This window comes from Ovis canadensis, chromosome 7, assembly GCF_042477335.2.
Source record: "Ovis canadensis isolate MfBH-ARS-UI-01 breed Bighorn chromosome 7, ARS-UI_OviCan_v2, whole genome shotgun sequence".
In the NCBI taxonomy this organism is placed as follows: Eukaryota; Metazoa; Chordata; class Mammalia; order Artiodactyla; family Bovidae; genus Ovis; species Ovis canadensis.
The window spans coordinates 80,143,866-80,215,954 of NC_091251.1; the positions used below are offsets into that span (position 1 = coordinate 80,143,866).

At 41.5% G+C, this 72,089-nt stretch overlaps 1 protein-coding gene across 3 annotated transcripts; it reads right to left on the minus strand.

Moving 5' to 3' along the window:
• Nucleotides 1-11,020: 11,020 nt before the first annotated feature.
• CCDC198 (coiled-coil domain containing 198) lies at nt 11,021-42,609 on the minus strand. Of its 3 annotated transcripts, none has more exons than XM_069597955.1 (6): nt 41,991-42,609; nt 39,177-39,259; nt 23,111-23,197; nt 21,908-22,009; nt 20,797-20,956; nt 11,021-13,630 (listed from the first exon to the last, which is right to left on the minus strand). In XM_069597955.1, exons 1-6 carry the CDS (start codon nt 42,211-42,213, stop codon nt 13,401-13,403), a joined length of 885 nt encoding a protein of 294 aa, XP_069454056.1. In that variant the 5' UTR covers nt 42,214-42,609; the 3' UTR covers nt 11,021-13,400. The 3 variants fall into 3 exon arrangements, with proteins under 3 accessions (XP_069454056.1, XP_069454057.1, XP_069454058.1); XM_069597956.1 differs by having other exon boundaries at nt 21,908-22,006; nt 41,991-42,445; XM_069597957.1 differs by having other exon boundaries at nt 21,908-22,006; nt 39,130-39,259; nt 41,991-42,434.
• Nucleotides 42,610-72,089: the final 29,480 nt, after the last annotated feature.

Genomic DNA, 72,089 nt, shown 5'->3' on the forward strand with positions numbered 1-72,089 from the left:
CTTTGCAAAGAATAATAGAAAATCTGAAGCCAGCTCAGAACAAGATTAAAGGTCAGGGCCTGATCTTTTGATCTGTTTTCCAGAGATGGGGAATAAGGAATTTCTGGCAGCTGACTCAAACCCCAGTGAGGAACGTGAGCAGTAAAAAGAAATGCTGGAGTCGGGTGAGAGGACTGGAAGCAGAAATGCTAGAAAAATATCTTCACTGTCTCCCAACTTTTGTGATTAATTTCACTTAAAACCAAAAAAATGTTAAGGGAGTTTTGGGAACTCATATAATGAGAATGGCCAGCAGAGGGCCTTTAGATGAACATGAACACTTTACTATTCAAGTGGAATCTTTGAGCTTGGATTCTCCTCACTGCTGGATTATTTTTTTCTTAAGAAAGTGAAAAAAAGAACCTCACATTTTATTGGGAAATAGTTGCAAAGTTTTACAACCTCAGTGTTTGTCAGTGGCATCGCTGTTAGCAATCTCCATTTCCTGGAGGACAAGGTGCTTCAGCAGAAGGTCAGTAGGTGGCAAGCTTCTACAACCCTTAGACAGAAGGCCTGCAGTGGGTAGCTCCTGTTCTAGAGAAATATTTGGGGTTTGTGCTTCTTTTGGAGGGATGGGTGGTGTCAGTGGTGTGTGTATGTGTTACATTGTAAAATGCACTGAATGAAAAATAAGTTTCTTTTCAAATAATTGTGAAGGCATTTGCCAATTAAGCTAAATCAGTTTGTATCAAAATCAGTTGGTCAACCCATCAGTCCTGAAGGTCATCTGTGAGTGCTGTGGTTATCTCTGTCCCTGTGGGAGAGAGGGTGGAATAGAAGATTCCTAAATTCCCCTTCAGTTCTGGTAGTCCGTGGTTGGAGATGCTCCACCTTGACCTAAGTCTTACCTACTCTTAATGTCTTATGATCTGGAAGCAGATGTATAGAGTTCCTAATTCTACATGATGTGATAAGATTTCAATTAGATTTTTGGAAGAAAATTCTGAGAGCAAATGTTGAAGAATAACAACATTTGAGTAAGTCCATTGGAGTACAAAACATAGAAGGTTGTAAAATCACCTTTTGTTTCTTTACTGAAAACTTGGATTCAATGTTAACTTTTTTTCATTCCTCAGATTCTCAAGATTTTAAGTTTATGCTGATAAATTCTGGGGGAAAATTATTTTTTCATTTATTCTCTTGAAGAGTCATTTTCTACTTAAAAGGCAATACAGTAGTCCCTTCTTATCCAAGGCTTTTGCTTTGCATGGTTTCACCTGTGGTGGTGGTGGTTTAGTTGCTAAGTCATGTCCAGCTCTTGTGATCCCATGGACTGTAGCCGCCCAGGCTCCTCTGTCCATGGAATTTTCCAGGCAAGAATGCTGGTATGGGTTTCCATTTCCTTCTCCAGGGGATCTTCCAGGGATTGAACTTGGTTGTCTGCATTGCAGGCAGATTCTTTACCGATTGAGCCACCGGAGAAGCCCATGGTTTCACTTACCTGTAATCAACAGTGGTTTGAAAATTTTAAGTGGAAAATTCCAGAAATAAACAATTTATAAGTTTTAAATTGTGTGCCATTATTAGTAGTGTGGTAAAATCTCATACCAGTCCAGCTCAGGATGTGAATCATGCCTTTGTCCAGTATGCTCCACCTGTTAGTCATTTATAGCTGTCTTGATTGACTGTTAAGGTATCACAGTGCTTGTCTTCAAGGAAACCTTATTTTACTTTATAATAGCTCCAAAGCAGGATGGTAGTGATGCTGGCAGTTCGGTTACACTGAAGTGAAGCTGTAAAGTGCTTCCTTTATGCAAAAAAGTAAAAGTTTTCAACTTAATAAGAAAAAATCATATACTGAGATTGCTGAGATCATTTCAGTTCAGTTCAGTTGCTCAGTCGTGTCCGACTCTTTGCAACCCCATGAGTTGCAGCACACCAGGCCTCCCTCTCCATCACCAACTCCCGGAGTTCACTCAGATTCATGTCCATCGAGTCAGTGATGCCATCCAGCCATCTCATCCTCTGTCGTCCCCTTCTCCTCCTGCCCCAAACCACCCCCAGCATCAGAGTCTTTTCCGATGAGTCAACTCTTCTCATGAGGTGGCCAAAGTACTGGAGTTTCAGCTTTAGCATCATTCCTTCCAAAGAAATCCCAGGGCTGATCTCCTTCAGGATGGACTGGTTGGATCTCCTTGTAGTCCAAGGGACTCTCAAGAGTCTTCTCCAACACCACAGTTCAAAAGGATCAATTCTTCGGCGCTCAGCCTTCTTCACAGTCCAACTCTCACATCCATACATGACCACAGGAAAAACCGTAGCCTTGACTAGACGGACCTTAGTCGGCAAAGTAATGTCTCTGCTTTTGAATATACTCTCTAGGTTGGTCATAACTTTTCTTCCAAGGAGTAAGCGTCTTTTAATTTCATGGCTGAGATCAGTAGTAAAAGCAAATTTTCTGTCCATGAAATTGCAAAGATGAAAAAAGAAATTTGTGCTAGTTTTGCTGTCATACTTCAAACAAGTGTGTACACTTCAAACAAGTGTATATATATATATTATATATATATCTCCCTATACATTATATATGTATATATAATGATTTGGCATTATTCACAATTTCAGGCATCCAGAAACTGGGCGTCTTGGGACGATCTCCCATGGATAAGGAGAGATTACTGTGAATTGTTTTCAGAACTAATAAGCACCTAAACACTCCTCTCATTCTCTTCTACCACTATTAAGTTGTTCTTGGATAGGATCATAGCATTGCTATGCTTTTCACCTGTGTGATGTATTGGGAAAGTAGCCAGTCCCTAAGCATTTATCTGTAGTACATATCTGCTGCTTTTATTCAGCATCTTTGAATCTGTCCTTTGGTAAGCTACTCATCTCAATTTCATGTGACTCTGTGAGGCTCTCAATCATCTGGATCTGCTTTTCCGAAGATTGGCAGTGTGATTCAGTGTGGCTACCATTTGAGGATTTGAGTTTAATATAGGTGGGAAGGGTAGAGGGGGTTCAGTATGATCTTTCATTTCTGCCCTTGTTAAACTGGGTAGATATATAACTTTGGCTGCTAATGCTGATGATGCTTATTCTATACTCTGAAATTTACTTTGTGGTAACTCCATATTGGTTCATGTTAGCACAGTATACCTTGTTTCATCCTTTTACTTTTCACTTATCTGTGACTTTAAAGTTTGTTTCTTGAAGATAGCATAGAATTGGTTCTTGCTCTTTTATTAAATCTGACCATCTTTGCATTTAAATAGTGCTTTTGATCATTTACATTTGATTATTGAAATAGTTGGGTTTATATAGGGCACCTTGGCTTTTGGGTCTACTTTATGTATCTTCTCTTTTGTCCATCTTTTCTGTCTTTTGGTCTTTTTTGGATTATTTTTAGTGATTTGATTCTATCTGCTCTTATTGGTGTATTAACCATCCCTCTTTTTGAAATAGTTGTCATAGTATGCTTATAAGATACTTATTTGTATATCACAGTCTACCTTTTAGTACTATTAAGTCACTCACGTACAGTGGAAAAGTTGTTACAGTTGCAGTATGCTTCCATATCCTCTTTCCTGGCCTTTATTTTGTTGTCAATACATGTCAAGACACATATTTTATGTATATATGTAAAAATATATGTAAGTAAAATGTAACATATAAAATGTATATGAAATAAACTTCATAACACATTGTTGTTTTCTTTAGTCAATTAACTTTTACAGAAGTTCTAAATTTTTTTTTAAGTATTTTCTATTTACCCACATTATTTACCATTTCTAGTGCTCGTCATCCATTTGGGTAGATGCATAATTCCTTCTGATAGCATTTTCCTTCTGCCTAAAAATTTTGACATTTTTCTCAGTGCTGGTCAGCTGATGATGAATTCTTTGAGCTTTGAATGTCTAAAATAGTCTTCACTTTGCCTTCATTTATGAAATATATTTTCTCTGGGTATAAAATTCTAGGTCAATAGGTTTTTTTTTTTTTTCCTGTTAATACTTTAAAGATGTTATTGTTTTCTGGCTTGTATTGTAGACAAAAAGTCTACAGCTGTCTTTGTTCCTCTGTATGTCCTGTCTTTTTTCTAAGGAAGGGAAATTATTAGGTCCATCTTTCATGTTTTTCTCCTTTATTCAACACTCTTGGAGATTTCCTTGGACAAATTTTTTAGCTCAATTAGTCTTTGATGTCAGTTATGCAAGGCAATGGCACCCCACTCCAGTACTCTTGCCTGGAAAATCCAATGGATGGAGGAGCCTGGTGGGCTGGAGTCCATGGGGTCGCTAGGACACAACTGAGTGACTTCACTTTCACTTTTCACTTTCATGCATTGGAGAAGGAAATGGCAACCAACTCCAGTGTTCTTGCCTGGAGAATCCCAGGGACGGGGGGAGCCTGGTGGGTTGCTGTCTATGGGGTCACACAGAGTCAGACACGACTGAAGTGATTTAGCAGCAGCAGCATGCAGCTCATTTATTAAGCAACTATTTTTTAAAATTGTATTTTACATTTTCAGGATTTTGTATTGTCTTTTTCACCTGTTTGTATTTGTAAACACTTGCTTTTGTCGGCCTGTTTTATCTCTGTAAAATTAATAAGTATTTTTAAAGTTCTTTGTGTTTGTAATGCTGCATTGAATGTCTTTGTATTCAAATGTTTACATGTTCATATCCTTAAGAATTTATCCTATAAATAGAACACTGGGTCAGGGAGAATAAATAACTTTAAATACTTTCTTGGAAGCTTCTATTATTAGTTTGCTTCCTGGAAAAGTAAAATCATTGCCATGATCAGCCATCTATCCATTCCTCCAAAATAACAGTAACTGAGTGTGTATAATATATATGGCATATGACAGGAATGTCTGTTTTGCTACGCCTTGCAATGATTCAAATTGTACCGATCATCTCCCCCTTCTACTCCACGGTATATTCTGTTGCTCTTCCAGATCTCCTTGAATACATTTTGCCATTTGGTGTGCCCTTTCTTTGGGGCAAATTGCTTTCACTTTCAATGACCCTCACCTGAGACTTATCTTCAGTCTGCTTTGGGCTAGTGGAGCTCATTGCCCCCATGGGCAGAGGGCCAGGGGTGCCAGGCAATTGCTCTGCACCAGGGCATCCCTAGCCAATGACTGGAGGTTACAGGATTATGAAGAGCTTCCTGGTATCAGTCTCAACAATTCAGATCTCAATCATACTTCAGGGTCTCCTGTGAGATAAGTTACCTTCGTCAGAACTTTGCCTGAAATTGCACCTTTACTTGGGTTCTCCCCATTCCATGTCCTGATTCCCCACTCCCTTATTAACTTTTTTCTGGGATCTCTTCTTAAAAAATAACTTGCACTCAAATCACCTCAGGATTTGTTTCTGGGAACCCGACCTAAGATATGCTCCAATCTCACTCTACTATAAATACTGTTAATTTGGAATCTCTTGTCATATATTTTTTTCTCTTGCTTCTACCACACATATAAACATGAAAATAAAGTTATAAATTATACATATAATTCTGTAATTCACCTTAGTTTTTCATTTAGTAATATATCGTGGATATCTTAAGACAATCCATTACTTCTCTATATTAAATGTTAAATTGATTTTATTGAGGTTTCATACTATAAGTTTTCAACCCATGTCTCCTGCATTGGCAGATGGATTCATTAGCACTGAGCCACCTGGGAAGTCCTACTTCTTGGCTTAGAAGCAAGTGTTTTAGAAGAAACTGAGAGAAGGAAGCTTAGCTGAGAAACTGGTATAGGGCCTTCTTCCTGGCCTCTCCTTTGGTGTGAAAATGGGAGATGGATTAATGTAGAGACTCCAGGCAGATTTTCATTCAGAGGACCTTACTGGGGTCATTCTAACTGCTGTCCATGCTCTGTTCAGAGGTAAATATTTTGACTACCATTGCTGCCTTCAGGAAGATTTGTTGATTTACAAGTGGAAAGCTACATCTCTGTGGAGTGGAGAGAAACACATATTTGGGGGGCATACTTTTTATGAAAAAGAATAAAAATTATGAACCTGACTTGAAGCAACATCTGGGGGCTGCAGCAGAGTAATAATGGCAACAAGATATGTTTCAGTAGAAAGGGCTTGTACCCCTAAGCCTTGACTCCCATAGGAACTGCAAGGAATAGGTAAAAAAATTTCCAAGGCCTCCAAGGAAGCCTGGGAGGGAGCTGAGAACTGAAAGCCTTGGGGACTCCTTTGCACGGTAAGTGGAATGGACAGCCCACCCCAGGGACTGTGGAGAAAATGTAGTTGATTCTTGGTGGATGAGTAGCACCCTTCAAACTGAGGTGGGGCCCAACAGCAGGAGATCACCACAGGGCTTCCTCATAAGCAGTCAGGGTACAAGGCCAGTGCCAAAGAGTATGGCAGGACGTAACACAGATGGAGGTTTGGGATTGGGGTGCGCACTAAGGAGAAGGAGGTCGATGCTCAAGATCATCAAGATGCATGTCTTTCAGTCGAGGCTGGAGAGGACGGAGGACAGTACTGATGAGATATTCCTCATACCCCTCAAGTGAAGTCGCTCAGTCGTGTCCAACTCTGCGACCCCGTGGACTGCAGCCTGCCAGGCTCCTCTGTCCATGGGATTTTCCAGGCAAGAATACTGGAGTGGGCTGCCATTTCCTTCTCCAGAGGATCTTCCAAACCCAGGGATGGAACCCGGGTCTCCCGCGTTGTAGGCAGATGCTTTTACCATCTGAGCCACCAGGGAAGTCCTCACCCCTCAAGGGTGAGGCCATAAGCAGTCCTGTGCTGCTTCCCCCAAACATGGAGCCTGGCTGGGGAGAGAGAAAGGGGAGTGGAGGGAAACCTTAAGTGAATGCAGAATTTTAAGACACAAGTGGTTGAAGTCCTTTGAACTGCTGAGAGGACAGTGATGGGAATGGGAGCTTGAGAGCTAGAGTTACAGAGAAAGAAATCATTCTGAAACAGTATATCCTGAGACATTCCCTTACGATTAGTGAACACACAATTCATCCTTGAACTTTTGACTTTGCATACTGATATTTTTATTTCTGTTGGCTAACTTCTGAGAAATGGTTTGCAGAAACTGCTGATTTTTAAATATATCTTTTATCTAGATACCTATTTTTAATTCCATTATTCACTCTATAAAAGTTTTTCAGCTGATTCCTTTGGGTAGTCTAGGCATATCATCACATCGTTTGTGAATCATGGTAAATCTTTTCATAATTCCATAGTTATGTACTTCTGGCTTTTGTTTCATGTCTTGTACAGACCAGACTTCCAGAATCACAGATTTTTTCTTATTTTATTCCTAATTTCAATAGGAATAAAACTGCTATTATATAACATATACAGAGAAGTTATTAGGTAGTAGGTGTTGTTTCAAGCACTTTACAAGTTATGATCTTATTTCTGTCACAGCAACACTGTGAGGCAGGCACTATCATAATCTTCATTTTACCATGAGAAGGCTATACCCAGAGAGCTTAAATAACTTACCTAAGGCAGGAAGTGGCAGTGCTGGCCTGTGAATTCAGCCTCTAGAGCCTATTGGTCTTTACCTCTAGAAAGGTGTGCTGGGAAATGTTTAGCAAGTAGCTCTCTGGAAAGAAAAGTCCTGTTGCATAACATTTGCCAGTTTTTGTGGTGTAACTACCCCCATCAAGGTTGATGTGGTATCACTGAATATGGATTTGAGAAGAGATCCTCATAATACCTGCTGGGAACCAGAACTGGCCACACTCAGCAACTCCAGCCCTCCACAGCCTCCTGTAATGCATCATAAGGCAAGGAGGAGACTGCTGTCTAAGCTTTCTTTTGGCTAAGATTCTTTGGCCTTAAGGAACAGAAATCAGGTGGCACTGGCCCAAGCTGAAGGTGAATTTACAGTCCTAGAAGGAAGGACAAGAGGCAGCAGGGCCTTAGGAGGGCTGGGAATGAGGGACGGTTGTGCTGGTGGGTCTCAGTGGATCCCTTGTCTCTGATTCTGTCTGCTGCAGCACCTGTGTTATTGAATCTCTGGCACACAGAGCAGAACACTACTATCCATCACTCCTGAGTGTACTCAGGTTTTTGGCATCAGCAGAAACTAAGACCCTCTCTGACTGGCTCAGCTGGGCCGAGAGTGAGCCCCAGAAAGTCAGCTCTGGCCACATGGCATCTGTGTTGGCCATAGTCTGTTTGCCTCTGTGCATGATCACATGAGAGATGTCAGTCTAGGCTGGGACCAGCCCCTGCTGTCTCTAAATTCTGTTACACTTAACACTCATCATCACACCATGATCTTCTGGGCTCCTCATCAACTGTGTTTTGACAAGCTTTCTGAGATTTTTCCCTGTCAGGCAACTTTGCAGACTCAGCCATTCCAGCCTTCTTGTTCGTCCTTGAAAATAACAAGCTTATCTCACCTCAGAGCTTTTTTACTTGCTCTCATAGGTTTTCTCATGGCATCTACCCTTACTTCATTCAAGTCTCTTCCTCAGAGATTCTAAAACCGTGGGTCAAATCCATTTCACCTATCTTTACTAATCAAGGTCATCCTCACTTCTGCTACAAAAGACTTGCCTATTTTCCTCATAGCCTGAGTCGTTTTCCAAGAACTTACATTCAGCTGTGCCTAGTTCAAGCAGAGTCAGTTAAAACTAAATGGGACCGGTGATCCTCCAAATGGGTATGTGCCAGTGTCCTTTAGCCATTAGAGGGCTGAAAACTCCATTCTCAGATCCTGCCAAGTGCTTACGTACTTGAATGTACCAAGGCCTGTGGCTTAGTTACACCTGTGCAGAACAACAATTATAGCAACTTTTTCTAGTCACCTTCCCCATGCTCCCCATTCCTCAGACCACCCCACTACTTTAATCTTTATCTCATAAATACCAGTGCCCCTTGCCTTCGGGAAGGCAGATTTAAACTTGTTCACCTATCTCGGCTGCCTTAAGAATAAGCCCTCTCTTTGCTGGAAACCTTGTTGTCTCAGTGTCTTGGCTTGAACAAACCTGGTTCCCTAACAAGTCCCTCCCTGAGCATCCTACCTGAAATAGTCCATTCCATTGCCTATCCTCAGATCTGCTTTACTTTCTTCATAATGCTTGATGTCACCTTAAATTGTTTTGTGTTATTTGACTCTCTGCTCAAGGTCTCCCCATTGGAATGTAACCCATGGGTCCAGGGATTTTTGTCTTGTTTATGGCTGTATTTTCAGCCTCTGGAACCGTGCTTGGCATCTGGTAGACACTTAAAACCTACTAGCTGAATGCTTGATTAAGTAAATGGACAATTTGCAGGCTTATTATGAAGTACACATTTAAAAATAAACCTTAACTCTTGACTTTGTTTTCAAACATATTTTCATTTTGTACATATTGAGTATTCCTTTAAAAATGAGATGTAATTCACATTTTTAATGGCCTCACCTTCCCTAATCTACCCCTTAGCCTATTTTCTCCCAAGCCCTCCCTAAAGTATTCTAAATTAGTGAGATTCTGTAGTAATATGTGGAAATACGCTCTTGTTCGTTTGAGGGAAAAAACAGTTGATTTTAATTATGATTTGATGATCAGCAGGCTTTCCTGGTAAGGGAATAAAGAGCTGGTATCTTTATGAAGGCATGAAGAACTGGTGTTTTTCTGTCTCTAAAGGCTCTGTGTGAACAGAAAAGATTATCTTTTTTGTTTACAAAACTTTCATAGGTGACTCTATGAAGAGTCGTCTTCAATTAACTCCCTGTACAGTAACTCAGAATTATTATCAAAATAGATAGATGAACAAGAATGACCCTCTGCACAAAAAAATAATAATAATTGAGTAAAAACACATTTTCAAAAGCATCCCCAAGACTTCTCTTTCTCATGAAAAATTCAGAGCAAGAATGTTATTTTCCTAAGAGAAAGCACGTATTTGGCCATAGACAAGCCTTCCCCAGCTCCCCTCAAAGCTGAGATTTTCTGTTGGAGAAAATTGACAACTTTGCCTTGAGGCTTAATTTTATAGCTTTTACCAGCAGTGGCAGCTGTGTTTACTGATGGCCCTGCACTGCCCCTGAACAAATTCAAGATTAAGTAAAGGATTGCTGTTTTCAGACAATTACCAACAAAACGAACAACCTCTTACTGTGCGTGAAGCTCCAGGCCTCATGTCCTTACCTTTAAAAATTACCTCAGAAGCTGCTGCTTTTAAAGATAGAAGTTGGTGTATCTGCTGCAGTAGCATGTTGATACGAGTGAAGCTGTGGTTTTCAGCCTTAGCTGCATGTTAGATTCACGAGGAGGGGCTTAAAAAGGGAAACACCAGCCTAGTGCCAGAACTCTGGTGGGCCCATGAGCCCTTACTTGTTGCTGCGTGTTTGGTCACTTGCCAGGTGATTCCAGCACTGGCTCTGAGAACCACCAATCTCTGGCCCAGGCCACAGTGAGCTCCATCCTGGATGGGACATCCACTGGGGTTGCTCACTGATTCTGCTCCCAGGCCAAGTTGTAAAGACAGTTAAGTTTGCCTTTACTCTCTCATCTGCCTCTTTGTGCCCCTCACGCCTGGAAACTTCCCCTCTTGACTTATTTCTCAGTGCTCTTATCCTGCCCTATGCCCACAGTTAAGCACTTGGGCTCCGAAGCATTTCTTTTTAAAAGAAAGCTCATAGCCTTTCTAGTGCAGTAGTAGTCTGCTCCAACACCAAAAAATATGTAACTGAAGAGAAATGTGGACTGCTACAGAAAGTCACTGGTGAGCTGAGGTAAAATTAGGGAGAGGAGGGAAGTGCTCCTGACTTGCATCAGGTCCCTTCTGGTAAGCAATAGTCTGCTCAAAACACGCTGTTCTGCTGGGTGACTCTGGCAGGTTAGTTAACCTCTCAGTGCCTCAGTTTTGTCATCTATAAAACAGGGGTAACCCAAAATTGTCATGAGGATTATATGTGAAAAGCATCTGGAGAGTTCTTGACCCACTGTAAACAGTCAGGGCACATTAGCAATGATTAATATCACTGTTATTATAATTTAAAATTATTGAATTTAAGATTGGGTGAGAATTCCACACAAAGCAGGCAAATAAACAGAGAAAGCATCATGATTTATTTCTTTTACTGCCAACATTCTCTGAAGTTCAAGAAATACTTTGAGCCATGGCATCCTCACCAGTACACATATATGTCTAGTTCCTATATCTCAAGACAATGCCTAATTTATGCTATCCATTTAGTTGTATACATTCCAAGATCTAGGAAAAAACTCTGCACTTGAAACTAAACTGTACTTCAATTAACAACAACAACAAAAAAAGGGTCTTACTTTTCCGAAAAGGCTGAATGGTCAAACAGTCTATCCATTCCTTTGTAGGAAATATGCTTTCTACCTAGCAAAGGAAAAGCATACTACTTGGAAAGAACTGGGAGTAAAAATGCCCAGAGACGACCTAATTAATTGACTTCTGTCCTTAGAAGAAACATGAGTGTTTGTCCCCTGACACAGAAGTTTTCATCTTCTTAGTGACTGATCTGAATGTACTGAATGTCAAAGTTAGGGGGTGTTTCTACTATTTTTGTTTTGGAAGTTTCCTAAAGAAAGCTTAAAACAGAATTTTTCTTTTAAAGTTCACTGAATTCTTAGAGACTTCTGGATGCTTAAAATATTTTTAGGTGTTGCTAAAAGTGGAGTCTAGTTTTATACAAAAGAAGTTCTTGAAATTGCCTGAAAATTTACTTTGGGGAGGGGCTTTAGAGAGCACAAGGGATTCTAGTGATGGAACTGCTCTGTGTCTGATCATGCTGTTGCTCTCATGAATCCGTACATGTGATAAAACTGCACAGAAATAAACACACACACACACACACACACACACACACACGAGTGCATTAACTGGTAAAATCTGAATAGAGCAGATTGTTTAAAAGGTTGAAAAATCTTAATTTTTGAGACTATAACTTTTGGATTGAACACTTCTAAGTGTCCTTTTGTAAAATTCTAAGGTCTGTATCATAATCTAAGAGATCTCCATTTAATTTTGAGCTTTAATTCACAATGACCTTCCGCACATTTTTTTTATTGTTGTTCAGTTGCTAAGTTGTGTCCAATTCTTTGCTACCCCATGGACTGCAGCATGCCAAGCTCCTCTGTCCTCCACTACCTCCGGAGTTTGCTCAGATCCATGTCCATTGAGTCCATGATGCTATCTAACCATCTCATCCTCTGCCACCCCCTTCTCCTTTTGCCTTCAATCTTTCCCAGCATCAGGGCCTTTTCCAATGAGTCAACTCTTCGCATCAGGTGGCCAAAGTATTGGAGTTTCAGTATCAGTCCTTCCAATGAATATTCAGGGTTGACTTCCTTTAGGATTGAGTGGTTTGATCTCCTTGCTGTCCAAGGGACTCTCAAGAGTCTTCTCCAGCACCACCGTTTGAAAGCATCAGTTCTTTGGCACACAGCCTTTTTTATGGTACTGCTCTCACATCCATACATGACTACTGGAAAAAACCATAGCTTTGACTATATGGACCTTTGTCAGTAAACTGATGTCTCTGCTTTTTTAATATGCTGTCTCAGTTTGTCATAGCTTTTCTTTCCAAGGAGCAAGCATCTAATTTCATAACTTTACATTTTTCCTATAGCCTCTTTGTTCTGAGATAAAAAGTTTATAACTCAAAAGAAAGTGACTTAAATGAGCTGGTGTCTAATGCAGCATCCTGTGGTTTTCTTTAGAAAGTCATTTTTATTTCTATTAAATCTACTCTGTCATCTGTTTGTTTTAGAAGATATGATTTGCTTTTAAAGATATGGTGGAGTGCCATGTCTAAAAGGTGTAGGTAGACCCCAATAGACTTTGAAATTGCTGCTCTGCATAGCCCCTTTTTCATTGCCTGTGACCTGGTCTATGACTTGTAGTAGTCAACAGAGTGTGGGGTTCATGATTGGATTAGAGTTAAGAGAGGTAGCTTTCTCTCCCTCCTCTGGGAACATCTGCTTTTGGGAGCCCTGGGCTGACATAAGAGCAAATTCACTACCCTTTTAAGGGCACTCGGGAAATCCATGTAAAGAGGCTCTGGGATGATACAGAGTGGGGGCGAACTCCAGCTGTGTCAGTGTCCTTCTTGAGTTTCCAGATGACTCCAGTCCTACCTGCCATCCAGCTTCCATGGCGTAAAAGGCTTCAAAGGAGACCAACAGTAGAACCACCCAACCGAGCCCAGCAACCCACAGAAAAGTGGGACAGTAAGTGGCTGTTAGTTAAGTCCTTAAGTTTTGAGGCAGTGGATTATATGGTACTAATACACTAACAATATATCTCACACCTTTAATCTTAGGATTTCAAATGAAAAGAAAGTGAATTGGTGTTCTCAGAATAATTCATATACTACCTTGAGGAATTTTTAAAGGAAAGAAAGCTCCCAATACATTCAGTAACTAGATTAGTGAATAGTATTAACTATTATTATTCTTAATCAAAAAACTCATCAAAATGTTGGATTCTTTCTGTCCTGGTCCTCACCAGGGCTCTTTTTTTTCCCTCTACTTTCGCCGACTCATCTGAGTCAGAGCTGGAGCTGTCCCAGAGAAGCTCTCCACGGGCCTCCTGTTCACGGAGCCATATTTCCATTTTGCCAATTTTCCTGGGACAGTGGTCATTCCTTGCTTGATGTTCCAGAAATTCCGCATTCTGTGTATTTCCTACAAAGAATTGAAAGTCCATTTAATTTATTTTTACCCCAGACAATGATGTATTTGTTTAAGCTTAGGTTTTTATGAATACAAAATAATCTACACACCCCCCTATACATATATACATAAAGGATTTCACCTGGTGTTTCTGTAAGCATTTAAAATGTTTTTCTTGCTATTTATAAAAATTTTTAATCTTCTGAAAATCACAAGATGGTACAATATATTTTTGTATACTCCAGCTCATCAACATTGTATCAGAATATGTATATGTGTATACACACACAAACGTGTCTTGAGCTGAGCCACTTGAGAATTAGTTGCAGAGTCACTTCCTTCCAAGATAGAGCACCACAAATCCCCTAAGAAGATGGGCCATTTTCCTGTATAATCACAATACAGTTATTACACTTAGAATATATGACATTGATAAAATGCTCTTTTCTAATATCCGGTCTGTATTCAAATATCCATGCTTACCCCAGTAATGCTCTTTGTAACTATTTTTTGTTTGCCTGTTTGCATTTTATTTTTTAAGTACAAGATCTAATCTAGGAATATGTGTTGCATTTTCTTATCGCTGTGTCTCCTTTAATTCAAGAACATCCTCCCATCCTTTTCTTTCTTCTCTTCTCCTTCCTTCCTTTCCTCACTCCTTTCTTCTCTGCCCATCTCTTCCCCTCCTCCTTTTTCTCTTCCTTGTCTCTTGCTCCGCCCTCCCCTGTCTCTTACTATTTTCCCCCTCCTCTTCCTGGATGTTTTCTTCCTCCTCTTCATTACCTTCCTTTTTCCTAACACTGACATTTGAGAGAACACAGCATCAATTATTTGGTAGAATGACCCTAAATTTAGGCTTTCTCTGATTGTTCCCTTGTGATTAACTTAAGGTTAAATTGTTTTGGCAAGAGTATTGCACAGATGATGTTGCCTGGAGCTATTTATTGAACATCTACTATGTCCTAGGCACACACTATTCCATTTTCCTAACCCTCAATCAGCTCTGCCTTCACATCAGATTTAACTATGGAGACTTTTAGAAACACAGTAGCCTGCATTGCATCCTAGACCTACAGAACTAGAGAGCTCAAAGGGTCAGGCATTTATTTTACCATCTATTCTTTGGGGAATAGATTTATTTTTTTGGTGTTGGATTTTACACATATGTCTTTACTTCTGTTTTTTTTTTTAAAGTAGTCCCCAATACCCTTTTAGAATGCACTTCAGAACAGCACACACAGCTTTATTCAAAGAAGGTGGATTTTAAGAAAAAAAAAATCTTAGTGACCATTTTCAAGTTTGGAAAATCATCCTAGGTCAAAGTCCAGATTTCCCCCTATGGCAGAATCAGGCACAACTTTCTGGATATTTTCTGAATGATCATTGTTTATCAAATCTTATGGCATATTTTATTTAAGCCCTTGATGTCTGAAATTGCATATTTTTACAAAGGATAATCAAACATTTCAATGTGAGGATTCATGCCTTGTGATTCATGAGTTTCCTTTCAGCCTCACTGAGGGGCTACCCTGTTCTCCCCTTGAATGTTGTACTTACGAGCTTTGTTTATATACATAGCAGTGACAGAAACTATAGTTAGTTTATGCCTGCAGTCCTGATCTGCCTCCTGAAATATACTTTTTTTTTTGTACAACTGGACTCCTCCTGTCTCCTGGCGATATGTCGGCTTCACCTTCTTTTTCTGTCTTAAACCTACTTCTTCTCCTTGTTACCCTAGCCTAGCACATGGTCCTACCTTTGCCCCAGCACCTCCTGGCCACATCACTGTCTCCATGCCCTACGTATAATTCACCACCAGGTGTTCACCACGCCTCCAGAGCCTCTCCAGTCACTCTCTATCTGAATCTCTCTTCTCTAACTTGTGGCTACATATCTTGTATCTTGCTCTTTCTCTCCCTCCTCATTGTCACCCTTCTATCCTGGTCTAGACACCACCTCTCTTGCACTACTGCTGTGTACTTCTAACCTGTCTCCCCACATCCTTTTGCATTCCTCTCCCATCCATTCACCACAGTTCAAGCAGAGTAATATTGAAATATAAACCTGTTAGTTCACTAACCTGCCCTTTCAGTGGCTTCCCATTGAACCTTAAGTTAGAGTTCAAAGTCTTTCTTTGACATGATTTATAAGACCCTGCATGCACTGGTCTCTCTCTGTGCCTCCAGAGCCATCTCCAGTCACTCTCCATCTGAATCTGTCTTCTCTAACTGGTGTCTAGAATCTGGCAGGCTCCTTCCCACTCAAGGGCGTTTGTACATGCTGTTACTGACCACAGTTTTGGATGTCCCAGCACTTGGATACCACACTCATGTGCTCACCTGCTCCCATCGTTCAGCTACTTCCATCTCAGCTTAAATGCCACTTTCTCAGAGAAACTGTCCAGCTCCTCAGATTATTAGGTCTCTAGTTATATTCTCATCGGACTTTCTTTTGTTCATTGTCTGTGCTACTGTAAGTACCACACCTACGCAGGTCAGTAAATATTTGTTGAATAAGTAAAGGAATGAACAAGTGAGCCATCAGAGAATCTTGGAAGGCAGGAAATACTGATAACTAGGACCTGGGAAAGGCTTCATTCATTGGGGCCTGGAGCTGTCAATCATCTCTGCTCTACAGATGAGCCCAGAATATTAGAAACATCACTCAGACTGAGAATAAGGATTTTCTGTGGACTAGAAGGCACTGGCGACCTACTCCAGTACTCTTGCCTGGAAAATCCCATGGATGGAGGAGCCTGGTAGGCTGCAGTCCATGGGGTCACTAAGAGTGGGACATGACTGAGCGACTTCACTTTCACTTTTCACTTTCCTGCATTGGAGAAGGAAATGGCAACACACTCCAGTATTCTTGCCTGGAGAATCCCAAGGATGGTGGAGCCTGGTGGGCTGCCGTCTATGGGGTCGCACAGAGTTGGACACGACTGAAGCAACTTAGCAGCAGCAGCAGAGGCAGGGAATTAGAAACAAGAAGAGACTGGTAATGGTGGAATCTGATGTAATATTAACGATAGCTTGAGTCTCCCCACACTCTTGGTGTGATGATGTTTCAGTTAGCATGTGAGGCAAAAGTCACATGTTCAGTATTATCCTTGAAAATCCCTTAAGTCACTAGCAAAGCACTGTATACAAAGTTTTGTATAGAAAGCATTAAAGTTTGAGGACTTCTTAGCTAGATGTCTTATACTTGTTACACTTTGATAAATCCCTGTTGGATTCTTTATGGTTGCTAGACTTAAAAGAGAGAAATACAGTGTTTAAAACCTAAATAGATTTTGGGTGAGCAAAGTAGAGGAAAGTGTATCCTATTGATACTTCAAAATAAATTTGGAGAGAGACAGGACTTCCCTGGTGGTCCAGTTGCTAAAAGTGCGCTTCCAGTGCAGGGGGCCTGGGTTTGATTCCTGGTCAGGAAACTAGATACCATATGCAACTAAAGATCCCCATGTGCCACAACTAAGACCCAGTGAAGCCAAATAAATAATTATTTTAAAAAGTTAATCTTGAGAGAGGAAAGAAACAGAGGCCAGTGGGGAAAAATAGGGAATGATTTAGGTAGTACAAAGATTGGACAAAATATTAAAAATTTTTTATGGTTATGTATTTTATAATATGTATTTTAGAAAAATGTTATTGCCCCTATCAAACCCATAACCCATTTTTTTCTCCTAAAAATGGAACATATCCAGAACATAGACTTCCGTGGGCATTCTACTAGTCAGGTTCTGGCACCTCTGCACCCAGCTCCTCTTATTTAAGGCTCTATTTGTTCATTTTTTTCCCCTCTTTTTGAAAGGAGGATGAGAATTTCAGGTCACAGCTGATACAAGCAAAGAGAAATTTTAAAAATAACACTAAGCAAGATACTAAGTAAATAATAGTACAAGTGACCAGGTAAGACCAGAATTGTGAAGGTGACATTCACATGATGTATGTAGAGTGACACTTCCCCTGAAGCATATCTTATTTTTGCTGTAAGACATCAGTTTCATATTTCTTCAGTTTTGTCCATATTCATATGATACTTTACATTTTATATGCGTTTTTACACATAATATTTGAAATTTACATAAACTCTGCATGGTAGACACAATGTTTTATTCCCATTTTACAAATGTGGAAACAGGTTCACAGAGGTTAGACAACTGGAAGTTAGCTACCATCTTTCTGTAGAATAAAGCTATATGAACAAATATATAGCTAATATTTATCAAGAGGCTACTATGTACCTGGTACTGTCCTAGTAATAAGAAAAGCTCCTGGCTCCCACAGAGCTTACATTGAGTAATGTACTGTCAGGATTCAAATAAAGGATTTTGATTACAAGCCCAGTGCTTTTTCTCCTCACTAGATTCATATCATGGCTTCTGGAAAGGGTAGCAGCCACATTAATATGTTAAAACTCGCAGAATTGCCTGCCTAAAAGGGTGATGTTCACTTTGTGTAAGTCATGTGTCATTACATATTACACAGAGCATGGCCACACACTCCAGTAGTCTTGCCTGGAGAATCCCAGGGACAGGGGGAGCCTGGTGGGCTGCTGTCTGTGGGGTCGCACAGAGTTGGACACGACTGATGTGATTTAGCAGCAGCAGCAGCACATGTAACTTACTATGTAAGTATATGTAAAATATAAGCAAAGCATGCATGATTTCATTTTAAAGAAGCAGCAGGAAAAATAAAAACTCATTTTTAACCTCACAAGGGACCTGAAACTCTCATCCTCCTTTCCAAAAGAGGGAACAAAAATGAACAAATAGAGCCTTAAATAAGAGGAGCTAGGTGAAGAGGTACCAGACCCTGACTAGTAGAATGCCCATGGAAATCTATGATCTGGCTACATTCCATTTTTAGGAGAAAGCAAAGTAAACTGCTTTCAGAAGCAAAGAAAGAAATCAAAGATGCTACTTGAGGATAAGTAAAAAGGGATCACTGCTTGAACATGTGCCTGCAGAGTGGTGAGTTTGTCGGCTTTGCAGAGGGAAGTCTGCTTTTGAGAGAGAGGGTGGAGGGAATCACAAACTACATTTGCAGACTTTCCCAAGGTTGTCCTGGGCAGAGCTCTGGGCCTCCAGAGTCCTGATGAGGCTAAACGAGGGGGTGGGTGGGAGTGCACCCTCTGGAGTCAGAAAGACCTGGCCTTGAATCCTGATTTGTCACGTGGGAGCTAATAGTAACTCCTGCCTTAGAGGTTGTGTGAAGCTTAAATGCGATAATTCATGTTAAACATGGACCATTTTGCCTGGCTTAGAGTAAGCACTTCACAAACTTTAGCTGGAACAAAATGAAGCAGTTTAAAAAATATATATATCAAGAGGGTAGAGGAGAACCCCTCCTTCTCCATGTGACACAGTCTTCCAGCATTGTTGTTTGGCTGTTTTTTTTTTCCCCCTAGCCTGATCTCAAGCAATGACTCAAAGTGTTCAACTTTAGCTGAGGTATGTTTCTTGGTGGTTTTGCCAATATTTTTAAATGGTAAAAGTTGTTAATCTATGTGACTACACACCAGATTTCATCCTGCACCTTGGGAGTATAGGTTAGATAGATGCTCCAAGTAGATTTTCAGTTATTCAGCTTTTTCTTATTTAATTAACTTGTTGATTAGGTATTTTGTTTTCCCGAGCAGTGGCAGTATCTCTTTCAGCTGGACTGCATCGTAGACACTCGGGACCTCCAGAGAAACAGCCAGCATTTCTGTTGCTCTCTCAGTGCTCAGTATTGCTGACAGAGGATTGGCCCAGAGCACAGCAAGCTCCGTGTGTGTGAACAATACCTGTATTTGCAGTGATGGGCTTGCTCCTGGAGAGTACATACAGTGAAAACTTAACGAGACTCTAATTGATGGGGTGATACAGCACAGAGTTTGTGAATACACAAACATAGGGTGGCCCCAGACACAGAGCCATCTGGGGCCACTGGGCAACCTGGCCTGGCTGGAGTATGGGAACTGGGCATGATAATAGTAGGTGATAAAGCCAGAAAGGTAGGCAGTGTACAGACTCTGAAGGCTTAGGGTATCAGGGTAAGGGGTTCAGGCTTTGTCCTCAGGCTGATGGAGACTCACTGAAAGATTCTTTTTTAAGCAGAAGAGTGATATGGTCAGATTGGCATTTCATAAGATTATCCTGGTAATAGTGCAGTGCTTCTAGAACTTTATTGTGCTTGAGAATCATTTTGATAAAATGCAGGTCCTGATTGTGTAGGTCTGGGATGGGGCCTGAAATTCTATCCTTCTAATCAACTCCTAGGTGATTAGATGCTGCTGGTGTGTGGACAACACTTTGATCACCAAGTGGAGCAGTAGTTCTTCAACTGTAGGGGTGTTGGAATCATGGGGGGAGATGAGGAGTTGTTAGACTGCTGGGCCCCCTCCCTACAGTTTCTGGTTCTGTCGCTCTGCCTGGAGCCCTGACTGGTTCCCAGGTAATGCTGGTGCTGGTGGTCTGGGGACCACTGAGGTGAAGGGTTGATGGCAGGAAAGTAGGACCTGAGGTAGGAGTGCAGTCAGGGGGCTATGGCAATAGCCCTGGTGTGACAGGCTGACCTAAGGGTGGCATGGGGAACGGGTTGGGGGCATAATCAGTGTTAGGTGACTGACCATCTTTTGGGAGAGGGGGCAGCAGGGCTGGAAAGGGGCCAGATCTCTGGCCTGAGTGACGGAGAACACAGAGGCCACACCCACTGAGACAGCTGAGGCAGCATGAGCAAGTTTGAAGAGGACGGTGATGCTGGATGGAGTGTTAGACCTTGAGTGTGGGAAGAGGGCTGCAGGGGAGAGAGTGGTTGAGGAGAGAGTCTTTGCATGTGGTGCCAAACTAGCTGATACCAATGTACTGTTTAATGTATTGATAACTCCACGTGCTTCTCTGTTTGTAAGCACAAAATGAGGCCCTTTTTCTCCTCCTGGGGATGGTGCAAGGATTGCAATCATGCATGTAAAGTACAGTATATTTCTAAAAAGAGATCTCACCGCAGCGCTGAAGTCTTATTCTTCTGGCCATCCCAAACTACATGACAACGGGCCCATTATATTCCAGGAGATAAAATAGTAACAGGAACCCAAGGGCAGCTCTGTGCTTCCCCAGTCCATATCAGAAATTTATTTGGTGAAGTTTTAAAAACACTTGATAAATTATTTACTAAAAAAATTATGTGACTCACCTAGACTTCTGTTCAAGGTTTCGTCAGGCAACAAGGTTAGAAAGTCACCACCATCATTTCTTGGGATGCTTTGAAGGATTTTCTTGGTTTTATGGTCCCTCTGTTTCTGCTTATTAGTTCTTGCCTCCTTGTGAAGACTTTCCTTCAGTTCAACTTGGGCCTGAAATTGACCAGCTAGTGTTAGTGTCCTCCCCTCACACTACCTTCACCAGAATAGGTCAACTAATCAGGCGCTTTACAAATTGTACATCTATCTGTAGACAGATACATAGAACATGGTTCTCTTTTTCCTCTTAAAAGATATGGAAACTTTCTTCATGTGCAAGTTTGTTAGGAGAAACAGGAGCATGCTGGTAGTCTCAAAATGATGAGGACCTTTGTAATACCATTTCTCCAGGCCATCTGATACATTTGGAACTGAAGAAAACAGGAACTTCAGGCTTATTCACTAGAGTGAGGAATTTGGAATATGACATTTATAGGAAACATGATTGGAAAGGGGTTTATTACAAGACATCTTCCTTATCAAATGATTCTATGATTTAAATTATACAGGGATGCCTAGGTTTCAATCCCTGGGTCGGGAAGATGCCCTGGAGGAGGAAATGGCAACCCACTTCAGTATTCTTGTCTGAAAAATTCCACGGACAGAATTGCCTGGCCGACTACAGTTCACAGGATCGCCAAGAGTCAGACACAGCTGAATGATTAAATATGCAGGCATGTTTGCTCATTAGGTACAAGCACCAAAATAAAGACAAATTCACCCTCTGTCCTTTTAACTGAACCAGGAAAAATGATCTAACCTCATTTTCCTGCTGGAGCCAAAATGTGGTAGAACAAACAGTTAAAAAAAAGGGAAACTTGAGACACAGATGCATCCTTGCATCTGGAACACAGATGGAACACAGAGAAAAGACTCCACAGATTTGGTAGTGGAAGGGATCCTGATGTTTTCCTCTCAATCCCAGTAGAGGGAACACTGGCTGCAGTAACTAAATTTAAAATGCTAGGTAAGGTCTGGAGATGAATACTTAACATATTCATGTGCCAGGACAGCGATTATGTAGCATACATTTGGTAAATATGACTCTCTTCTTCTCATATTTACCTCTTGTCTTTTCCGGTTCATTTCCAGCATTTGCATCTTATGTAAATATTGTCTTTTCCCAGAAGGATACATTAGAGTCTGCATCTTCTTTTCCAGTTCCTGCTATGAAAGATGACACACTTGTTAGGATGGGGGTAATTGGTTACTCTGCAATCCAAAACTTGAAATCCATTTTGGAACAGTGAGATCTTGTTTATCAGTTATAATCCATAGAGATCTCTTGAGACATCAAAGGTAGGCCATTGCAGCTTCCAGACCAGTCCTTAGTGAAGCTATCAGTGAATGAAGGGGCATCATCACACACATTGCTGTGTGTATCATCTTGTTCTTAAGGTTCCTGTAGAGTTTTGCAAACGTTGAATGGAAATATCTTTCTATATCTCATTTTGACAAGATGTTACTTTCTGTGTCAACAGGTGCTTTAACTATCTTTCCAGAAATGTGTTCTGGTTTGGTGAGACCGGGTTCTCTCTCTCTGCTGCTTCTGCCATTGAATAACTGTCTGACTATGACATTAAAGAGATGCTAACCTATTTATGTAGGGTGTACCCCCATAGTCCAATACTGTCTGCTGTAGTTTAGGAAGGATTGAAAATTGATTATTTAGGACTTGAGTGATCTTCCCTGGTGTATCGACTCCAGGAGGACGATGTGGACAGTTATTAAGGGCAGTCAGGGGGTGGCCAGGAAGGGGAAGAGACGTGGCAGCCAAATGTGTTGAGTGACCCCTGCTGTGTTGCCCTGTGGACAGTCTCTGTGTCGGCAGCTGTGAGCCTTGGGGAGGGGCCCATCTCTGCAGCTGTTTTGTCATCAGCATCACAACCATGGCCTTGAGGATCTAAGAGTAGCTGGACATCTTTTATCCAATAGTCAGCCACACAGCAGCATCTAGGTGACTGAAATAATTCAGGAGAGGAAAGTGTTCACAAATTTTAATGCTTTAAGAATCACCAATTTCCCAATAAAATTCCCCTCTCTCATCAACATCTTCCTGTTTTTCCCAGGTAGCAGAGAAGGGCTCAGAGTTCATCTGAGAGGCAAGAATAATCTCCAGTTGGAGGCAGGCCCAGGAGAGAATGGATAGCTTTACAAAGTTCTAAGTCTGCATTACTTAATAGTGTGCTCTGCCTTTGAAGTCTTCTGTGCAGGGAGGACAGGAAAAGGATGGCCCCTCAGCTTCCTCCCTCTCCAGGGTTTGCTCACCTTTGCTTTGTGAGTCCTCCTGGCTTCTTGCTGGTTCAGGAGCCTTTCAGAAGTAATTACTTGTGGCAGGTCAATGGGTTCAAGTTTCTAAAAGTCCAACATTTAGAGCAATCAGCATTCCTCATGCCATGAGATGATGAAACATAAAAGCCAGAACTTAAGCTATCTTAACACTCTGCACATACTCCTGAGAGCGCACAGGGAAGGTGAGTTCAACAGAATTACAGTCCCACCTCTGTGAAAGGCTTTTTGACCTACCTGGATTCATCAGCGTTCTCTTGCACTGTTGGCAGTGAGAACCCTTTTCTGTCTGCATTGAGGGACCATGTCCACAGTTATCAAACAACAAGGGTCTTGAACTATTAGAGATGAAGGAGGCCCCAGAAGTTCCTTTACTTGATTCATTCCTTAACCACCCAGCTAAACCATTCCAGTCCTAGGGAAGTGGCCTACTTTTAAGATCCCCAGAGAAGCTCAGCCTTCTCAGTAATAGTCCCGGGTGCTTATGAGGCACATGAAAAGTGAAAGTGCAATATGCTAACAAATCTTAGACATGGATTTTTCCAACAGGGGCTTGGCTTTACAGGGAGACGATGCTGGAGTCTCAAGAGGTCACTAAACATGAGAATAGACAGCAACTGATGATCTGTGATCTGCCTCCAGCTGTACTTGTCTCAGATAACTTAATGCCCCAGGAGCACTAGGAAGTAGCTAAGTGGGCTTGGAAAACAAAGGCTGATCTCCTCACGTTCAGATGCAGTCAGCAATCTGGATGATTACAGAATATATTGGTTCACTCTGGGAGTATTTATTGAATCACTGCTACATGCCAGACAGAGGCTGCTGTGGTCAACAAAAATGGACATGATCCCTCATGGTGCTTGCAATCTATGGGAAAATAAATACACTATTGCTTGTGTGATCAGTGTTTTGCAGATAAATGCAGGATAGGTCTATGACAATATATAACTGGAGGACTCCACCTTGGAAATGAGGGGTGTTATGAGTTAAATTATGTTCCCTCCCCCAAATTCATATGTCCTAACTGCGCCCCCCCCCCCCCCAGTAACTCAGAGTGTGGTCTTATTGGGAAATAGGATCCTTATAGATTTAGGGAAGATGAGGTCATCCCAGAATACGAACCCTCAATCCAGTATGTCTGGTGTTTCCATAAAATGGGCAAATTTGGACCACATGCACACAGGGAGACCACCATGTGAAGATAAAGCAGCAATTGGGGTGCTGCTGTAACACCCCCCAGGAATGCCAAAGATTGTCAGAAAACCACCAGAAGCTGAGAGAGAGGCACAGACTCTTCCACATAACCCTCAGAAGGAACCAACCCTGACAACACCTTGATTTTGAACTTGTAGCTTCTAGAGCTGTGAGACAGTGCATCTCTATTATTTTAAGCCACACAGTTGTTATACTCTGTTATTACAGCACTAGAAAACTAACTCAAGGGAGAGAAGGGTCAGGATGCAGTCCAAGCAAGTTTCCCAAGGAAGTAAGTTTAAAGCAGACATTGCGAGGTTGGGAGTTTTCACGGGACGGATTTCCCAGGTAGTGAAGTGAAGTTGCTCAGTCGTGTCTGACTCTTTGCGACCCCATGGACTGTAGCCTACCAGGCTCCTCTGTCCATGGGATTTTCCAGGCAATAGTACTGGAGTGGATTGCCATTTCCTTCTCCATGGGATCTTCCCAAACCAGGGATTGAACCTGGGTCTCCCGCATTGTAGACAGATGCTTTACTGTCTGAGCCACCAGGGAGGTCCTAGTGGTAAAGAACCCACCTGCCACTGCAGGAAACATAAGAGAATGGGGTTTGATCCCTGGGTTGGGAAGATCCCCTGGAGGAGGGGACAACAACCCACTCCATTATTCTTGTCTGGGAGAATCCCATGGACAGAGGAGCCTGGCAGGCTACACAAAGTAGATCACAAAGTAGATCCCTGGCAGGGATCACAAAGTCAGACACGACTGAAGTGACTTAGCATGCATGAGGTGTCCCAAGCAGAGGGAACCACGTGAGCAATAGCCCAGAGGCAGGAGAGAGTGTGATCTCCTGAAGGAACCACAAGAAGTCAGTCGGCTGCTGTTAGGAGTGAGAGCAAGAGTGGCTCAAATGGGGCTGGAGAGGTCACAGGGACCAGGTCACGCAGGGCCTGATGGGGCATCACAAGCACACTGTCTTCTTAAGAGCGGCAGGCAGCTATTGACACATGGTAAGCCAAGTAGGGACATGGCAACACTAGTTTTTAAGAAACGATCACTCTAGTGCAGTGTGGGACTAGACTGAAGGAGAGCATTTACAGATGTGGCTGAGCACTTAGGAGGACAAAGATGATGGGCTGGGGGCTCATGTGGGGAGATTGATGGGCTCTACAAATATTTAAAATGGACCAAGCAAGACTCGTGATGGTTACTGAAGGAGAGTGACGTGTCCACAGAAATCAATACAAGGGATGGGTAGTGCAGTCATTCTCTGAGATGGGGAATCCTGGAAGAGGGCCAAGTTTGGGTGGCATACAGAGGGGTAGGTTTGTGGTGGAGATGCATGTGTAGGAACCATCCCTGGGTAGAGAAGCATCCCTGAGTAGCCAGCCCTTGGTTCTGCTCTTCTCACTCTGTTCATTTGAAACTGTAAGATGAGTGAGGTCCAGAGTGAGAAGAGCAGAATCAAGGATTGCAGACTTCAAGTGCTCCAGCACTGAGAGGCTGATGAATGGGGATGAACTGGCCAAGGAGACTGAGAAGTGACAGCTGAGAAGTAGGAGGAAAGCCAGGACACCACGCCATGGAAAACAGTGTGAGCAGGACACTGGCTAAGACACCATGCTTCTAACGCAGGGGGCCGGGGTTCAATCCCTCGTCAGGGAACTAGATCTAAAAGCTCTCAGGCTGCAACTAAGACCCGGTGTAGCCAGATAAATAAACAGAACAAAACAGTGTGAGCACCACTGCCACCTTCATCCAGCTCTATAGGCGAATCCTCATATATTTGCAAGGGATTTTCCATTGTAATCTAATTGGTTCTGTTATCAAGGGGTAGGCCTGAAAGATAGTTTGGTTTTCAAGGTGACCAGGGTGAAAAGAGAGGGACAGACCATGGAAAATGGCTGTTGCACTCCCATAATGGAGAGCACGACTCTGGCCTGCACCACGGTCTACCACAGACCTTTCTGGTAGAGCAGCCCAAACCTGACCTGACCAGGAAGGGAAAGGGAGCAAAGGGTGTGGAACAGGGGAGGAGAGACAAAGAGGGAAGAACTCAAGATCTCACATGCCAAAAAAAAAAAAAAGTTCCAGGCCATTTACATTTGTGGAAGGAAGTAGTTCTCTGTCTCATTCTCACTACAGTGAAGAAGTGGATTTTTTTTTTTTTAAATATTAGCTTAGCAAGGAGATAATGAGAGGTAATCAGTATTAATTAGAAAGAGGTTTGTTTATTGTCTTGGCTCTCAACTCTGCAGAACATGAAGATGCAGGGTAAATGAGACCTGCTGTCAATCAAGTCAGAGCCCTGAAGGACTGAGGATGGAGAAGGAAAGGAAGGGGGAGGGACCTCAAGGGAGGGGATACTGAAGCACCTAGGGGAGGAAGACTCAGCAATGACTGAGGGGGGATTCTGGTGTTGGGATGGGCACAAAGAAAGTGTGCCATCCCTGGACTTGGTTCAAGATTGGATTCTTTCTGGTGATTAGGCCCCTATGTCTGCAGCCACAGCTGTCCATCATGCCACGCTCACAGTGTCATTCAATCCTCATGGGAACCCTGTGGAAAATTACAGTTACTCCCTATTTCACAGAGGTCAATGACTTGTGCAGTTTTGCAGAGTTAGAAAGTGGTGATTCTGGGATTCACACTCAGGTCTGTTCACTGCTAAATCCTATGTTACTTTCTTCAGACTTGCTTCCAAACCTAGTTTATCAGAATCTCCTGGAATCAAAGTAAAATTCCTAGGCTATTCACTGGGGACTGAGATTCAGTCAGTCTGGGATGTGTCCTGGCAGGAAGGGACATACATACAAATATATATATACACACACACACATATATATAAGGTCCAAATTGTGCTCTGAAAGAAACAGTTTATTATCTTGAGGGTGCTCACAGACACTCAGATGCCTAGAAATAGAATCTTCCTTGTCCTAGGTCATTGATGCCATAGTAGAGAACTGACAGGTCTCCCTGAGGATGTAAAGTATTTGTAACTCTTTATATACGTATGTTGGCACCCCACTCCAGTACTCTTGCCTGGAAAATCCCATGGACGCAGGAGCCTGGTGGGCTGCGAGGACATGACTGAGCGACTTCACTTTCACTTTTCACTTTCATGCGCTGGAGAAGGAAATGGCGACCCACTCCAGTGTTCTTGCCTGGAGAATCCCAGGGACGGGGGAGCCTGGTGGGCTGCCGTCTATGGGGTCGCACAGAGTCGAACACGACTGAGGCAACTTAGCTGCAGCAGCAGCATATACGTATGTATACATATGCATATACATATGTGTGTGTGTTTTCTCTGGGCATATAGCCAGAGCATGGTTTTCTCTGATACCCAGAGAAAACAATAATTCAAAAAGATACATGCAACTGAGTATTAATTGCAGCACTATTTACAAGAACTAGGACAGAGAAGCAACCTAAATGTCCATCAACAGAGGAATGGATAAAGAAGATATGATACATATATACAACATATGATACATATATACAATGAAATATACAATTATATACATATATAAAACACACATATATATATAGATACAGATGTGTATATATGTATTTTATATATTTGCATATATAATATTTTTATATATGATACAAATATGTATGTATTTTACATATTTGTATATATTTTATATATTATTTACATATATATATTTAATTAATAGAATTTATATTTTAGAGAGAGAGAGGTTCATAGCAAAATCGAGCAACAAGTACAGAGTTCCCGTACTCTTGTCTCCAAACACATACAACCTTAGTACTGCCAACATGTCTCACCAGCGTGCTACATCAGTGAGCCTATATGGGCACATCATCATCACTCAGAGTCCGTGATTTACTTTAGGGCTTGCTCTTGATGTACATCCTCTGGGTTTGGATAAATGTATCATGACGTGTATCCATTATAGCATCATATAGAGAGTAATTTCACTATCCCCCAAACCCTCTGTGCTCTGTCCACTCATTCTCTTCTCCCTGCAACCCCCTGGCAACCACAAATATTTTTATTGTCTGCACAGTTTTACATTTAGTTGGAATCGTATACTCTGTAGACGTTTTCTGATTTCAGCCTCATTTTCTTTGGATCCACAGTTGTGATAATGGTTAAGTAGTAGTTATATATATATTTTTAGTTTCCAATTTTTAAAAATTGTTTTTTATTGAAGAATAATTGCTTTACAGAATTTTGTTTTCTGTCAAACCTAAACATGAATCAGCCATGGGGATATATGTATACACACACACACACATATATATATACACACACACACACACATATATATATCCTCTCCCTTTTGAACCTCCCTCCCGTCTCCCTCCCCATCCCAATCAAAAATTCTACAAACAATAAATGCTAGAGAGAGTGTGGAGAAAAGGGAACGCTCTTGCATTGGTGGAAGTGTAAATTGATAGAGCTGCTGTGGAAGATGACATGGAGATTCCTTAAAGAACTAGGAATAAAACCACCTAGGAATATGAAAAGAACTAGGAATATGACCCAGCAATCCCACTCCTAGGCATATACCCTGAGGAAACCAAAATTGAAAGACACGTGTATCCCATTGTTCACTGCGGCACTGTTTACAATAGCTAGAACATGGAAGCAACCTAGATGTCCATCAACAGATGAATGGAAAAGAAGTTGCAGTACACATACACAATGGAATATTACTCAGCTATAAAAAGGAATGTATTCAAGTCAGTTCTAATGAGGTGGATGAACCTAGAACCTATCAGAGTGAAGTGAGTCAGAATGCTAGACACCATATTCTAATGCCCTATATATGGAATCTAGAAAAATGGTACTGAAGAATTTATTTTCAGGGCAGCAGTGGAAAAACAGACATAGAGAATAGACTTATGGACATGGGGAGAGGGGAGGAGAGGGTGAGATGTATGGAGAGAGTAACATGGAAACTTACGTTACCATATGTAAAATAGATAGTCAATGGGAATTTGCTGTATGGTTCAGGAAACTCAAACCGGGGCTCTGTAGTAGTAGTAATCTTTAAGTACTCCTCCTAGGCAATTACTTTGTGGCCTTGAAAAGAACCTAAAGAATGCCATTTCTCCACAAAGGGCACTAGATGGCAGCAGCTAACATTGCAAATAGGATCCCTCAGTTAAATCATTTGCTCTTAGCCTGAGAAGCACTGCAGAAAAAAAAAAAGTGTTGGAAAGCTAGCTTCTCCCAACAAGCTGGTCAAATGAAATTGCCTAAGAATTCTGGGTTCATATCAATGTTCTTTTTCCCTGCCTGGGAAGCAAGATGCCTCACTTTATCATCTTCAGAGAAAATACAATGGAAGGAATTACTGATGAATTGGTAGAATGATGCCTTTTTAAAATTCATGATATAAAAAATGATATGTCTAAAGATTGCTGGATTATTCAGCTTCTCAAATAAAACAAATGGTCAGGATAATAAGTGGTGGAGTGTCAGCTAGGAGATTCAGGAAAGGAGATTACATCAAGCATAAGTCACAGAGCTTGCTGACAAGTTCCAACCTGAGATGGTTGCTTCTGTTCACTAGCAGGAAGATAAAGGTGGCAGGATCAACTGGAAGAAACTATAAAGTGTGTTTGGTATCATGACTTAAGAATGTGTTCTTTAAGTTTCTAGGAGGAAGGTAAAGTTGTCCAAAGGAGCAAGAAATCGTCAGGGCAAGGCGGAATTTCTGGTCAAATCTTTGCAATGAGTTCACATTTCAGTAACATTCTTTGATTCAAATATCTGGCAATGAAAAATAAAACATAAACCAAAAAGATGTGGTCAGGCTTTAATACAAGATAAAATACCTCTCTAGATCAGAAAGCAGAACGGAAGACTTGGGGGAAGCTGATTCATAAGCCATTTAGGGCTCCTGTTGGCTGTAAGTTATTTCCATAGGCTAAAGAGACCTAAAAAATGCTTCATATAAGAAGGAAACATAAAGCCAGGTTCATGGTTTAAACTCCGGGACTGAGCTGAACTCACCTCTTTACCCAGTCAAAGGGCTGTATCAAAGTGTAAGCCAGATTTGTTTTATAGGTGTTATCAAAAAGTTGAATATAAAGAAGCTAAGACTTTTTTATAACGATAAATTCAAAAGCTTAGAAAAATGGATAGTTTTCTGGGAAATATAAATTTTAAAAGTTAAATCAGGAAGAAATAAGATAAAAAATCAACTCAGAACCATTCTTTTACTAGTTAAGTTACTAGGAAAGCTGCTCACTTTCCACCGAAGTCCAGGTGACCAAAGACGGTTTCACAGGCCTGTTTTCTGTTTTTATTGGAGTATAGCTGCTGTGCGATGTTGTGTTAGTTTCTGCTGTACAACAGTGAATCAGTTTTGCCTGCGTATGTGCTTAGTCGCTCAGTCGTGTCTGACTCTTTGCCATCCCATGGACTGTAGCCCACCAGGCTCCTCTGTCCGTGAGATTTCCCAGGCAAGAATACTGGAGTGGGTTGCCATTTCCTCTGCCAGGGGATCTTCTCATCCCAGGGATTGAACCCATGTCACCTGCATTGGCAGGCAAATTCTTCACCACTAAGCTACCAGGGAAGCCTGAATCAGCTATATGTATACATATATCCCCATACTCTTAGCCTTCCACACCCACCTCCCACTCTACCTCCAAGGCTTCACAGAGCATCAAGCTGAGCTCCATGCGCTATATACAACATTAGCTATCTATTTTACACCAGGCCCATTTTATTAAATTTATAAGGAATAGATAAGAACTATGTTAAATGTTTTAGAGAACAGAAAAGAGGGAAAGATAATCAATTCATTTTATAAAACTAGTATCAGTTCAGTTCAGTGGCTCAGTCATGTCCGAGTCTTTGCAACCCCATGAATCGCAGCATGCCAGGCCTCCCTGTCCATCACCAACTCCCAGAGTTCACTCAGATTCACGTCCATCGAGTCAGTGATGCCATCCAGCCATCTCATCCTCTGTATAAAACTAGTATAACCTTGAGGGAAAAAAGATGGAAAAATATATAAAGAAATTAAAGAACAACTCCACTTATGAAAATATATATAAAAACCCTGTGAGTGAGTGAGTGAAGCAGTCGTCTCCGACTCTTTGCGGCCCCATGGACTGTAGCAGTCTACCATGCTCCTCTGTCCATGGGATTTTCCAGGCAAGAGTACTGGAGTGGGTTGCCATTTCCTTCTCCAGAGGGTCTTCCCGACCCAGGGACTGAACCCAGGTCTTCCACATTGTAGGCAGACGTTTTACCGTCTGAGCCACCAGGGAAGTCCTAAGCATATAAAATTCAGTAGTGTATTTCTGTGTGTATATATATATCTCATGACCAAGTAGGGTTTATATCTGGAATACAAACATGGTTCACATCATAAAATCTATTAGTGTAATATATTAGATCAACTGGTTAAAAAGAAAATCCATAGGATCATTTTAATAGGTTATTTAATAATTATTTAATAAAAACATCAGTAAAATTTAACACTCAGCCCTGGGAAAAACTCGTAGCATACTAGGAATAAGATAAATGAGAAAACTGTTGGTAATTGAGTGAAAAGCATTGTGCCAGATAGCTTCTATTTATTTCTCCAGATCCTCTTATCACATTACTCTGTTCTCTGCCTGTAAGAGAGTAAGCAGTTTCTCCTGCCTTCTGGCTTCCAATTGGGTCAACTACTAAAGAACCCTGGTAGGAGATCTGAGAGAAGAAGGAGAATGGAGTCAGGATATTTCTTCCTCTGTCTCCCTCCCTGCAAAGTCATATTGGGTTGGCCGTATCCCACCCTCCTCTCAAAGCAGCTTCCTCTACCTCACTCTCCCTTTCTAGGTTCTAGAAGTCCTTTGTGCTAAATATAGCCACTTCTCAGCTGCCACTAGTGGCTATTGCAATACCCTCTCTGGTTCCCCTTCAGTTCAGTTCAGTCGCTCAGTCGTGTCCAACTCTTTGAGACCCCATGGACCTCCCTGTCCATCACCAACTCCCGGAGTTTACCCAAAGTCATGTCCATTGAGTCAGTGATGCCATCCAACCATCTCATCCTCTGTCGTCCCCTTCTCCTCCTGCCTTCAATCTTTCCCAGCAACAGGGTCTTTTCTAATGAGTCAGCTCTTTGTATCAGGTGGCCAAAGTATTGGAGTTTCAGCTTCAACATCAGTCCTTCCAATGAACACTCAGGACCGATCTCCTTTAGGATGGACTGGTTGAATCTCCTTGCAGTCCAAGGGACTCTCAGGAGTCTTCTCCAACACCCCTTATCCATGCTATTTTTTTGAGTGCTCAGTCATGTCCAGCTATTTGCAACCCCATGGACTGTGGCCTGACAGGCTCCTCTGTCAACGGGACTTTTCAGGCAAGAATACTAGAGTGGGTTGCCATTTCTTCCTCCAGGAGATCTTCTTGACCCCGGAATCAAACCCACTTATGAATCTTCCACATTGCAAGTGGATTCTTTACTGCTGAGCCACTGGGGAAGCCCTATTACTTGTAAAGAAAACTTCCCTGACTTATCCTAATTTGAACGTAGTATCTTTACACTTTGGGGACTCTGACAAGCACCTACCAAAATTCTACTGCAAATGTATTTAGTTTTAGAACCAGTCTCGTTAATGACATGGATAAGGCAAGGTATGTCCATTATTACTGCTTGTGTTCAGCATTGCAGGGGAAGTTTTATTCATTGCAAAAGTCAAGAAAATCTGTATGAGGCACAATTGGGGAGAAATAGAAAAAATTATTCTTGTTTATAAAAAATATTGTCTATGTAGAAAGTCAGGAAGAATCTATAGACAATTAGAATAACCAAGGTATTTCCATCAAGTTGTGGAACTCAAAATGTGATATATAAAAATCATTAGCTTTCTTATTCACCAATAATAATCTTTTAGAAAATTAAATGGGAAAAATACCTCATTCATAGTAGGATAGAAAAATCAAATGGGATGTTTTGATGGCCAGTTGTAGTTGTATGTGTCAGCTTGGTTAGGTTACAGTGTACAGTTATTCAAACACTAATCTAGGAGCTCCTGTGAAATTCTTTTGCAGATTCAATTAAAGTCAATAATCAGTTGACTTTAAGTAAAAAAGATTAAGGGGCTTCCCTGGTAGCTCAGTTAAAAAACTGCCTGCAGTACAGGAGACCAGTGTTCAATCCCTGGGTGAGGAAGATCCCCTGGAGAAGGAAATGGCAACCCACTCCAGTATTCTAGCCTGGAGAACCCCGTGGACAGAGGAGACTGGTGGGTTACAGTCCATGGGGTCACAAGAGTTGGACATGACTTAGTGACTGAACTAACACACAACCATGGAAGATTCTTTTAGATAATCCGGGTGGGCCTGATTCAGTCAATTGGAAGGCCTTAAGAGCAAAGCTGAGGTCTTCCTGAAGAAGAGGAAATTCTACTTGTGGATAGCAGCTTCAGCTGATGCCCTACAGTTTCAGTCTACCCTTTCTGATAGCCTGTCCTGTGATTTAACCTTGCCTTGTCAATCATCCTCCAAATCATGTAACCGTCATGTAACTTGTAATAAGTCTTTTGATACATATCTCCTTTTATAGGTTCTGTTTCTCTGGTTGAACCCTGATACAGACATAGAGAAACAAACCTAAAAATACATCACACAAGGCCCCTGTAGAGAAATGAGACATTATTGAAAGACCTAAAAGAAAATTTGAGTGAATTATTTATACCAAGTTCATGGTTTAAAAAACTCAATATTGTAAATGTGGTTAATTTCCCCCAGATTAATCCATGAATACATTCCAATCAAAATGCTGAAAAGGTTTTTTGTGGAACTTGACATGAAGAACCAAACTTTACATGGAAGCGCAAAGGACTGTAAATAGCAAAGACAATTCTGAAGAAGAAAAAGGCAAATGAACTTGCCATACTAGATATTAAGACTTAGCTTAAAGGTATCTAGACAGAGAGGAATTCCTGTGGATACATAAATAGGCCAGTTCAACAGAAGAGAGAACTCAGAAACAGACTCACTGAGCTGTGGATGTCAGATACAGGAGAGAAGTAAAGTTTCAAATCAGTGGTCACAAAGGATGATTCCATAAACAGTTCTGGGACAAGAGGCTAATCAAATGGAAAAATAATCCATTTGATACAGCATGCTTGGGGCTGGTGCATGGGGATGACCCACAGAGATGTTATGGGGAGGGAGGTGGGAGGGGGGTTCATGTTTGGGAACACATGTAAGAATTAAAGATTTTAAAATAAAAAAAAATAAAAAACTAAAAAAAAAAGTAAGATCCGATTCCAGCTTCACACCTGAATTTAATGGCTTAATTAATTTAATCCATCTTAAATAGATGGATTAGGACCCACATATGAAAAGTTAAAGATTCTAAATTTTAGAAATAAAAATATCTTTATGAACTTGGGGAATTTAAAAATTTCTTTGACAAAATATGAGAGAGAAAACAGAGATAAAGATTGAGAAGTTTGACAACATCAAACTCTTTGTGTACACACAAACACACACACGCACACAAAATGAAAAGACAAACCATAGAAGATACTTGCAACACATATAAGTAACAAAGGACCAGATCTAAAGCATACAAAGAACTCTCACCTGTCAAAGAGATTATAGAAAATGGCCAAAGGATTAGAAACGTTGAGAGAGAATAAGTTTGTGACAAATTGTCTAAGACCTCAAACAGTGTAATGAATTACCCAGGTTTATGCTCATCTTTCTTTCCTCTCCATTCATTCTTTGATCATTGATTAATGCATACTTATAAATCACCATTTATATGCTAGCTACTTCTCCAGGCACTTAGATATGTAGTGAAGACAACAGACAAAAACCCCTGCCTCTGTGAAGATTATACTCTAGCACTGGGGTGAAATATGAGGGATTGCGAGGTGGTGGAAAAAACACACAATGAACCTAATATGTAAGCAAATTGCTTAGTGTGTTAGATGGAAATAAGTGCTCCAGAGAAAAAACAGTGAAGAGTCAAGGGAATCAGGAGTGTCAAGAGTAAGCGCTGCAGCTGTCAATAGGTTGTCATGTAAGCCTTAAAGGAAAAGTGAGATTTAAGCAAATCTTTGAGAAGCTGCCTGCAATGCAGGAGACCTAGGTTCGATCCCTGAGTCGGGAAGATCTCCTGGAGAAGGGAATGGCAACCACTCCAGTATTCTTGCCTGGAGAATTCTATGGACAGAGGAGCCTGGCTGGCCACAGTCCATGAGTTAAAAAGAGTTGGCCATGACTGAGCGACTAAACTTTATTGGACATGACAGAATCATCCAAGGAGATCATTTGAGGAAACTCTATATGGGATAGGGGTGGAGGACCATCTCCACCTTAGGCTGGACCTGAGATGGTTGAATGAGAAAGTGAATCTCTCAGAAAGGTTATTGATGATCACCTCTTCAATATGGGGCAGATACATTTGAGTCAGGGCTCCCTGGCAGAGCTTCTCAGATCTCAGCATCTCCGAGCTGGAGAACCTTAGTTCAAGACCTGCTCTTAACTTGAGGAGTTATTAGATGTTTAGGAAGTGGAGTGTGCCAAATATGAAACTCAAATTATTTAGGTTGCAATTATATTTGGTTTAATAATTAAAAATACTTGTATAACTTTCTTTGGCAGGGATTAGGCTATTAATTAGCATGTCATGGGAACCTAGCATTTATTATTCTCTCAAAAACCCATTTGTGGTGGAAAATGTGCTGAGCCTCATTTGTGAAGATAATTATAGTTGATATCTTTGGGAGTGTCTGCCAAGTTCCCAGTGATTTCCCTCTTCTCTGGGAGCTGCCTCTATAATCTACATGGAGTGGTAATTGGTGGGGGGAGGGGAGGCTCCCCTGCTCACACTTCTACTGTATGAGCATATTCTCTGGTCATAGCCCATTGGAACAGAGCTAGAATCACGAGCAAAGCTGAGCCAATAATATTTTTAAAATCTCCCAGGAATTTGGACTTAGAGCCAAAAGGGCTAGACTAGTTTGTCTGACTAGAATTATGAGATGCAAATTCAGTGTGGCCAAATTTCACCAAATAGTCTCGAGGACTAGAGAAAGTCGATCTGCAAGGAGAGAGAAAGCAGATGCAGAGAGAGTGAGTTCTTCTGCCTTTCAGGTTCTAAGACATAGCTCTTCCCTGAAGTCTAGGTGCCTGCCAACTTTTGAGTTCATTAAAAAACTCCTATGTCATTATAAATTATCACATTGGTTGCTTTGGCTAGTCCATTTGACTTCCGATACAGTGATGCTGCTGCTGCTACTGCTGCTAAGTTGCTTCAGTCGTGTCTGACTCTCTGTGACTCCATAGATGGCAGCCCACCAGGCTCCCCTGTCCCTGGGATTCTCCAGGCAGGAACACTGGAGTGGGTTGCCATTTCCTTCTCCAATGCAGGAAAGTGAAAAGTGAAAGTGAAGTCACTCAGTTGTGTCCGACTCTTAGCGACCCCATGGACTGTAGCCTACCAGGCTCCTCCATCCATGGGATTTTCCAGGCAAGAGTACTGGAGTGGGTTGCCATTGCCTTCTCCACAGTGATGCTACAGATATGAAATAGTAGGGAGATCACTTTGATTTTTTTTCCCCAGTAGGGATGTGCTGTGTGTGCTAATTCTAGTTGTATCTGACTCTTTGCAACCCCATGAACTATAGACTGTCCCTGGGGCTCTCCAGAGAAGAATACTGGAGTGGGTTGCATTTCCATCTCCAGGGCATCTTCCCAGCCTAGGGGCTGAACACTCATCTCAACATCTCCTGCATTCATAGGCAGGTTCTTCACCACTAATGCCACCTGGGAAGTCTCATCAGGATAATGGGTTTCATTCATTCATCTGTCCATTAATTCATTTATTCATAAACTTTCAAGGGATACATACTGTGTTAGTGACTTAAGATATAAGACTGAATGTAGTTTGTATGGTCAAATAATTTGTTTTGATTCTTCATTGTTAAGGTGGTTGGTTGGGATATGGGGATGCAGTCTTTGACTCTGAAATACCAAATTTCTCTTTTTGAGTTTGACTGACTTGAGAAAGTCAAAGCCTGACTTTCGCTTATTTACGGTTGATAGATATAAAAAAGGACTCTGTGAACTATAAACTCCTACACAAATATTTTTCACTGTTTATAGTAATAATCTTCTTTTTGAGTTATTCAGCTTAGAGGCTTCACAGGAACATATAAAATGAGCTGCTTTGAAAGGAGGCCTTTGATTTATAGTGATTTAGAAACAAAATATAAGTTTTAAAATTGCCACTTTAGGTAGAGATATGTCCAAAATGTTAAAAATTATATATTAACTTGATAGAATTGCACTTTATTTTACATTGACTAAACAATATTTTTAGGTTTCTAATATTTTGGGAAAAGATCCTCCTTTTTTGGTAACCAAAAGATATAATCACTCAAATAATGATTGTGAGCTTCTGGAGAAGACAGGTAAATAAAAACCAACTTAAATAGAAATATCCCCCCAAAATGAGCTCAGATACCCCTAGGATTAGTCCAGAGACCTGACTGAGTTGTGTAGCAGGTGGGGTTTGATTCCAATTCCATTTTTCAAATATCAGTGATAGATCCTGCTCACAAGAGAGCTCCAAACCCTCCTTTTAGCTGATGCTCACTTCAGAGGACCCATTCAGACGGATCTCTTTCCCCTTCTAGGATGAGGGTTCTTAAAATTTATAGGTCTCTACAGGGAATTCATTAAATATTTATTAAGGTGAATGCATTTAAAACTCCTGCTTTGCTGCCTTGAAATCAGTGTGTTAAAGTCACTTCAGTCTTGTCTGACTCTTTGTGACCCTATGGACTATAGCCTGCCAGCTTCCTCTGTCCATGGGATTCTCCAGGCAAGAATACTGGGGTGGGTTGCCATGCCCTCCTCCAGAGGATCTTTTGGACCCAGGGATCTAACCTATGTCTCTTACATCTCCTGCATTGGCAGGCAGGTTCTTTACCACTAGTGCCACCTGCTGCTGCTGCTAAGTTACTTCAGTCATGTCCGACTCTGGGTGACCCCATAGACGGCAGCCCACCAGGCTCCGCCATCCCTGGGATTCTCCAGGCAAGAACACTGGAGTGCGTTGCCATTTCCTTCTCCAATGCACGAGAAAGTGAAAAGTGAAAGTGAAGTCGCTCAGTCGTGTCCAACTCTTCGAGACCCCATGGACTGCAGCCTACCAGGCTCCTCCGTCCATGGGATTCTCCAGGCAAGAGTACTGGAGTGGGTTGCCATTGTCTTCTCCAGCTAGTGCCACGTAGGAAGCCTTAAATTCAGTGTTCTCAATTCCATTAACTAAATATTTTGAATGATGAAAGGTTAAGGATAGAAGGACTGTAGAGATCATCTATGCCAGTGTTTAAGAGCACAGGCTTTGGAGGCCTGGTTGATATGTGGCCCCTTCTGTCCTTGGGCAAGTTACTTAACTCCCTGAAGCACATGTATAAAACAAGGATAATCCTTCCTTTCTCATTGAGGGGTATGAAAATTAAATGAATGACAAAGATCATTGTTGCTTAGAGTGTAACAGACTTGTATAGGTGGTAATTAGTTATAGTAGTTGTTACTGTTATATGTTACCATGATTGCCCTACAGTCATTCAATTAATCAGTGCAAGATTCAGATCCTTTGTGTCCCTTCATTCCTATATCTTTGGTACTATACCTGCTTCCTTTGGTGGTGGTCTTAAAAGTGAAATCATTACAAAAGGAAATCCTAAAGAAATGTGGTTTGCATCGACAGCATTCTCTTTAATAACACCGTCATTCTCATTAGCATAGTCATTGTCAATATCCCTCTTATATGATTATAGTTAAAAAGGGATATTACCATTAAATCCAAGAAATTCCTTATGAAGCCTTTTAAATGCATCTTACTTGAAGTCTTCGGGGTGGATGCCTTTTAATAATACTTGTTTCTTGCTGTTCCAGTGGGAAGTCAAAATACATGGCCCTTGGCCCTTGAAGGGTTGGAGAGAAATAAAAACAAACCATTAAAAGCAATTTCCTATGACATTAAATTGATTATTAGTTGTTAGACTTTGTTAACACCATTTTGTATCTTCAGTTCTGTATATCTAACCAATAGGTTGAATGTGAAGAGGAAAGACGTAAAGCAGGGGCCCCACATAATGGCAAATGATAAAATATTAGCCTAGACTCAGGATTTAATTTCTGCTTTCCTCATTTCCTCCCTGATTAATATTTAGAGGAATAATTGCACAATTAACAATGTATTGACTAGAAATGTTATTCAGACATAGAATTTGGCTTGGAAAATAGAAACTTATTGATTTGTTTTAATTTTATGAAATCCTTCCCAAGTAAATAGAAATCAGAAAAAAACATAACTTTAAGAAGTGAAAATAAGTTCTCTTTTCAGGTATAATAGATTAATAGATGGATAGGTATTAGAGAGGTGATAAAGAAATGGAACTTGAGTGTGTAATAGGAATATGCAGTGCTTATCATTGAATGTTTCCAATTAAATAATCCATTCCCCCACTGCAAGTAGGGAAATGAATTCCCACAAGTTGCCACTCTAACACAACATATCAATATTCTTCTTGATGAAATAACCCAGGGCTACAGTGTTAAAGAACCAGAGAAGCTCATTAGGAAACAGAGAAGCTCAAGAGATCCATGTGGATTTCATTTTTCAGTTTGATTAGCCTGGGCCCTTGGGACCGCTACCATAACCAATGCTACGTGAATGACCTCCTTGTCCTTTCCTCATAACAATCTGGATGCATTCTGACTTTGAGATTGTTGTGCAGACTATCCCGTAGTCCCACTTTGCATTTTAAATGGAAAAATTCCTGGGTAATTGTGTGTTTCTATCCTTAAAACCTTTGAATGATCACCTGAAGAATATCTCTATGACCTTCCTTTCTTTCAAGAATTTCAGGATATCAAGCAAGACCCAAAACATGTTGGATTTAAAAATGTAAATATTTTCAGCAAAATATATTTCAGCAATGTGACTACACCTTATTTTTATGCCATGATTTGGGTAATATCACCCTATGATTTAATTTGCTTCTGCTGAAGTGGTATAGGCATGTGTTGCTTTTACCTTTGATAAACAGGTGAAGAAAATTGATGAAACAGCTTGCCTAAAGTCATTCTATTTGGTATTTGGTGAAGCTGGGGTTAGAATGTGGGTCTCTTGAAGAAGGTGTTCAGAATGCTTACCATCCCATTGTTATTTATTTTTAATGTGATTTTGCAATTTCAAAAATAAGAACATTTCCCAGTTAGACTCTAGCACATTAGAATCAGCTTTTACCCTTTGGTTATCAAAATCTTAAAACTCTAGATGGAAGGTTTAGATAAAAAATGAATTATTCAGTGAGACTAAGAGGAATAGTCCTACTAACATGCTTAGAAAGTTGAACAACAACAAGAAAAGGCTATATGGAACCAGTCAAAGGTTATCAGTTCTACAGAAAGTAGCCATGAAGATCATTCTAGATCTAGGTACCAGGTCTAGATCTAAGACTTACTAGGCACTAAAAAGGAATGCATGTATATATATACACACACACATACACACAAAATATATATATTCTGGCCAATAATGGGAACTTACTTGTGATAATAATACAGAATGTGAAGAAAAAAAATAATGTACATATGTGTGTATATATATCACGTATGTATATATGCATGTATCTCTTCCCTGATTAGAATGTCTAAGTATCATCTGTTTATGTATCATCATGATTGTCATAAAATATTTTATATCTTGTAAAATGCCACAGGAAAATTTATAGCCCCTTCTGGCTTGGATCTTCCAATCATAATGGGAAAAATTCTCTTAGTTCTGCAAATGATCATGAAGAATCAGGGGCTGGGGAGAGGGTGCCCCATCCACTCATCTGTACTGCAATAAATGAGTTCACTTTGGAGTGGTTTCCAAATGCGCATCAGAATGGATTCATTTCTTTAGTACTGCTTTCAAAACAACAAAGCCTGATGCATGAAATGATACTGGAGAGATTGATTTACATTTAAAATCCAACTGAAATGCATGAGTATCATAATCATCACATTTTTATCTATGGAATTTGTTTTATTTATTGTGGTAAAAGTCACATAATATAAAACATTCTCTTTTAATCATATTTAACTGTATTTATACAAACCATATTTATGCAGCTCAGTACATTCACATTATTGTGCAACTCTCACCATCATCCATCTCCCAAATTTTTCACTTTCCTAAACTGAAAGTCTGTCCCCATTAAACACTAATTCCCCATTCCCACCTCTCCCCCTGGCCCCTAGCATCTACCAATGTACTTTCTGACTATAAATTTGACTATTCTCATAGTCATCTCATTTAAGTGGAATGAAACAGTATTTGTCACATCTAAGGTCTATTGGAAAAGAATTTTAATTGCCTGGCAAAGCTAGGTATAAATATCAAAAGGACTATAAACCAAGCTGACCCAAAATGATTATTTCCTTCTCATGTGGAATGATGAAAAGCCCTTAGTTCCCAGTTCGCACACCTATTCTAACGTGCCCAGAATACTTAAAATAGACAAACATTATCTCCTGTTGACAAATGTCCCTTTATATTTCAACAATTAAGAAACTTCATGGATTATAGAGGTAGACAGATTAATCTATCAGTAGCTCTCCTTTGCCCACACCCACAAATTTCTTGCTGGGTTTTACATTTACCTTCAGAATATCTTCCATACCAGGTCTCTCGTAGAGGTGGCAACTGCCCTTCTAAAGCTTTATTCCGGTCCTGCAGTCTTGCAAATGAGTATAAACTGTTTTCTTCCAGATTCTGAGTGAATGCAAAATCCACAGGGCCACCCAAGGGAGTCTCTTCCTCTTTGTTTTGCAAAGGTACTACCTTGGTCACCCTTGGGTGAGACTTAGAGTGACTCAGGCCCATTTCACATTAAAGACACTCTGTAAAACCATGAGGTTAGTGGTTTGGGGCCTTTAAAGTGGCTTATTTTAATCAAGGAACTTCTGAAGTTAGCCCAGCTCCAAAGTATTTCTTCCCTTCATGACATCTGGGTAGCTTTATTTCACTTCACACTAACCCTTTGGCCACTTCCTGGGAGGTTGGTTTCTATGGAGACTTCCCTTCAACTCCTACTTGGCCATTTCAGACCCAAAGAATCCAGTTAAACATTGACTTGGTTATGCTACTTTCTGAAACACTCAGTGGTAGGAAGAGAAACAACTATTGATCATTAAACAGATCTCTAACACCAGGAAGGCCGTTAACAGAAATGGAGAGCAGAGGTTCAGAGAACTTCAATTTGACCCTTTCATTGTGCATACCTTTAGCCATCATCTGTAAGAATTACCAACTGAGAAGAGCTAAGTCACCTTTGGAAATGTTGGGAGCTAATCACCTAGGGGCTTTGTTAATCTTTAACTTTAATTGAAGAATTTATCTTCCAAATAGGAAACAGCAGAATAGCTAAAATGATTTTTCTGTCAATAATTTGAATTGCCCTTGAAGAAGATGAATACAGAAGGGTAGGGAGACAATAGCATTTTAATCCTGGGAATGAGGGGACAAACTTCTTGAATAAATAGTTCAAGCAAAAGACAAAGATATACTATAAACAACAACAGTGATGACAAAAAAGCAAACTCAGCTATAGCCTATGTGTTTTATTTTTAAAAAATTGAAAAAAAAAAAAGACTGAAGATAGATGTGCTGAAATGTTGAATAGTGATTTTTGAATAATGGGATTATGGGTGATTTTTATTTTATTCTTTCTTTATATGTAGAAGCAGAACTCACTTTCAGTTTCTAATTGTCCATGACCACAGATTATTTATGTTTTCATCACATCCCTACAGGGATACAGAGAAGTTCAAAGGTATGTATTTTTTTTACTTTTGCGAAATTCATTTGCTAAGGGGCTAACATAGGTTTGGAAATTCTCATAAGCCAATAGAGTTCATCGAAAAAGAAATCTGAGTTTAATTTTCTCCGTTTGTGTTTTATACACAATCTTTTCTGTGGCAGAAAGACTTGTACATGAGCATCATATATTAATAGTATCTGCAAACAATACTTTTGGTAATAAGCTAATTATAAAGGTTAAAATAGTTGAACAGTATCTAGTCAGGTTTATTTTTGGACACAATTAGTTTAAGTATTTCTAAAAGCAAGGAAAAGTATTGCAAGCTAACAAATGAACTAGAAATTATACTGGAAACTGTGGACTTCGTGGATCTGGACCAGTGAGAACCATTCAGGTCTCATTTTTTTGATTTACTATTGTTTACTTTTGAGATATCTGTAGAGAATGTGAGCCTTTGTAGAGGAAGTTGGTTAGCTGCTCAGGAAATAGTGAAAGAAATGAAGATTCCTGCCATGTTTATTTCCATTTATCATTAACTACTTCCAAGCTTTGTAACTCATGCAGATTACTTAACCATTCCATGCCTGAGTTTTCTCATCTGTAAAGTGGAGTTAATAGAACTGCATCATGAAGAATGAGTTAATTTATAGCTCTTAGAATAGTACCTGACATACAGCAGATTTGAAGTAAACATTAGCCCGTATCTTTATCACTCATTGGTCAGAAACCATTAAAGTAGACTTAGTCCCGTCTAAAGGAGTTTATAAATCCTTGGACAGAAGAACATGGGGGGCTACAATCCATGGGGTCCCAAAGAGTCGGACACAATTGAGTGTGCACGCACCCATTTAACTGAGGAAACAAGCATGCTTAATATCTATTTTAAAAGTTATCATATGTTTTTTCTTAGAATGATAGTGAAAATAGTTTCAATTTCATTAAAAGAGGAAAAGGAGAATTTGACCTCACCTATAGAGTTATATATAGGATATGATTTCTTAAAAATGAGATTTGGAAAACAAAAAACTCTCATTCACAAAACCTTGCCCGCTCCTCAGACTATCAGCTATACTTTATATATAATGACCCTTCCTCAGTTCAAGACTGGTTATGAATAGCCAGTGATAGTGTGTAAAGATGATAAAAGAGTGTACATTATATGTAGTACTAAAATTTTATGAATATGAAATGAGAATCCAAGTTGATAAATTTATAGGATAAAGCAGAGAAGGGGTTAAATTTTCAAAATCTGAAGATAATGCCCAGAGAAAACTTTATTAAGACAGAGGGCACAGAGAAGAGAAAAGATGGTGAGGTGCTGGAGGAGATGGAGAGGAGTAGGGATCAAGAGCTAGGTGTACCATTTCCACACATGAGGGATGGAAGCCGCAACTTGGAGCAGCTCCATAGACAGCCTGACCATGCAGCCCCCAGGAAGCTTCCTTGCATAGGCTCCCAGTGCTGGGATCTCTGAACACAGGGCGTGGTGTGAGCCATGCACTTGTTAGCCCTGCTTCTCACCTGTGCTTCAGCCTTTAGATCCAGAGGCAGGAAGGAAAGGAAAGCAAATGCTGCAAAGCTGTTTTTTGCAGCCAGAAATCTCTGCTTTTGTTCTTGGTTTGCTCTCAAGTTGGGCAAAACTGTTAAGGAATCTTGTTGAGTGGATTTAAATTCTATAGAAACTTAATGCACACTCAGGAGATAGGTGGATTTTCCTCTTGTCTGCTGCTGCTGCTAAGTCGCTTCAGTCGTGTCTGACTCTGTGCAGCCCCATAGACAGCAGCCCACCAGGTTCCCCTGTCCCTGGGATTCTCCAGGCAAGAATACTGGAGTGGGTTGCCATTTCCTTCTCCAATGCATGAAAGTGAAAAGTGAAAGTGAAGTCGCTCAGTCGTGTCCGACTCTTAGCAACTCCATCGACTGCAGCCTACCAGGCTCCTCCGTCCATGGATTTTCCAGGCAAGAGTACTGGAGTGGGGTGCCATTGCCTTCTCCGTTCCTCTTGTCTAATAAGAGACAATTTTGCCTTTGAGTACAGAGGGCTGAGTTGGGTAACAGAGCAGGTTAGGTGCCTTCTAAGTTTCCTTACAGTCTTTTCCAGCCCAATTTGCATGACAGTATCTCATCAGAGTCAGCAAGACTAGAGCTTTTTTTTCCTTTTACTTGTGTGGTGACATTACCTACCTTTGTTTGTGGGGCTGTGATTGGATAGCTCTTGCCATGGTTTTGACAAACTTCCCAGGGTCATCCACACTCTCTTGGCCCTCCCCGACTCCTTTAGTAAAATGACTCTTGGAGGTTAAGAGGCTGCCATGAAGAAAGGCAGGTTTCCAGCAGGTAGCCCACTCGGTACTGTGTGAATCAAAAAGGAAGTGGTGACTACAGGAGCAATAGACTCTAAGCAGATACAAATAGAAAAGCAAGCAAATACTCAATGGCTGTTTATAGTCATGAGTAGTAATTTTAAAATTTCTGCAACCTAATATTGGGTAAATGAACTTCGTTCTTAAGTGGGCTATGGGCATATCTATTTGGATGTTTTCTGTTGAAGCAGATGGTGATTGCTAAGGTGATATTCTCTGGAATAGGAGGTTGGCAGTTTGGAGTCAGGTTGGTTAAATTGCCTTTTGATCCTTCAGCATAGCATTTTCTTGGAAAGGCTTCAGACAGGATTAAAAACAACATATATATAAATATTCCTTAGGGTTGGATTTAATTTCACATATGGGTTACTTACTATGCATTGGCCTTTCAGTAAGTGGGATTTAAATACTAAATGCTTACAGGATTCCTGAACTATGCATTCGATAAAGTTATAGCCTTTTCAGCAATTGGTATGTAATGGATAAGCAATCATGGGGGCCTTTTCAGTCATGTGAATTATGTGTTTGGATGCCAACTAAGCACAGTTGTTATATGACCCAAATCTTAGTTTTCTTCCCATTGATTATTTCTCTCTATATTTATCCATATATTGGGTGTGAGGGTGAGAGTCCAAACAGACCTACTCAATTTGAAAGTGCTAAAGCAAAGCCAATGGAGAAAATGTGAATGGAGGCTTCTTGTATAAACTGTTAAATGAGATCAGTTGGATCACATTTATATCTCTACACTTAAAATGCAGTCTGCAAGTGCATCGCTGAATTAAATGCTAAAACCAAACCATCACATTCCTGCTACTCTGAAGACAGCCAGCGTGTGAGTTCCTACCGCAGCCATGAAATTAAAAGATTCTTGCTCCTTGGAAGAAAAAACCTAGACAGCATATTAAAAGCAGAGACATTACTTTGCTGACAAATGTCCATATAGTCAAAGCTGTGGTTTTCCCAGTGGTCATGTATGGATGTGAGAGTTGGACTGTAAAGAAAATTGAGTGCCGAAGAATTGATGCTTTTAAACTGTGGTGTTGGAGGAGGCTCTTGAGAGTCCCTTGCACTGCAAGGAGATCAAACCAGTCAATCCTAAAGGAAATCAGTCCTGAATATTCATTGGAAGGACTGATGCTGAAGCTTCAATACTTTGGCCACCTGCTGTGAAGAACTGACTCATTGGAAAAGATCCTGATACTGGAAAAGATTGAAGGCAGGAGGAAAAGGGGATAATAGAGGATAAGATGGTTGGATGTCATCACTGACTCGATGGACATGAGTTTCAGCAAGCTCGGGGAGTTGGTGATGGACAGGGAAGCCTGGCATGCTGCAGTCCATGGGTTCACAAGCAGTCAGACAAAACTGAGTGACTGAACTGACTGAATGGACTTAACTTAGGGCAAAGAATTTTTGTATATTTCATCTCTAATTGGGAGAATATCAACTTTTGGTTATAATAACCCTTTTTAAGACAGCTTTAGAAAAACTTTATTCTTTCCTTCCTTCCTTCCTTGAAACAAGATTACATTTTAACTCTGTTAATCTATAGATGTTTGTCTGAAGAATTTACACTGAAATTTAATCTTTGATTCATGGTCTCTATCTGGTTTAAACAGTCAGTTAGGATTTAGACCTAAAGTGAATAATATGCATTTTTCCCCCTAAGGCAAAATTATTGCTTTTACAAATGTCTACTAAAAACAACATTATTTGTTGTTGTTGTTCAGTCACTAAGTTGTGTCTGACTCTGTGACCCCATGGACTGCAGCACACCAGGCTTCCCTGTCCTTCACCACCTCCTGGAATTTTCTCAAACTTGTGCCCATTGAGTTGGTGATGCTAACCAGCCATCTCATCCTCTGCCACCCTCTTCTATTCCTACCTTCAATCTTTCCCAGCATCAGGGTCTTTTCCAATGAGTCGGCTCTTTGCATCAGGTGACCAAAGTACTGGAGCTTCAGCTTCACATCAGAGTTCCTCTTTTTCTGATAAATTTAAATTGTGGACCCAAAGGTAAAGATGTGGGCTTCTAATTTTTAAGGCAGCATAAGAACAGACGCTTACTCCTTGGAAGAAAAGTTATGACCCACCTAGATAGCATATTCAAAAGCAGAGACATTACTTTGCCAACTAAGGTCCGTCTAGTCAAGGCTATGGTTTTCCCAGTGGTCATGTATGGATGTGAGAGTTGAACTGTGAAGAAGGCTGAGTGCCGAAGAATTGATGCTTTTGAACTGTGGTGTTGGAGAAGACTCTTGAGAATCCCCTGGACTGCAAGGAGATCAGCCCTGGGTGTTCTTTGGAAGGAATGATGCTAAAGCTGAAACTCCAGTACTTTGGCCACCTCATGCGAAGAGTTGAGTCATTGGAAAAGACTCTGATGCTGGGAGGGATTGGGGGCAGGAGGAGAAGGGGACGACAGAGGATGAGATGGCTGGATGGCATCACTGACTTGATGGATGTGAGTCTGAGTGAACTCCGGGAGTTGGTGTGCTGCGATTCATGGGGTTGCAAAGAGTTGGACATGACTGAGTGACTGAACTGAACTGAACTGCAGAACAGGGTAGAGAGGAGCATGGTGTACCAGATGTCCCAAAGTTCAGGGTAGGCCAAAGTGGCCCTGTGTGAAGTTTCAGCTGGTGTCATTAAACTAAATGCTACCCAGCCAGAGCTAGTGGCCCAACTCAGAAATCTCAGCTGTTGCCCATGTGTTTTAAGGAGCATTTGTTCTGTATGTGCCTTCATGCTAAGTCACGTCAGTCGTGTCCAGCTTTTTGTGATCCTATGGACTGCAGCCTGCCAGGATCCTCTGTCCATGGGATTCTCCAGGCAATAATACTGGAGCAGGTTGCCATGCCCTTCTCCAGGGAATCTTCATGACCCAGGGATTGAACCTGTGGCTCCTACGCTGCAGGCAGTTTCTTTACCACTGACCCACTGAGGAGGCTCGCATAGTTCTGGGTTCTCTGCAAATCAGGGATGCCTCCTTTTCCCAGGAAAGTCTGTACCTTGATTCTTTTTAAATTGCATTTAGATGAAATTTAGAGGGCACCAAATAAAGAGACCATCCCTAAAGGTTTGTCTCACTCACCCTCTTTTGTTACTTTTTCCCCCCATCAAATGTGATACCCAGCAATCCTGAGATTCACCCTCGCTACTCTGGACAGACTGTTGTTCAGTGCAGGTGTCCTAGGAACCTGGTCTTGACTTAGGTCACTGGGCAGTGTTGTGAGGACACAGGGCTTAACTGTTACCTGGGGCTGAGCTCCTGCCAGTGAATTTGGGTGACCACCTGGCTTCTTTTATTACTTTCCTTGGGGCAGAAATTATGCATCCATGATGACATCCAGTCTTTAGGGACTCTTGTAGGGCAAATTTCTGCCTTTCTTTCTTTCTTTTTGAAACTACAAACAAAAAGCAAATCAGAATGATTGATAAATGAAGAGATAGAGGTGTCACGCGAGTAAATGCTCCTCGGTTCTTTGTCTCGTCACAAAAAAGATTTGGAGTGACGGACATTAAAGTCCCCTCGGCGTGTCACAGCTCTCAGGTCCTGGATAGACCATGTTATAGCTCTCAGGTCTCAAAAGGACCATGTTATAGCTCTTAGACAAATCAGTGTTACAGCTCAGTGTTACAGCTCTATTTTATTTAGAAGATAGCAGGAAAATCCGTCTTCAAAACGTGAGGGCACGTTGGTCCAAAGACACGAGCAGAAGAGCGTCCCAGCTTGCGGGAGAGAGAGAGAGAGAGCTGGCTTTGGCTCTTCTTTTTATATGTTTGTCTCTCTCTGGGCCTGTCCTATGTAAATTGGGCCAGCCAGGAGTGTTGTTTGTTTTACCTGAGGTCCTCACTCCGGTCCTTGGACCTTCTTTTGTTCTATTTTTGTGGGCTTTTCCTTTCTTTGTCTTTTAGCCACCACCATTTTGGACTCCTTTTCCCTATTCTACCTACCTAACAGAAGCAAAGGATTTCCTAACCTTACCTTCCAGTTTGTAGCCAAGATACAGGTTATTGGAGTGTGTTGCTTTACAATAATAATATAACAATAAGCTCAGTTCATTTATTCCATGTGCTTCTTATGAGAAGGGGAAAAAAAAAAACTGTTACCCAGAAGTGTTAGAGGGATGATCTTATGTTCTGCTGGAAAGATTTTCACAAGGATATTCCATTGTAACAATCACTTGGACCCATACGGTTTCAGTAGTTCCTAGAGCAGTGTGCAAAATCTTGACAATGCATTAGCCAGCTGCCTGATCGTATTGCTTATGGTTTATTCTGGTCTCATCAGCATGCTTGTGGGTACTGCTTTTGAAGCATGACAGGAGGCTTAGGATCTTCTTTATTAGAGCAAAGCAGTTTTCCACCAGTCTTTCCCTGGGTATTCTCTGTGATTCCATGGAAGGTAGGTCCCCTGGCGCTGGGCTCACAGGCAGCCAGATGGTTCCTCAAACCTTCATCCCTACTAGATGTTTCTTGCTACAGCTGACATGGTGTCTTCTCCAGGACTTTACACTTCAACTTCAGATATCTCCAAGGGGAAAGCAACAGTTAATTTCTATGTGGCTGTTTGCAGCCAAGGTGTCTACAGTGCATATGCTCTGTATAACAAGATCTCTGGGGTTACCTCCAACCTCTGGGCCTGTTGTTCCTGTCGAGAAGCAGAAAGGGGAGGGTGCTGTCAAGAAGATGGAGGCAGTCCACTGTGACAGGCACTACATGGGGGGCATCTGACGTAAATGAGACACAACCCTGGTACTCGTACTAGATTCCAAACCTAGCACTGATAGTGGAAAGTCAAAGACTGGGGCAGCACTTGGATTTCTAGAATGATACGAATATTTGCAGTTCAGAGAGTATTTCAACAGCTTCCTGCTGCCCTTAGGCTAAAATCCAAACTCATTCATGTGGTGTCTTAGTTTGGGTTACCTTAGACTAAACTTCTGGCACAAGTGGCTTATTTGGGAGGTGGTCCTAGAACACACAGGTGTCAGGTTGGGAGGTAATTTAGAGGAGGCAAAAAAAGCTAATAAGGGGGTGTATGTAATCTAGCTTGTTCCACTGTGTCTGAGTAGAACGTAACCCTGCCATGGATTTCTGCATAACAGTTTGGAATACATACACAGGGGCAAGGGAGCTGGGATATCTATTCCCCAACTCCTGTTTGTCTCTGATGGAAAATTGTTGAAAGGATGGAGAGGGGGGATGCAGTGGCTTAATTCCCCGGCCCTTCCATCTGGCCACACTTCTCTGGTCAGAGCAGGTTCTAGCCGTCCAGGAAAGCCCTGCGGCAGAGTGAGGAGTGCTGGAGGCATGCCCTGAAATGGTGAAGGCCCAAGGGTCGGGCGGGCCACCAGCGGTGTCTGCTCCACACGCTGTCAGGTAGTCCTGCATAAACAGGCCTCTGCCGCCTTTTCCATCTTCAGCTCAGGAAGGGCTAGTGTGTGAAGGGGCTTTGTGTTTGGGAGGTGATATTCCAATAGGGGGCTTCATAGGTGACTCAGCGATAAACAATCTGCCTGTAAATGCAAGAGATGTGAGACATGGGTTCAATCCCTGGGTCAGGAAGATTCCTTGGAGAAGGAAATGGGAACCCACTCCAGTACTCTTGCCTGGAAAATCTCATGGACAGAGAAGCCTGGAGGGCTACAGTCCATGGGGCCACCAAGAGTCAGATTGGACTGAGTGCACACACATGCATTTCAATAGGGTGGGTTAGGCATTGTGAAGCAAAGCCACTGGTAAGTGGTGAGGAGGAAGACAACAGCATGAGGCAGCAAGGCACGCCACAGGAATAGTTTGGTTCATCTGCAGATCTCTGCTCTGATATTTACCAATGCTACTGATTTGGAGTACTCAGGATGCCCATGCACCGCACTAAAGGTTTTTGTGCATTTTCTCAGTTAATCCTCACAGCAGCCCTGTGAAGTAGAATGCATTTATTCCCCTTTCACAGGTAAGGAAATAGGGCGCAGAGTTGTCTGAGGCCACATGCCTATAAGTGGCAAAGACCGGATGTAAGTAAGCCCTGCCTGTCTGACTCTACAGCCCTTTGTTTTGTTCTGTTGTTGTTCCTGGTTGTTATAACTCTAAAATGTCAAATCTTTGCATCTAAAACAACCCCCCCTCCTCAATGTTTACTTGTTGCAAAAGAATGAGCTGGCTCATGACACCTGCCATATTCTGGATCTGATTGTTTTATCTTGGTGTCATTTAACTTGTCCCTCCAGTTCCTGGATTTCCTGTAAACTAGGAGTTAGGTCTAAAGGCTCGCTAGATGCAGGTTCCATCGTTTAGTGGCACAGATTCTAGCTGTTCTGGTACACAGAATACCGTACCCATGGGGAGGCTGGAGGCTAAGGTTGATCCATGGGTTCAGGACGTGACAGTGGATCCCTCCGTTACAAAGCTGCCCCCCTTAACAATCAGTGAGTCATCCATGGGGTGATACTTTCAATGCCTGTGCTCATAACCATAATATAAAAGAACTATCTCAACCCCAAAGTTTCAAATTAGATATGGCCATGCCAAACCTGACCCCACCAAGGTGCAGAGCCTGAACTAACAGAGGAGCCTCAGACTCCAGACAGCCTCGGGCTTTATTTTAAAAAGAAATGGAGAAGATTCCACTTATAGGGGATGTCATACAGCATTTCTCCTTCTCTGTCTGGCTTACTTCACTCAGAATGACACTCTATAGGTCCATCCATGTGTACACACTGCTATATTTAAAATGGATAACCAACAAGGACCTACTGTATAGAGCATCGAACTCTGCTCAATGTTATGTGGCAGCCTGGATGGGAGAGGGGATTTGGGGCAGAATGGATATATGTGTATGTATGGCTGAGTCCCTTTGCAGTTCACCTGAAACTATCACAACACGGTTAATGGGCTATACCTCAATACAAAATAAAAAGTTCAAAAGAATAAAAATAGAGAAGAGGCATGCTTCCTTCGCTTCCCTAGACTTGATTTTTTCCTGGTGGAGATTAACAGTCACACCTGTGAGGGCTGCAGAGATTGAGCCCCAGGAGGTCAGGATGGGAGATGCTGGCGTGGGGCAGAGGACACCAGCATGCCTCCTGCCGCCATCATTCCAGGGCCTGCCAAGCGGTAGGGGGCAGCCCCTGCCTTTCCTGCACTTGCCCAGATTCACTCCCGACTATGCTGGGCCCCTTTGTCTCTCATGCCAGCCGCCACAGGTTCCAAACAAGCCAAGAAACTGCCAGCTTCCACTTCCAATTATGTCAAATGGGCCTGTTATGCAATCAGACCTGGTTGAGCCCCAGAATAGATCCCAAAGCACCAAGTGATTTGATGACATTCCCACGCGCTTTGCTCTCATTAACATCCTGTCTGGGCTGGTGAGCGGCCCTACCTCATCCAGATGTGTCCTGGGGGCTGGAACTCTACAGGGAGAGCCCAAAGCTGAATTGCTGCCGCTCCTCCCTGGGGACCTGGAGGCAGTCCCCTCTGGCAGCACCTGTCATTTTCCCGTACCACCGCTGCAGTTCCTTGGCATCTGGGTCCAGGGAGGAAGTTCATGGGCCCCTCCACTTTGAAAAAGTGAGACCAAACAGCAATAATGGGGTTTGCTCTACACAGGGCAAGGACAGGGGTTTAAAGTGGGTGAATGCTGGACTCCCCACCTAGAGGGGACTCCTAACAAACTTTCCCTCACCCCAAATCTTGCCAGGTCAGCAAAGGACATGTGGAAAGATCCATAAGGGAGGAGAGTAGTTACCCAGACTTTTGGTCACATTTCTCATCTTACTTTGTTCTTGGAGGGCAAGAAAAGAGTCTGCGAGAGAAGCAAGTTTTTACGGAAGAAAAAAAGATTTTAAGGCTACATGAGGATGTGGTGTGAACAGTGGAGAACTGTCATAGGCAGCCGTGTAGGCGGAGGAGCTGGGAAGGTGGCGATGAGAAGATAAAGATGCAGGAGGACTGCTTTTGCATTTGGAGGGACAGGGCCCCAGAAAACAAGGCTACAAAGTCAGACCCGGAACAGAGAGCGGCCAACTCCAAACAGTGGGGTTAGCATGTGTAGCCATCCAGAGGCGGGCTGGGCTTCAGGGGGCATTGAAGAGAGTCATCCTTATTTGGGGAGGACTTCACAGCTTTCATGCTTGTCAAATGTTTTCTGAAACTTCTAATCTTATGGAGAACCAAATCCCTTCAAAGTTTATTTCTATTCGAAACACTGAATTTTATCTTTATGAAGACCATGATTTATATGATTCTTATCTGCTTTTTGTTATTCATAAAAATACATATAATGAGCTCCAATTATGTACTGGAGACTACAAAATTTTTTAAACGCATTATTTAATTTCTTCAGCAACATGGTAAGGACAGTCCTATAACTGTCTCCATTTTAATTGTGAGGAAGTGGAAGCTTGGAGAGACTAGGTGGTTCACTCAGAGTGCAGGGCGTGGATTTGCTGGGAGATGAATCCAAGCACTGTGGCTAGTCTGGAGCCCTCACTCTGTCGTGTGTGTTTATGTGTGTGTGTGTTAGTCACTCAGTCGTGTCCAGCTCTCTTCGATCCCGTGGGCTGTAGCCCGCCAGACTCCTCTGTTCATGGAATTCTCCTGGCGAGAATACTGGAGTGGGTTGCATGTCCTTCTCCAGGGGATCTTCCTGACCCAGGGATTGAATCCAGGTCTCCTGCATTGCAGGCAGATTCTTTACTATCTGAGCCACCAGGGAAGCCCCTGTCTGTCACCTGCCATGTAGTAAATCATAAATTAATGAAGAGGAGCAGCTGGACCCCACCATCATCTTTGTACCACCTCTCCCCTCCACTCTCTACATACTTAATCCAGAACCTTCCATTTAAAAGGCCCCCATAAGCGTCTGTTGAAAGGATGGATATCTCACCAGACTTTCCCTCTCTTCTGCCCTAGGCTGAGGGAGAGAATTCTGGGTTTTTAATTAGTGCTAGGTCTTCAGATTAACATAAAGGAAAAAAATTCTCATTGAGCTCCTAATGAGTTTCATTACAGGCACAAAGAAAGCAGTGGCCATTTGGGTCTTGCAGCTGCTGATCTGTAACTGTCTCTATTGTCACGTACATTGTGAAGACTCCAGTGAAGCGTTTTTGAGTCCCTCTATTTGGAGAAAATCTTGGATGCAGAAGCTGCTTTTTAAAAGCCAAGATGCCTGTTGCGGGGAGAATGCTTTGTAAACCGTGGCGTGCCCCCTACCTGGAAAGCTGAGGACCACTCCCTTTTCACGGTGGTCTGTGCTGTCTTGATCTTGGCCACTCAGCTACAGCCTTCACTCCCGTCTCCAGCTCTTTCACCAGGATTGTTGACCAGGACACCCATTATGTCAAGAGGAGCCTTCCTCACTTAGAAGGGGAAGGTGTGCTCCTTTAAATGGAGATGATTTCCAGCTGCTGCTGAGGGGGATGGACCAGCCTGCTGGAAGCCAGCATGGTCTGGAGCTACTTTATCATGGTTTGAACATTCATCATGAGGCACCATAATGGGAGATAAAAAATCAGTTGTGTTACAACTATAACACTGAAACATCTCCACATACCCAGAAGGACTACCAGATGGTGAATCATGACCCCCCTGTATTAAGCAATGCTTGACTCAGCCCATTCCAACAGAACAAAAAAACCTTGGAATAACCCTTGAGATAGGGTTTGATCTGTGGGCCATGAGAGCTCTGAGCTTGGGAATTTCTCATTCTGAGTCATTTGGGCCCTGACTTTCCCTGTGGGAACAGTGGCTCTTTCTGTTTGTCACATGACCTGATTTAGAGGCAGCAGCTGAATAACTGAGAGCTTGGATTCAGAAGCCAGCTGCCCTGCTTTGAATCTTGGTTCTATCACTTTCAGGCCATGCAACTAATGTCTTTCCATGCCTCTGTTCTGTGTTGCAAAAAGGGAATAAAACTGGTTCTTTCACCAGGTTATTACAAAGGTTAATATGTGTGAAGCACTAAAAGAGTGACAGGCATGATGGACGTTTATAAGTGTTAAATAATAATAGCAATGATAATGGTGATGGAAATAAAGCTCTGAAATATGCAGCTCTTATTTCTGCTTCAAAATGAGGAACTGGTGGATCAAAGCAGTTTCTAAGCTGCTAAGAGAGAGAATCTGGATTCCAAACCATGATCTTAACCACACCGCCCCCCTAGTTTTCTCAACTATAAAATAAGGTGGCAAGGTGGTTCCAAGGTTCCTTTCAAACCCTAACATTTGACAAACTGTTCCCTAGCCCTGTGCTCTCCACATCGTCTGCATCTACTGTGTTTCAAGGGGCTTTCCCGTTCTAACTTCACATATTCCCAGATTGCCCTTAGTCTAAAAATTCTTCATTGCACCTTTCTGTGTGTGCCAGCTTTACTATTTCTTTCCTCTCTTGAAAGTTAGATGGTGTAGAGACCCCTGCCACTCTTCACCCATCATCTCCCTCCCTCTGCCGTCTTTTTCTTATCTCTACTGCTCAACGTGAAGGTCAGTGATGACCTCCTTTGACCCCAACCCACTGGCCTTTTCTTGCTTCTTCCCTGATTCAGCATCTCTGCAGTGTGGATTATGTCAACACGTAATGACCTGTAACGACAAGTGTTGTCCCTGAAGGACCCTCTCTGTTTGGCAAACCTCTTTCTCTCTCAAAAACAAAAACTGCTTGTCTAGTTCATGATGATGTGCCATTTTTTACCCCTATCAAAAAGACCTGTATTGAGATCGTCCCATGTCACTCACTAGGAACTACTTCATTATTTTTGATTGCTGTGTTTTATTTCAGTCCGTGCTAAGTCGCCTCAGTCACGTCTGACTCTTTGAGACCCTGTGGACTGTAGCCTGCCAGGCTGCTCTGTCCATGAAACTCTTCAAGTAAAAATACTGGAGTGGATTGCCATTTCTTCCTCGAGGGGATCTTCCCTACACAGGGTCGAAACCACTTCTCTCAATGTCTCCTGCATTAGCAGGCGGGTTCTTTACCACTAGAGCTACCTGGGAAGCCCTATTATTTCAGTATGGATACATATACTTAATTGTTTCTTTCTTTATGGACATGTTCTTTGATTACAAACAATGTTTTTCCCCTAATTTAAGCCCAGTTCTCTTTAATTGATTTTAAAATTGAAGTAGAATTTGGATTTCTCTGCAGTCCTGTGGTTAAGATTCTGCACTTACATGCTTCCAGTGCAGCTTTAATCCCTGGTGGGGGAACTAAAAGCCCCATGTCGCACACACACAAAATAATAATAAAATTGAGCACTATAGTTGGTTTACAATGTCATGTTAGTTTCAGGCATACAGGACAGTGATTCAGTTATTTATATATACACATTTTCTATTTCAGATTCTTTTACAGGTTATTACAAAATAGAGTATAGCTCCCTGTGCTGTCCAGTAGATCCTTGATGTTCATCTGTTTTGTATATAATGGCAACCCACTCCAGTACTCTTGCCTGGAGAATCCCACGGACAGACGAGCCTGGTAGGCTACAGTCCATGGGGTCGCAAAGAGTCGGACACGACTGAGCGACTTCACTTTCACTTTCAGTATATATATGTTAATCTCCACTTCCTAATTTATCCCTCCCCTGCTTTCCCTTTTGGTAGCCATAGGCTTGTTTTCTATGCCTGTAAGTCTCTTTAATACATTAGGTGTCCTTATTTTAGCCTTTGTGACCCTAGGTACTATAACCCACTAGGCTCTTCTGTCCATGGGGCAAGAATACTGGAGTGGATTGCCATGCCCTTCTCTAGGGGATCTTCCCAACCCAGGGATTGAACCTGAGTCTCCTGCATTGCAGGCAGATTCTTTTACAGTTGAGCCACTGGGGAAACCCACTTTTTAGCTCAGCTCAGCTCAAATCCAGGATTAAGGCCTGTTCCTAGCAGGGAGGCTATTCAGAGTTTCCACTTCAGCTGTTTAAGACTCACCTGACTAAGCTGACTCTGCTGCTTCCCCACCTCTGACTGGTATTGCCTGAGCTCCTGCTTTTGTGTTTCCTTCTCAGTCTTGGAAACTTACCCTCATTTCCCCCATGCCTGAGTCTCTGAACCCCATAGCTATATCTCTGAGACGCTCAACACCTAGTAGCTGTTGGAATCTCCACCAGTTACTGGTTCTCTCTCCTCCCCAGCACGCTGGCCTGGATGGACTCACCAGTTCTTGGCCTCTGCTCTGACCTTGACTTGTAGGATTCTGATTTCACCTTCCTTTTCCTTTAGTCTTGTGTGCTTGTGTCACAGGCCCCGTTCAAGTCCATATTCTTCGGCTTCGCTTATGATATCAATACCTAAAGGCCCTTTTGGGCCTCCTAGTCTAGCCTGAAGTTCTGTCTCAGCCACTTCCTTGTCTGATGGCTATCTAAGCTTGCACACTGTTATTGGGTTCACATTATCCCACAACATTGATTATTTTCCATTTCTAACTGTATCGCTGACTTTTTCGCCCAGTGAAAAAGCTTCCTTTCTTCTTCTTTTCCCTGATGTTTGATATTCTTCAAGGCTAGGTCTTTGTCCTGATAGTCTAAGTACTTCTTTAGTGTTTTCCTACTCTTACTTACCTCAATTGACTTAAATACAGTTTATTCCCAAACATATATACCCAGCCTTCACCCTTCCCCATGCTCCATGACTGCATTTCCAGTTTTCTCTATAACATCTCCATTTGAATGTTTCCCATCACTTCAATTTCAATATGTCTAAACCCAACAGAACCATCTGTTACCATCTCACCCCATCTGTTCCCTTTCCAACTTTTTCTGTCTTGTAAATATATCTCATTTTTGTGATCCCCCAGACTTGAAATCTTGGAATTATACCTGATTTCTTTCATTCATCACCTCTTATAGACAAACCATCACTGAATCCCGAAAAAGTTTTTTTCCTTCAAAAATAACTCTGTGGGTGACTTCTGAATGAAAAGTGGATTGGTGCATGCATTCATCTCTCTCTGTCTCTCTCTCTCTTTTTTTTTTTTAAAATACCACTAAAATGGCAGTCAAGGTGTTTTAAAAGGTTAAACCCCATGCAAGAGAGGAAAAGGAGAAAACTACAAATTGGACAACACGTGATAAATGATAACTTATTTAGTACATCCCTGAAAGACTCAAACTGTAAGCCAAGAGCAAAAAAGATCCTAAGAGCACCCCCCATTTTTTTTTATCTCCAAGCAACTCAATAACCAAGAAATTTAGAGGCACACAGTACCTCAGTATGTGGGGGTGATGGCAGAGTTAAAAAGAAGGGGAAAACTGCCTTTTTAGGGCAATTAGAACCCTAGTTGCCTTTCCCAGTCACCCCATCCCAGAAAAAGACAAGTGATTTATTCTTTGAAACAATGGGTTTCTGGCTTGGGGATACCAATAACTGTTGTAGGTTGGTGCTGTACCAGAATACAGGTGATCAATTAGAATTTTATACGCTGAGTGCTGAGAGCATTGATTCTCTTTCTCTGCTAGCCCCCAGAGCTTCTTTGGGGCAGGAAATGGAGGGTACTTTTCTGGAGACTCTAGCAGCATCAAGAGAAAAGACCTAGAAATATTGATATGAGTGAATCCTCAGTGACTTGCCCTGGCCACATCATCTTCCAGGAAAACTCATCATCAACAGGCACATCCAGGCAACTTTTAGTGCCCCACTTTTAAATATGAACAGACAGAGAAAGGCTGCCAGACATCTGAGGAAAGCCTTTCATATGAAAGATAGAACTGAAAATAGAATGAACTGGGAGAAACAGAAGATGCAGGGAGAAGAAAATGAGAAAAAACAACCACCTTCTATTAATATCTTCAAAGATCTAGGAAAATATTTTACATCTATAAAGCAAGACTACAGATGCCACATAAAAAAGGGACATGCTGTGGTACATATGCACGATGGAGTATTACTCAGCCATTAAAAAGAATACATTTGAATCAGTTCTGATGAGATGGATGAAACTGGAGCCGATTATACAGAGTGAAGTAAGCCAGAAAGAAAAACACCAATACAGTATACTAACACATATATATGGAATTTAGAAAGATGGTAATGATGACCCTGCATGAGAGAAAACAAAAGAGACACAGATGTGTAGAACGGACTTTTGGACTCTGAGGGAGAGGGAGAGGGTGGGATGATTTGGGAGAATGGCATTGAAACATGTATACTATCATGTAAGAAACGAATCGCCAGTCTATGTTCGATGCAGGATACAGGATGCTTGGGGCTGGTGCACGGGGATGATCCAGAGAGATGATATGGGGTGGGAAGTGGGAGGGGGGTTCATGTTTGGGAACTCATGTACACCCATGGTGGATTCATGTCAGTGTATGGCAAAACCAATACAGTATTGTAAAGTAAAAATAAAAATTAAAAATAAATAAAAACACAACAAAAAAAGGAACATGCAAAGAACAAAAAAGAGCTCTTAAAAATTAGAAGTATTATTGAAGCAACTTTTAAAAACGTTATAGAAATTTTGGAAAATAAGGTTTAAATTTCTGCAAAAAAAAAGATGAAAAATGTAAGGAGATAGAAAATAGATAACAATGAAGAACAGCAAAAACAAATAATAATCCAAAGAAAGAGTTACTGATGCCATCCAACCATATCGTTCTCTATCTCTCCCTTCTGCTCCTGCCCTCAAATTTTCCCAGCATCAGGGTCTTTTCCAATAAGTTGGTTCATTGCACCAGGTAGCCAAATTAATGGAGCTTCTGCATCAGTCCTTCCAATAGATATTCAGGATTGATTTCCTTTAGGATTAACTGGTTTGATTTCCTTGCAGTCCAAGGAACTCTCAAGAGTCTTCTCCAGCACCACATTTCAAAAGCATCAATTCTTCAGCACTTAGCCTTCTTTATGGTCCAACTCTCACATCCATACATGACCACTGGAAAAACCATAACTTTGACTATATGGACCTTTGTTAGCAAAGTGATGTCTCTGCTTTTTAATATGCTGTCTAGGTTTGCCATAGCTTTTCTTCCAAAGAGCAGGTCATCGTCCACAGTGATTTTGGAGCCCAGGAAAATAAAGGCTGTCACTGTTTCCCCATCAGTTTGTCATGAAGTGATGGGACTGGATGCTATGATCTTAGTTTTTTTTAATGTAGCGTTTTAAGCCACCTTCTTCACTCTCCTCTTTCACCTTAATCAAGAGGCTCTTTAGTTCCTCTTCACTTTCTACCATTAAAGTAGTATAATCTGCGTATCTGAGGTTGTTGATATTTCTCCTGGCAATCTTGATTCCAGCTTGTGATTCATCCAGCCCAGGATTTTGCATGATGTACTCTGCATATAAGTTAAATAAGCAGGGAGACAGCATACAGCCTTGATGTACTCCTTTCCCAATTTGCAACCAGTCCATTGTTCCATGTCCAATTCTAACTGTTTTTTCTTGACCTGCATACAGATTTCTCAGGAGGCAAGTAAGGTGGTTTGGTGTTCCCATCTCTTTAAGAATGTCCCACAGTTCATTGTGGATCCACAGTCAAAGGCTAGCATAGTCAATGAAGCAGAAGTAGATGCTTTTTTTGGAATTCCCTTGTTTTTCCTATGATCCAACGGATGTTGGCAATTTGATCTCTTGTTCCTTTGGTTTTTTCTAAATACAGTTTGTACATCTGAAGTTCTTAGTTCACACACTGTTGAAGCCTTGCTTGAAGGATTTTGAGCATTACCTTGCTAGCCTGTATGAGTTCGGCAGTTTGAACATTCTTTGGCATTGCCTTTCTTTGGGATTGGAATGAAAACGGATCTTTTCCAATCCTGTGACCACTGCTGAGTTTTCCAAATTTGATGGTGTATTGAGTGCAGCACTTTCACAGAATTGTCTTTTAGGATTTGAAATAGCTCAGCTGGATTCCATCACCTCCACTAGCTTTGTTCATAGTGATGTTTCCTAAGGCCCACTTGGCTTCACACTCCAGGATGTCTGGGCTCTAGGTGAGTGATCACACCATCATAATTATTCAGGTCATTAAGATCCTTTTGTACAGTTCTGTGTACTCTTGCCACCACTTCTTAATCTCTTCTGCTTCTGTTAGGTCCATACTGTTTCTGTCCTTTATTATGCCTATCTTTGCATGAAATATTCCCTTGGTATCTCCAGTTTTCTTGAAGAGATCTCTGGGTTTTCCCATTCTATTGTTTACCTCTATTTCTTTGCATTGATCACTTAAGAAGGCTTTCTTATTTCTCCTATCTATTCTCTGGAACTCTGCATTCAGTTGGATATATCTTTCCCTTTCTTCTTTGGCCTTTGCTTCTCTTATTTTCACAGCTATTTGTAAAGCCTCCTCAGACAACCACTTTGCTGTGGCATGTATCTTGCCATATTTCTTTCACATTTATATGAATATATGAACATATATATGGAGTTCTTTTCTTTTTAAAAATACATTGAAGCATATTGCATGTTTTCATTTTATTTCAATTAAAATTAATTGTACATATTGTTGCTTGGCACTATGCTAGTTCTTGGGATGAAATGAGAGTTATACAGTCTCTTCTTGAAAGGAGCTAGTAAATTGAATATCCTGGTTTATGGACAGTTATTATCATAAACATCTTCTCAAAGAATTAGAGTACAGTAAATATATTCCATGTTTATACTAAATCTAAGCCTTGCTTTGATTCAAACACCACTGTCCTCCCTTGAAATACCTTTGCCTTTTTAGTATGAACATCAGACATCTTTGAATAATAGAGCAAAAAAATTCTGTTATTTAAATTTTCAGGTGTTTGGATTCTAGGGAAGTAAGTCTATATTATGCATTTAATCAGCTCTCTGCCAACCCTTTTCTCTTAAATGCCATCCTCCCAATAGACTCGTGCTTTAATAGCATTTTCTTGACCCCGGGCCAGATCACATGTAAGCTTAAAAAAAAGTACCTAGATAATGTTATCTAGTTTGTTGATGTGTCTAATTCTTGGACTAGTGACAAACTTTATGGTCTATTTAGCAGAGATTTTTGCTTCATCACTTCACCCCTGAAAGGATAAAATGGTAATAACTAAAAAATAAAGCCTGTTTAGTCAAAGACAAATTGGTGGCTCTGGACAATCTTTGTTTGCTGAGTGTAGCAAGGAGAAAGAAGGGAGGTCTTGTGACAGATTTGTTTCAAGAACTGCTAAGTTTCTTCTTGTGTGCTTTGCTAAAGCTCAATTAGAGACAGAGCTTGAGTAATAGCTGTTTCTTATTGGAATTTGTAAATTGTCTCTGTGGCATGACTTGTCTTAGAAATAATCAGCCACCTTTAAATCTGGGGACACCACCTCATTTGTAATCTTTATCTTGCATAGCTTTCCTACAGCCTTGTGTTTTGTCTGATAACAAGAAAAAATATTGATGTTAAACTGTATAAGAGAAGAAGATAGTAGATCAGTCTCCAGTTCTTTATCTGTAGAATGCAGTATTCCTTTGCAGGTGGTAGTGGCCTGTTTAAGATTAGGCAATATATCAAATCCCCCAAACAAGCGCTGAAATATGACCTCTCCAGCATGACTGATGTTATACCAGCTGGGAGCAAGTGACTGGCTGGAATCCAGTTCCAAGGGCTGCCACAGAACAGCTGTGATTGCAATCCACAAATGATTTGTGAAGAGGAATGTCTGAGCATGCCAGGATCACAACAATTTGTGCTGCTGCTTTTTTTTTTTTTTCTGATCAGCTTTGCTTAAGAATAGTTTACAAACAATAAAATCCATAAATTTTAGGTGTGTATTTCAACAAGTTTAGACAGATGTATACACCTGTGTAACTACCACCTCAATCAATGTGCAGAATATTTCCACCTCCCCAAAGAGTTCCCTTGTGCCCCATCCCGTTCATTCTACTCTCATTCCCCACACCCCTTGCTTTAGGCAACTGTGGATCTGCTTTGGTCACGGTAGATTAGATTTCTTCCTAGAGTTTCATGTAAACAGAATCAAGTGCATTCTTTTCTGTGCCCATCTTCTGTGATTCAACATGATTTTGAGATCCATCCATGTTGTTGTATACATGGGCAGTTTATTCCTTTTTGATACTATGTGACATTCCATTGTATGATTATGCCATAATTTGTTTATCCCTTCACCTGTTGATCAGTGGTTTAGAGTTGTTTTCAGTTGTTGGCTATTATGCCTAGAGTTGCTGTGAACATTTGTGTGCAAGTCTTTGCATGGACCCAAGTGTCATTTCTCTTGGGTAAATGCAGAGAAGTAGAATTGCTGAGTCATATGTTGAATGTATATTAATTTTTAAGAAACTGCCAACTTGTTTTTTAAAGTGGTTGTACCATTTTACATTTCCACCAACAATATATGAGAGCTCCAGGTATTCCATATTCTTGCCAATATTTGGTATTTTCAGCCATTTAAATTTTGACTGTTTTAGTAAGTATGTAGTGGTATCTTCTGGTAATTCCATTGGCTTATTTTATATCCATCTATCTTTGTTGGTGAAGTATCTGTATCTTTTGCTATTTAAAATCTTTATTTGACTGTTAAACATTAAAAGATTTTTTTTTCTATGAAAATTTTCTTATTCTTGAGGTCTAAATGTTCTTTATGTATTCTGGGGAAAAGTCTTTTTTTAAAATCAGATTTATGCTTTGCAGATATTTTCTTCCAGTCTAGATTTGCCTTTGCGTTTTCTTAAGAGTATCTTTTGAAAAGCAACAGTTATGAAATCTAATCTTTCTGATTTGTTTATGGTTTTTACTTTTTGTATTCTGAGAAATCCCTGCCTAACTGTTCTGTTATTTTTTAAAAAAGAAGTTTCTCTTTTACTGATCAAATGAAGATACTATGACTATGTACTCAGAAAGGCCAAGGCAATTAACTTAACAACTATGAGAGCTAATGAGAACTTCAAATAATATGACCAGAATGATATTCAGATTGCAACTTTTTTGTATCAGTCAAGGAGCTGGCCCACATTTTCAAAAGGGGTGACTGAAAGGACTACTTATACAGGTCTGAGTAGGGCTAAGCACTCAGGATCTAATAATAGCAGGAAGCTAATACTAGCCCTTGGTCAAAGGAAAGGACTCAGGGAGTCTTATAGCTGTATGAGTGGTCCTTCTAATGAGAGCTACAGCTTTTGGTAGAGGAATACAGCCACTGTCAGCCCATATATGACCCAGGAGATCTCTCTCCTCCCATCCTTTGAATCTTCTGCTAGTACCTCCAATTGGCCAAACTCAGCTGGAAGCCAGATGGTAAGGAAGAGCAGCTGACAGAGTCAATAAAAATCAGCCTCTCAGAGCTGACTGTTGGTTCATTGGTACACAGAACTGAAATTGACTAGAGTGAAATACCCGCTTCCAATTTAACAGAACATTGCCTGTGTTTACTGGTGGAACCACTTCTCCCTTGGGTAGGATGCCTTACAGAACCGTTAAGCTCAAGGTTGCAGCATCAACATGAAGAGCCAAGACTCCTTACATGGGTTTTTAAATCTAAAAGAAGAGCTAATCCCCATTCTACTCCTCGTTTTCCAGGCATGAGCACTTGGCTATGATGAGATGGCACTATGTACTTACCTTGGGCTTACTGCATATAATTGATCTTGCAGAAAAGTATCATATCTGAAGAATTAGATTCTAGGCTTGGCTTTCAGAAATCTTAAACCTGAGTCCATGGAGATATGGCTTCTCAGAATAGTCACAGGAGTTTTCTGATAACTTCTACAGACCTTTAGCTGGAAATGTAAAACCCTAAGCTCATCAGTTTTGTCTCCAAGCTCTCCAGCTCAATTAGAAGCAAGCAATCAACCAATCCCATAGTTTATACCATGTTTCCACTAAATGGTCTGTACAGCAACTACTTGGTCATCCGAACCCTTTACCTTCTGCAGGATCTTGACTCTAGGTGACTACAGACAGTAGTTGAGGGAACTTTTTGGTCACCATATACCATGTATACCGTTTGCCAGTGGAAACATAGTCATTAATGCCTTTAAATCTAGCCAGTTAGAGAACCAATGGCAAATTCCCATCTTTACCTTTCCACTTTCCTGGAAACAGTTCTGATATCAATACCTTAAAAAAATCAAGGTTTAGGAAAGAGGATGGAGTCCCTATGAAAATGGTGGGGCAGGGATTTATTATAGGAATTAGACAGTATATAATTATGGAAGCAGATGAAGAAGTGAAGATCTGGAGGTGGTGGTACCTCCCAAGACAACAGCCTTTCCAGTTCTCACAGTGAGTTATATCCATTATCCCCAGATATTCTTGGACTCCTCTGGTGGCTCAGACTCTAAAGAATCCACCTGCAATGCAGGAGACCTGGGTTTGATCCCCCAGATTCAGAAGATCCCTTGGAAAAGGGCATGGCAACCCACTCCAGTATTCTTGCCTGGAGAATCCCCATGGACAGAGAAGCCTGGTGGGCTATAGTCCATTGGGTGGCAAGACAGTAGGACATGACTGAGCGACTAAGCACACAGCGCAGAGGAGATGGTATTTTGTTGTTCTTCAGTTTGTTTCCATAGCAAAGTAGAACTCTATGATGAGACAGACATTGTTTTCTTTTCCCCTTTCAATCTTGTGTGTTATTGAATCTGTTCATTCATTCAATGAATATTTCTTAGGCACCTACTGGTCTAGGAGCTGGAGATACATAAGTGAGCAAAGCAGACAGAAAATTCACGCTTTGCAGAGCTTGCATTCTAATAAGGGAAGACTACAAACTGAGAAATTCAGTTGTTATAGGAGGTTGAAAGATGAAAGAAGGGGCTATTGAAAGGGAGACTGACAAGCCTGGGGTCCAAATCCCCCACATTGGTTTTTTTTGTGTCTGGCCTTGGTGTCCCACAGTCTTGCCCAACCTTACCTTACATACTTTATCCTTTCATGTTCCCCAACATGAACCCCACCTTCTTATCACATGAGTCCTTCCTCTCTGTCCTTGTAGCAAGCATTGTCTTATTTGAAAATTGAACATCCATGCCCCTGCAGCAGTCTTGGCGGGAGCCATTCCCAGTGCCTCCCAGAGGCCTCCCTCTGGCATTCTAGGCTGTGATGCATTCTCAAGCTAAGTGTACAGCCTCATGTATTCCTGGCACATCTCCTTCTGCCGCCAGACCACTTTCACGTCTCCCATAGGCACACAGCATTAGGCGTCAAGTCACTGCTTCTGATCCTGATTTGCAAATTTACATTTTCCATGGGGCGAATCTCAAGCGGAGCAAGCAAAGTGAAACAATATCTTACTTGACAAAAAGACGTGTTGGGTTGCTGGGGCAGAGAGAACGTGCACAGTTGGAGAGTCTAGATAAGAGAAGAGCAGGATGCAGAAAATAGACGGAGGTCGGGCAGGGGGATGATTTGCAAGTCAGCATCACATATTTTCCTTGGAGAAACTGACAGGGCTAATCTCCCACCCTAACAGGACTGGGATATTACTCTGCCTCAGAAAGAAAGGGTGATTGTCAGGGTGCAGATCAAACACTCTTTCCTGGAGGTATTGATGTTTCTCCGTGCTGGCAACCACAGCAAGCTCAAACATGGTTGCAGAATGCAAATCATAGTACGCACACTTCCTTATATGCAGGGGTGTGATAGGTGCTGTGTGCCCCCAAGGTCTAGAGGCAGCTGCTGCTCTGAAGCCTTGGAAATCGTGATCCTGCAGCCAAAAATCACGTTCTGGATCTTGTCTAACCCTGTTACTCAGGGTGATTAGGAGCCAACACCACCTCACGAGCTCACCAGCGTGGGGCGGACTGCGGAGCTGACTCAAGCCTCATGGACTGTCCACTTCCCCAGCTCAGTCAGTCTCAGGTTTCCAGAGAAGGTGGTTTGGCTCAAGCTTTCTTTTGAGTGCTTTCTAGTCAGATTTTTCAAGTGGAGCCAATTTCAGCTCCAAAGTTAACTCTCAGAAAATTGTCCTGAAAGTCTAAGGAAACAGCTGTAAGGCACTTTTCATGGGTGCACGTCACAGGTGAGCTATAGGCTTGGAGCGGTCACAGAGAACATATACAGAGGATTCAGGACGTAGCCCAGACATCCTGACCCCAAAGCCTATATTTCTTTTTTCTTGTTTTTTCTTCTTTTTTTCACACTGTACAGCCCCCCTCAGTGTTCATAGCCCACAGATAAGCAGGCTGGGCTGCAGTTTTCTCTAGCATGGGTAGACTATGTGAGGCCCACAGAGGTCAAAGTCGGTATTTTAATACTAAATTTTGCCTAATGGACTGTAAAATATTTGTCAGCCATTCTTTTCTGAGACTAACAACTGTAAGATTGTTATGGAAAAACCTGAACAAACTTTTTCACCAACTCAATATTTTGCCTGAGAATTTGTTAATTCTGGTGTGATGGAAATTTTTATGTAGGATGGTATGAGGCAGCATATTTTATTAGTAAGAGCACTAGATTAAAACTCAGGAGCCTTGAATTCAAGTCCCGGCTTGTCCACTAGATGGCTGTGTGACCCTGAGCCAGCTTCCTAACCTCTCTGGTTTAATATTCTATTAAATAAGGGGCTTGGATTTGATATTTGTGCTGTCTTAACAGCTTTTAAATTCTCAAGGGAGCCTCATTCAATTAGGGAAAACCATACAGGTGCCAGGGAAGACAGACCTTCTAAAAGAAAACAAACTCCAGTTCTGAATGCCCCATCAAGTCTTGACTTTTGTAAAGTCAAAGATTTGGCCTTAGGGTCCTTGTGGTTTCTGGGTGAACATAATGTTGTTCTCTGTTTCAGTTATCTAGCGCTATAACCTAAGAATAGTGGCTTAAAAAAACAAGGATTTAGTATTGCTCACAACTCCATGAGTTGATTAAGCGTGGCAGCCCTTCTGCTCCTTGTGGGGTCATTCATGTGGCTTTATTTAGCCGGGCGCTTAGTTGGGAATAGAGTGTCCAAGATGTTTTCATTTGCACACTGGGGTCTTGGTTCTGGTTATTGCCTAGAGGTCTCAGCTCTGCTCAACTTACCTCTCTAACACTATAGCTTTGACTTCTTCTCATGGCAGTTCAAGGCTTTGAAGAAGGTGAAAATTCAAGTTGCAGGGCTTTAGCTTGGACGTCATATGGTGTCACTTCTGCCATATTCTTTTGGCCAGCATAAGTCAGGGCCATTCCAGAATCAAGGGAAGGAAACTTGACTACTCCATGTCTGGGAGTCGTGGCAAAGCCCCTTTGCAAAAGAGCACACAGCATGCCATCTTTGGAAATAATTGGCACAAGGAAAAAGAAACTCTCTATGGAAGAACTGGTGATGTGGGAAAATCGCATCAGATAAGACGACTCAGGATTCCTGAGTGTGTGCTATCAATCAGGGATCTCCCTGGAGTGCACGTCGATTCCTGAGAAAACTGTGGGCCTCTGGAGGTGCATTGGTAGGATGCATTAACTGTTACCAGTTGTCTGCTTTATTTTTAAATTAATATTTATTTATTTACTTGACTTTGCCAGGTCTTAGTTGTGGCACAGTGGATTTTCAGTCTTTTAGTTCCAGTATGTGGGATCAAACCCAGGCCCCCCGCATTAGGAGTGCAGAGTTTTAGCCACTGGTATGTGTGTGAGTGCTCAGTTATGTCCAGCTCTTTGCGACTCTATGGTCTATAGCCCACAAGTCTCCTCTGTCCATGGGATGCTCTAGGCAAGACTACTGGAATGGGTTGCTATTTTCTCCTCCAGGGGATCTTCCCAACCCAGGAATCAAACCCGCATCTCCTGCATTGGCAGGCAGATTCTTTACCACTGAGCCACCTCTTAGCCAATAGACAACCAGGGAAATCCTCAATTGTCTGCTTTAAACTGTTACACTCTTTATTCTCACTTTATTCACTGATCCTCCCTGTACATTTTCCCCACCTCCCTCCACACTGCTATTATTGTGTAGCAGTTTCCAAACCCTTGTACTCAGACTACTCAACTTTTCAGGGTAGGGGGAAAGGAATCTGGTAGAGTCCTCTTCCTTAGCAACTTACACACATGAGCATGTACACACTCAAGGCTGTATCTTCTATGGATTATTAGAGAGTGTGCAATCTGGGGACCACAGTCTGACTGCCACGGGGTGTGTATGTGTTGTGGTCTTCATACAGGTGTGGGGCACACCTTGGGTACATGGCACTACTTTGTACCCCAGCAGTGCCATGTGCCCCAACCAAGTCTATTGTTTTACACCAAGGCTACCCCTTTTCACTGGTCGCTATTATCTGTGAGGCATTTATGTCTACATCTTTGATCTAGTCTAACACCCCTGATTTGCAAGTAAGGGAAATAAGGCCCCAAAGGTGAGATAATTGACTGTTCTAACCAAAGCAAAACAAAAACCACACACAGCCTCTGCTTTCTAATTTATTATCTTTTTTTCATTTTTTTTCTCAACAATCCAGTGTTAGGATTCATAGGTGGGGAAGTCAACATTTTGGGTGTTAAAAAGACCTACAGCCTGGACGCTGGTTTCCCTTTGAGTACACACTCCAACACAGCATGTGGAGTTGGCCTGGAGTAGAAGGAAGGAAGAGTCTTTTCTGTTTCCAGGTTAGGCCAGCGTTTTCTTAACATCTAGACTCTCCCTCTGCTGAGTCCCTAAGTAGAGAACAGGTTTCATTTGATACACCTGAAAAACCTTGAGCAAGGGAAGTTGTCTACAGATCCCCATGAATCATTTCACTTGTTATTTTGTAGCAAATAATGAAACCAGTGTGAAACTCAAGTGACCAATATAGCTTCCTGAGGACACTGCTAAACCCCTCTTTCATCTTGCATTGTAGACGCCTAAAGAATTGGGCCTCCCTGGTAGCTTAGTTGGTAAAGAATCTGCCTATAATACAGGAGACCAGGGTTTGATCCCTGGGTTGGGAAGGGCCCCTGGAGGAGGAAATGGCAACCCCCTCCAGTATTCTTGCCTGGAGAATCCCAGGGACAGAGTAGCTGGGGAGGCTACAGCCCATAGGGTCGCAGAGAGTCAGACTCAGCTGAGTGACTAAACCACCACAGAGAGTAGGTACCACTTTTTTTAGCATCTAGAACAATGTGTAGAACTTAGTAGGTGTTCAATAAATAGTTAAAATCATGAGTGGTTTTTCTGGGGTTCCTTGAGTGAGACTTCTTTGCTTTCTCCATGGATTACTAGTTAGAAACTTGGTACCTAGGCTGGCCTCTCGTAACTGGCTCTGTTCAAATCCCCACTAAGCCTCACTTTCCTCATCTATAAAGTGAGATTATAGAAGACAACCTTTTGTATTCATCCCAGGTTCAAAAGTCCATCATTCTTTCATATTACATTGGTTCTGGAAATGAGAAAAAGTACTTAAATATTTTCAAAGCTTCAGTATCTTTTTCTCACTTTTGAATTTTGTAGTTTAAACCCTTCTACAGTAAGAAGCAGCAATTAGTGATCATTGAGATGCACGCTTTGGAAGTTATGCTTGAGCTGAAGGGATACATTGCCTCATGGTAGCTACTGAGTGTGGGTCCTTGTTGTCCATCTTTGTTACACAGCCAGATCTTGGAACACGTGGACATTTGGAGAATGAGAGAGCCAGAACAGCCTGAGTTTATACAGTAGGTCAACTGTTGAAACTGCTGTTCACTTAATAGACTACAAGATAGACCAAGAGACATAAAACTAGGAGATAATTATTTCTGAGTTTTCTTAGACTAGGGATAGAGGCATTTCCTGAATATTCTGCTATCAGTGTGAACAGAGACATAATGCCTGGCATCTAACCAATACTTAATAAAATTCTGCCTACTGAGCAAATCCATGAATCAATGAGTGACCTATGCTGATTCATTCTCTTTTCTACTTAAATAGGGTTGAATCAATTGCATGTTCTCCCTTCTTTCTCTTTCTCTCTCCTGGTTTGATAGTTGTGCATACGTTTCATATTCTTTTAGTGGTTGCCCTTACTTATGCTTTCCACCAGATGCAAGAAAATGGAAGTCGTCTTAAGTCCTGATCCTGTGTTTCCCTCCAAGGAGAAAGCCACTGTTAGAATCTTGTTTTTCTCCTGAGATAGAGAGGTAGATTTTCTCTGATGTGAATGAAGCTGAAGTTCATGGCCCCTCATTTGCATGCTTCAATATTTTAGTGTATATTTTACAAGTGTGAATCTAGTTATTATCTGCCGTCATCCCATTAAGAGATGCAATTCATGGATAAAGAACTGCATGATTTTTCCAATTTACATGGACAGACATCTGGAGAATATAGGTGGGAAGGGATATTGAGAATGTGTGCTTAAAGTAGAGGAATATAAACTTGGAAAGTCTTAAAAGTGGGGCTGAGGTTTCAGAGAGAGAGCATGAGGGGAGAAAGGGGAGGAAGAGGGAAGGAGAAAGAGGAGAAAGAGAGGGAGAGAGAAAATTCCACCTGTGGACAGCCACTTTGGTCCATACCCACGGGTCCCAGGCTTCTCTTGATCCTCCCATCCTAACTGCTTTTCCTGTGGATTTTGAACTTGCTTAGCCAGCCCTTACAATTATATAAGTCAATTCATTGCAATAAATATCTTAATACATTATCTCCTACCTCCTTCACTTCTCTGATTGAGCCCTATTGTTCAATGTGTCTCCTGATTTCAAAGTGTCCTCTCTCAGTTCTTTCTGCTCCTGCCTTCTGGTTCTGTCCTGTTCCTTGATTGATC

Excerpts from the sequence above, each read along its gene's own strand:
- CCDC198 (XM_069597955.1), bottom strand. The coding sequence starts at position 42,213 with ATGGGCCTGAGTCACTCTAAGTCTCACCCAAGGGTGACCAAGGTAGTA. Across the intron at positions 39,260-41,990 it reads GTATGGAAGATATTCTGAAG|GGCCAAGGGCCATGTATTTT; the intron begins GTAAATGTAAAA and ends CAACCCTTCAAG. Across the intron at positions 23,198-39,176 it reads ATCCACCCCGAAGACTTCAA|AAACTTGAACCCATTGACCT; the intron begins GTAAGATGCATT and ends TTGGACTTTTAG.